Source organism: Trachurus trachurus (assembly GCF_905171665.1).
Source record: "Trachurus trachurus genome assembly, chromosome: 10".
Taxonomy (NCBI): Eukaryota; Metazoa; Chordata; class Actinopteri; order Carangiformes; family Carangidae; genus Trachurus; species Trachurus trachurus.
This window is the reverse complement of record NC_139894.1, coordinates 10,293,921-10,354,868: the sequence shown is the minus strand read 5'-3', so window position 1 is coordinate 10,354,868 and position 60,948 is coordinate 10,293,921. Positions and strand designations below refer to the sequence as shown.

General features: G+C 40.2%; 2 protein-coding genes across 2 annotated transcripts; one reads left to right on the top strand and one right to left on the bottom strand.

The window, feature by feature from the left end:
* Nucleotides 1-429: 429 nt before the first annotated feature.
* Nucleotides 430-11,744, bottom strand: srp72 (signal recognition particle 72). The gene is made up of 19 exons (XM_083980801.1): nt 11,622-11,744; nt 9,831-9,951; nt 9,165-9,285; nt 8,863-9,006; nt 8,647-8,758; nt 8,518-8,549; nt 8,050-8,174; nt 7,848-7,905; nt 7,565-7,696; nt 7,321-7,449; nt 6,412-6,484; nt 6,135-6,199; nt 5,853-5,948; nt 4,889-4,992; nt 4,680-4,757; nt 4,177-4,314; nt 4,051-4,088; nt 3,045-3,204; nt 430-1,900 (listed from the first exon to the last, which is right to left on the bottom strand). Exons 1-19 carry the CDS (start codon nt 11,719-11,721, stop codon nt 1,687-1,689), a joined length of 2,040 nt encoding a protein of 679 aa, XP_083836927.1. The 5' UTR covers nt 11,722-11,744; the 3' UTR covers nt 430-1,686.
* An 823-nt stretch (nt 11,745-12,567) lies between these two features.
* Nucleotides 12,568-18,427, top strand: LOC310992951 (leptin receptor overlapping transcript-like 1). Its single transcript, XM_083981180.1, has 4 exons — nt 12,568-12,682; nt 14,341-14,416; nt 15,652-15,838; nt 18,225-18,427. The coding sequence occupies exons 1-4, from the start codon at nt 12,667-12,669 to the stop codon at nt 18,339-18,341; spliced, it is 396 nt and encodes a 131-aa protein (XP_083837306.1). The 5' UTR covers nt 12,568-12,666; the 3' UTR covers nt 18,342-18,427.
* Nucleotides 18,428-60,948: the final 42,521 nt, after the last annotated feature.

Here is a 60,948-nt window from a genome sequence, read left to right as displayed (position 1 = left end):
TATTTTTAGAACGGCGGAGCAGAGCGGCGAGCTGCTCAGACCTACGCTACAGAGGCTAATGGGATTTCTTGGTTTCCCTCATCAAACTCATCAAATACACAATCCAACAACTCCACAACGCTCTGGTGGACAAGTTGTGACCTGCACATTCACCACGCTATGAGATAATAACAGAACGTTACCAGACAGAGTTGTTTTAGAGGTAAATTCATGCAAAACTGCTGATGCGCGTTCCCGTTGGGGGCAGTTTTTCAGCAAGCAGTCTCTGCATTTGCCTCTGAAACAACTTCGTCTTTCCCTCTGGAGGCTTAGACTGATGAAAGAGCTCTGGATGTGACGTGTCGGCTTCAAACTGACCAACTGCAGCTACACACTTTACTTCAGTAACTTACATTATGACATAAAACACAGGAGTCTCTTGAGTCGCTGTTGAGAGTTTTATTAAGACTTAACAAAATGGGACACCTGTTTGGCCAAAATAGTCTCTTCTCTGTTTCTCTCCTCCTCCTCCTAAAACATGCATTGGACAGAATTAAAAATTCTCTTTCGCTTAAATTTAGACCAACGCAGGGATTCAAAAAAATAAATATTCTTCAACCTTGCATCCAATGTCCAGCGGGTGACAGTCAGCTTTACTGAAAAGTAAAAACGGACAATGTAAAATGATGATGCAGCCAGTATAAGTGAGACGACACCCGAACACTCTTCCAAAAAAAATTAAACTCCATGTTACTTTACAAAAGCAGCTGTTTCCCATAAAGTGACGGATGTGTGTATTTTTTACAGAATCAATGAGTTCAGTCTAAACATGACAACAAATTCACTTTTATTTATGTTCAAATAAAAGTGTAAAGTGATTCTTTATACTCCCATACATATGAGATGACACTTTAAAGGGGACAGTTTGTTTGGTTCTGATATAGAAATATGCAAAAATGCATTTTTCATTATGCACATGGTTAATATTGATAATAAGTAAAGAGGCTGTGTGGTTTAAAAAAAGCAAAAAAAAAAAAAGAGATTAATGTTCAAACAAAGGAGACTTCATGTCAGATTTCCTTTAGATAACATGATGCAGCTGCAGCAGCTGATTCAGGATCAGGAGGAGAAGCTTGTCGACAGTTTCCAGGACAATAAAAGAAGAAGATCAGAAGTTCAAGAAGAAACTGAACCAGGACAGAAGGAGGTGGAAGCTGCACAAACATCCAAACAGGACGGCAAGTTCACATCTGATGCTCCTTGATGCTCCAGGAAAACTGTGAGTGAGCAACAGAAGAGTTTCTAAACTCAAAATGTGCTGAGATGCTGCAGAGCTTGTTGAAAGAGCGATAAAATAAAGTTTCATTTGACTTTAATCTCAGCGAACCTTTAAAAAAAAACAAAAAACAGTTAAGTTACTATTTTATTTAAGTTTTCTTTTGTTCATTTCACTTAAACCAAAAATAAAAATCTACCACTGGAGGAAACATCTGCTTCTGAAGAGCAACACAGGTTTAATTTTGGAGGAGCTGCCGTTTAAAGATCCGATCACAAAGGGGAGAGTTTGGTTTCACGTGTTTGAATAAACGGCCACGACGAAACTAAAATTAACCTTCAAACATAAAAAAAAGAGAGTTTATGATTTCTCGGTGATATCTCCGCCACACAGTCGTCGGTGGCTCCTCCTCTTCCTCCTCTTCCTCTCGACTACCAGCCTCCTTTCCCGCCCTTCTTCTTCTTCTGTGGTGCCTTCTTACGCGTGGCGCCCGAGGCGGCGCCGGCGGGTTTCTGCTGCCGCGGCGGCACCACGTTGCTGCTGCTGCTGCTGCTGCCGGGGGCGGCGGCGGCGGCTGCAGAGGAGCCGGACGCTGAGCCCGGTCTGGGGGAGGTGGGGGGGCTGCTGGCCGTCTTACTGGCGTCACTGGAACAGAGGGAGAAGGAAAACACCGGAGCCGTCAGAGGACGCCGTCACGTGTGAGACGAGATTTAATGAAGAAGTCGGAGATGTAAAGTTTTTTAGGAAGCTCAGTTTAATCTACAGGAAACTCTGCTGGCTCATGTTTTATTGTTGCAGAGTCCAAATTAAATCTGAGGAAATTCCTTTGTCAGAGTCTGTGACTGATCACAACACTAATAATGTGATTTATGTTTCACATTCAAATAAAGAGGAAAAAGCTTCAAGCATGAGGATTATTATATATGTCCTCTTTATATCACTTAGATAAAACAGGACTGTTTCCGATCTCTCTCTCTCTTGAGATAATGTTATATCTTATCATCTAGTGTTTGTGTTATGCAAATAAATTTGACTTGAATTTCTGAAAATTTGTGTTGGAAAAGATCAGAATCTCCTGATTGGTTTTAGATAATATCGAATTAAGTTCTTCGTAACTTTAATACAAGATGAAATGTGCTGTAACAGGGTTTGGATTGTCACATATATGACATTTTAGGACTTTAAACTATACGCTAATGGTTGCTCTGTTAGATAAGATGATGTCTGGAACTTCCTTGTTTTGTCCGACCAACAGGTTAAAATGTAGAAATATTCTATTTGCATTTAAGAAGCAAAACAAATACTGGGTATTTCAGTTTTAGTTTTTGATGTAAACTTTACCTCTGTTTTTTTTTGTAAATCAATGATCAATGACTGGTTTCAGTCGTGCTTGTATATCTGTATCACTAGGCTGCATAATAGCTGAGGTATTCTGTCAAAAATAGAATTACAAGTCTATTATAAGTCTAATAAAAACACATTTTGGAGGCTGATATTTGATATTTTCACAGCACAGTCCTGACGCTGCAGTAACTCAGAGTCCTCACCGACAGATTTTCTCCTTCAGGTGAAACTGAGAATCATTTTTATTCTGGCCACAACATCAGACAAGCTGTTTGCTGTTGCTCACAGCTGCAGATCTGCACCGAGGACGCGTTGGCAGGGAAACTAAAGACGAGGAGGACGAGGATGATCTCGGGTGCTTTTCTTCCTCCGTTAGAGAAGCTGATCACCAGCTGATTACCCCCGGACTCAGACTCACGGGTGAAGTGCAGGTGTTTGTACTCACAGCTCGGCTGAAGCTCCGGCCGTCGCTCCCTGTGTGCCTTTTCCTATCTGCTCCTTCTTCTTGCCCTTCTTCTTGCCTCTGTAGTAGGTGCGCTCCCTCATGGGCAGCCACCGCTCGGGGTCAGGGGTCGCTTTGGGGTCGCAGTTCTTGGGTAGTTTTCCTAAAAATGAAGTGGGATCAATGAAAAGCAGTTTGAATACACACATACATAAAATATCATAAAGAGTAGATATACGGTTTATTACGATGGAATATCAGGGCCACATTGAGAAAGAATACAAATCATAGACTTCAAGAGTAAAGTCATAGTTTTACAAGAATAAAGTCGTAATCTCACGAGAATAAAGTCGTAAATTTACGAGAAAAAAGTCATAATTGTACCAGTAAGTGGATATGGTCGGCTGTACAGGCGAGTTAGCAGCACACCACAGATGCATTTTCTTGCATATTCTTTTCAAAGTCCTGACGACAATGTGGTGCTGATGAGCCAAAAGATGAAGTTTCTCCTTGTTTGTGAAACCTATACTGGAGTATAACAACTTTCCTCCTCTAAAACAACAGGTTTAAAAAATATTATGACTTTATTCTCAAAGTTTATTTTCTCAATGTGGCCCTGATACTCTGTCGTAGTTCATAAAAGGGAAGTTGTGTATTGTATTACGCCTGGTTTAAATGACTAATACACAGTGGGGAAAATTAAAATAAGTATTTGATTGCCTGCTTTTGGACCTCATTTCACCTGATCAAATGTAAATTAATATATAACCTCTATATAAAGATATTATTTCTGGACTTTTTGTTGATATTCTGTCTCTGTTAAAATAAACTTACCATAAAATCTATAGAGCGTCCCATTTCTTTGTGGGGGAGCAAAGATAAAATACTTAATTTTCCCCACTGTAATGTTTATTTCTGTAAATGTTAAAACTTCTTTTCACACAAACACAAACACAAACTGTCCCAGAAATACTACTGGATTTCACTCCCAGGTGAGATAAAGACTTACCTTTCTTTTTCTTCTTCTTCTTCTTGATCTCGCCTTGGCTGTGGAGGGAATGCAGATTTATCAGCATCAAGATAAGTAGAAAACACTATGTTGTGTAAGATCCAAGGTGTTATTGAGGTTTTTTACCCTTGTTCTTTGGGCAGATTTTCTCCCGGGACTTTAGCAGCTTTTTTCCTGACGTATGTGGCTCCGTGCGAGTTTTCCAGCTCGTCCACGTCCACGTTGAAGGACATGGTGTCGGCTGACGGGAGGTGTTTGCTGAGGCTGGAGAGGAAACGCTAAGGATCCTTCTCAACACTAAAAAAAGAACTACACTTAATCTGACATTTACGTTTCAATCAATCCTGTTGTTTTGTTGCGTAAAGGTTAAAAATGATGGAAAATGTAATTACACATCCCCAGAGATTAAGGTAGCATCTTCATATTTCATGTTTTATCCAACAATTAATTGAAAACAACAGAGAGAAGCAGGAAATGTTCACATACAAGAAGAAAAATCAGGGACTATTTGGTATTTTCTGCTTAAAAAAACATCTTAAACACTTGTAACAGAATATAAATTATCTGCTGATCCACTAATCGATTAATAAACTTTTGGTTTCAGTTTTTCCAGCTCATAAAAAGGATACGATTTGGCTTTATCTGTGTCCACCAGAGAGTACGCCGAGATGAGTTGTGCCAGAGTGTGGATGTCGTTGGTGTTTTGCCTGTTTAAGATTTAAAAAAGAAAAGAAAAAAGGAGTAGACGTCATGATCGAGCTGTTTGAGAACGTGATAAATATTTGAGCAGCTCGACTTTAGGACGAAAAGCAGCTGATATAGAAACAGTGTAACTCACTTCCACAGCTGCTCCAGGTCACTGATGGCTTCTTTTTTCCGGCCGTACTTTAGTTTGTAATTAGCAGCTTCTCGTACAAGAGCCAAGTGTGCAGCTGATCCAGGCTGTGGAGGGAGGAAGAGCAGCAACGTGACGCAGAGTCAGACATGTTCCGCTTTGGATAAAGATTTAAATGTATGTTATCCCTCTTTTTCTGCACCACATTTATTATCATAGCGTGTCAATAAAATACCGGTGTGTTTGTGACCATCACGGCTGATTTTTAATTCAGTCAACAAACCGATACAAACACCAGGTTTGCAACCATGTTATGAGAGTATGATGGAGAACCAGTGGGACAATACGGCCTTCAGTTCTTACATCTTTATTTAACTGGGACAATTTGTGCAATACTGTCCACAAAATGCTCTTTTTATGTGTTGTTTATGTTTTCTTTATATACTATGACTGGAGTGATTGTGTACATGCATGAGTGGTGTATTTGTTTGCTTCTTTTTTTCCAGGCATGGCACAGTGAATTTCGTACTTTGTGCAATGACAATAAAGTCTATGTATGTATGTATGTATGTATGTATGTATGTATGTATGTATGTATGTATGTATGTATGTATCTATCTATCCATAAAAGGAAAAAGAAAAATGATTCAGTCTCTCAGGTTTATTTAAGTTTTTGCTACAAGCAACACTGCTCCATAATGAGAAATGAAAAATTACAATTTAACTTTTGGTGCTTTTTTTGGAAACTAAATGTAATATTTTTGAAGACTTTTAAAGGACCTGTAGATACCCTGAGAGAATATAGTGACTTTCTCTCCCTGGAAACAACACAGTCGGGTACAGAGCGTGTATCAGCTCCAGGTGAGGAGACGACATCATTGATCATAACTGATGATGGCCCTGTGTTCAGCCGATGTTCAATCTGCTATACAATAAAATATAAAAACACACAACACTGGACACAAACCTGTTCCGACTGGTAGTGTCCAATAGCTTGTTTGAAAATATCGATGGCGCTGTCGATGTCTTCTTCGTGGGAATACATCGTCACCAGAGCTGAGACCTGCGGAGACGGAGACGCGGGTCAGAGTCGATCACATGAGAAATGACTGAAGCTTCAATCAAGCGTTTATATGGTTGTTTTACACAGAGTACGACATGAACATGAACTGATGAGTATAACTGGTCGGAAATCAGCTGTGGTAAAACTCCAGCATGTTGTGTGTGTGTGTTTTTTCTCCAGACTCACCATCCCTGATTTGTGCTTGAACTCTTCAATGGACCTCAGGACGTCACAGGCTTTTGTTACATGACCTGAAAACCAGAATAAAAGGTCAATAAATCATCAAATATCACCATCATACATTAGAAACTCTCCTTTATTTTAAGCACTTTGTGATTAAAACGTAAGAAATTCACAGCTGGACAATAAAAAACACTTTGATTCGACTGAGATAATCCTACGTTTACTACAGAGAGAACGTGGATGTGTCTGAAGGCATCAAACCGTGAAAACAACAAAGTACCTTGTATTAAATAGAGTTGTGCCATCGTCAGTTTGATGCCGGACGCACTCTCTGGATGTTGATCTGAGAATTGCTGGAAAACAAAGGAATAAACAGTGAAGCAGGTAACAATTACTGAATGAAAATGAAACATTCATAACCTTAAAAATAAAGGAATAAAGGATTTTTTTTTTTATATTCAAAATGTTGTCTCACTTTTCCACTTCACTTCTTTTATACTATTTTATATTCCCTTGATACAGTACTTCTATTCTTACTCCATTTAGGATTGTTCTAATCAAGTTTGGTCGTGCTGTACACTGCGACATTTTTCTATGTCACTGTTTGTCTATTTGTTATTGTTGCAAATTAGGGATGTCACAATAATAGATTTTTTTGGTATCATTATTGTCAGAGAAATAATCACAGTATTACGATTATCACAATTATTATGCATTAATTAATTTCACAACACTATATGTGTAAAATCAAATATAGTTAAAATATACATTACTAATTATAAAATATTTAAAAAAAATTTGTAAAAATATGACCAATTATTAATCCGCCAGGGGAAGTGTTTGAAATATTCATGTCATTAATTTTCATCGATATCAAATGTTTAAGTTAATTTTAATCTTTTTTTTTTCATTTAAATTCCTACCAATTCAATGCTACGTTAGGTAAATGGACCAGTATCTGTGCATCTACCTTTACTTTGGCGCACATCTGCTGATGTGGTTCATACATAATCTTTTTTTGGAAAGTGACGGTATTTAGGAATCTTTGCGATCAATTAATTGTGGCGTTTAATACCGCGATTCATTGTGAAAACAACTAATTGTGACAGGAAGGAAGGACAATAAAGCTCTGAACTGAAGTGAACTGGTGAAAACACCCAACACAGATGGCAGCGGTGGTGGTGGTTACCTGCAGCAGCTCGATGGCCCGGCTGTGCTGCTTCTCTCTGCACAGCTGAGCGACCTGGATGAGCACCGGCTGCGGGTGACCCGGGTTCTGAGACTGAAGACTGGAGGACAGTTTCCTGCACTGGTCGGCCTGTTGACGACACAGAGAACAACTTAGAGAGAACAAATATAACCTGAGGGATTCTGGGAAACTCGTCCATCACTGCTCCGTCCTCCTCCTTCCTCCTGTGAATCCCATAGTTTACCTGGTTCGTGTACATGGCGAGCAGAGCTTTGTTGAAGTCGATGGCCTGCAGCTGCTTCGTGGCCAGTTTGTATTCGACGCCTTCAGCGTTTGTGAGTTTCACCTTTTTCTTGGAGTCAAACACGTTTTGGTCCTGAAGCGACAGATGGACACGGTGGAGCGTTAATGGAAACATGTTTTATGGGTTTGGCACAGACTGAAAATAATTAAGGTTTGTTTTTAAGCCACTTTATTGATTAAATAATTAAACATTAAATAAGTTGGACAGCCTGCCGTCCACCCACCTTGTTTATTGTGATGATGTTGTTGGCAGTCACAGCGAGCAGCCCCACATCCGACGGCCTGAAAGCAAAACCAAACCATTACTCACTAATAACAAATAAACAAACTTGTATTTGGCCTTTTAAATGTCTAAATAAACAGTTTCCTGTGAATTTGCATCGTTTGCTTTGGGACTAAATCTGAGGTGATGGATCCTGGACTCACTTGAGCTTGATGACCTGGTTGTAGAGCTGCAGCGCCTCGTCGGTCCGACCTTGTAGCTGCATGACGTACGCCATCTGAGAATGGATGACGGCCAACTCCGACTCGATGTCCTCTTCAGTCACATCCTGCAAGAAAACATAAACAGCAGCGACGACAGTGATTATTCTGGGACAAGTTACAAGGACAAATGAGGGCGTGAACTCATTATTTTATATCGACTCCAAAAACACTAATAAAACTTCATATTGTCGGTTTCCCTTATGTCATATCATTGCAATGAGTCTAATACATATCAATTTCTAACTCTAAGCCCAAACCACATTATTGACAACAAGATTAACACTAATTGAGTCCAACATATTGGCAAAGGGTTAGATTATCCTACAATATACAAAAATATTAAGTTTAACTAAGAATAGTGTAATGGTTGGTTCTCTAAAAGTTAGAGAAAAACGAACGAACACTTACAGTATCATCTGCCAACGAGACTCTGCAGAGATCTGAAGAAGAAGAAAACATCCAGTTAAAACCAGATCAAAGATGGACAAAAGAAAGGATTTGTTAAAAAAAAATAAAAGTAGAAGGAGCAGGACTGACCCTCTGCTTGTTGTAATTTGTTATAGGCCTCTGTGAGCTGCCCCTGGCCAATCAGAGCACAGGATGCGTTGTAACACAGCTCGTACGTCGACTCGGGCAGACCCAGATCTTCCTGCAGCGGGGAAAAGAAAACGATTAATTTTACATTTTAAATGGCTGAAAAACACTAAATACACAAAATTACAAAGCCAGCGAATGCAGCAGAGGAGTGTTTACCAATGGAGCCTTCTCCCACTGACTCATCGCAGCCACCACGGCAGCCAGGTTGGTCTTCCTCTCCTCCTCGTACTCGTCCTGAGAGTTCCTGATCAGGTCTGTGTAGACGGACTTACACTCATCGTAGCGCTCGAGTCTGTACAACTAGAAAACAACAAATCCCAGTCAGCAGAGAAGGTTTGTGGGAATAAAACTGAACAATTATTGGAAAGGATCTCAAAAACACACAGTCGACTAAACAAATGTGTTCAGTAATGTTATATATACAGTATATAATTTGGTTATTGGTCAAAGGTCCTCACCACTTGACCGTAAAGCTCCTTCAGCTTGTCCGTCTGCTCAGGAGCACCTTCGATGGTCTTCAGGGCACTTTCCACTCTGTTCAGCCGGTACTCGCAGTACGCCTTCTCAAACAAAACCTCACTGTGGGAAAAACAGAAAGTAATCATCATTTCAAAAGAGGAATAACATCTGAGCACAAGACTTCAAGCAAATAATGTATGAATGAATGTGAAACAAGCATTATAAAAGTTGTATATGATAATGTTGAAGTGTTGATAATAACATCTAAGATAATGGTGTTTATCATGTGATCATGTCACATCTTTTCTATCGGTAACACTATAATAATACACACTATTAAGCATTAGTTAAGCATTAATAAATACTGAATTCTTCACTTATAACGCATAAATACCCATTAGTATGTAGTTTCTAAATACAGTTAGTGCTTATCAATGATAAGTAAAACATTTTAACTGTGTTTATAAACTACATACTAATGAGTATGTGTTATAAATGATGAATTCAGTATTTAATGCTTAACTAATGCTTACAGTATTAGTGTGTACTTGTTATAAAGGGTTACCCTTCTATCTACAAGCGCAGTACAACACTAACTTTGAGTTCAGCTTCTTATCTTCTGTTGTTGAAGATAAAGTCAAAGTAAATCAGAGTTTGTCGTTTACCTGCCGAGCACCTTCGAATGAGTGTTCATCACATTCAGAGCCTCTTTGAAGCTGCCGTTCTGAACAAGGCAAACTATTTTACAGTGAAGGGCCGTCACATCATCTCTGTTTTCATGCAAAACTGTGGAAGAAAACAAAACACACACGTTGCAAAGCAATGAATAACAAAATAACACATTTTTCTGAACACAGTAAAATGAACTTATGATTTAGCAGCTCAGGTGATTCTGTACCACTGATTGTTGTAGAAAGGTGCAAAGACATCCCAATTAAAGCCTTTATATGCACATTTGTCATTTGTAAAACCGATAGACAGCCATGATGTTGTATCTTGAAGATATTTAACAGGATTGTAAACTTGAAAAGAGATTAATACATTTCTAATGACACAAAGACGTGTTGAAAAATCAAAATAAGACGGTTGCGTGTCAAAAGTCTTATCACTCCCAGGTCTATGCATTGAATCGTTTATCTAGACCAGAACTGATGTGGTCTAGATGGGAAAACAATCGGAAAAGTGTCTTTTTTTGGATTAACACCTATAAAATGAGGGTATCTGAAACTAAATTCTCCATAACGCAGACCAGATTTACAGGTCAAAATTAAGTGGTTTTAGATCTGGACCTGGTCTGAATGTTTATGTTGCCACAAGCACAAAAAAGGTTTTACAAATCTAAAAGTTTACCTGACTAATGTCTAGCACCTTTTCAATAAGTGGTACAAAATCGCAGAACTGGCCGTTCAGCACTGAGATTTAAGTTCAGTTTAACAGTAAAATCAAAAGCCAAATTCATTTTGTCACATTAACAGAGACGGGTTAACTTCAGTGTCTGGAAAAATTGTCAATAAAGTCATTTACACGCATTTCCCCCAGTGCTGCAAACAGCTGACTAAAAGTCTCAACATGTTGATCTGGTGCAGATTTTTCCAAGTCAATGCATAGCAACTGTTTATCTTGATGCGGTCTAGTTGGAAAAAATCCTAAAAAGTGCCTTTTTTCCGGATTACCACCTATCAAATGAAGGTATCACAGATCTGAAACTAAATTTTACACAATCCTCATTTTTCCTGGGATTGTGTGGACCAGATTTACAGGTCAAACTTTGGGTGGCCATTAACTCTGGACCTCATCTGATGTGGGGGGAAGGAGGAGTAAAATATTGTTTGTGTTGTCACAAGCACAGTAAGGTTTTATAAATCTAAAGAAGGGACTTTAAAGAGTCTTTACCTGGCTTATGTCTAACCCCTTTTTCAATCAGTGGTACAAAATCGCAGAACCAGTCGCTCAGCACTGAGATTTTAATTCAGTTGAACAGTCAAATCAAAAGCCAACTTCATTTCGTCACATTAACAGAAACAGGATAACTTCAGTTTCTGGAAAAATGTCAATAAAGAAAGAGTCTTTTACACGTTTCTACCACAGTGCAAACAGCTGGCTGAGCCGATACACGGCTACAAGGCTACAGGGACACGTCAGTCATCAGGGGGAGGACGGCACGTTTCTGGAGCGAAATATCATTTAATTAAATCAAATAAAACATCAAAAACCTATCCTGAATTATAGCCACGCCCTAAATGTGCACTATTATGAACAGTAGTTTGATAATCAGATGCCTGGTTGATGTTTGTGACGTCTGACAAGCAGCTGTCTAACGGGCGTTAGCTTAGCCACATGCTAACAGCTAGCAGCTAGCCGGAGCCCCGGGGAGAAGAGAGGCCCCGTCCGCCCGCTGGTTAAACCGCGGCTCCGGCTCTGTTTGACGGTAACGCTAACAAGACATGCTCCCTTACTTTTTGTCAGAGCTTTCAGGGCTCTTGTGAAATCTCCATTCTGCCCACAGCGGTTCACTTCGGTCCACAGCGAAGCCACGGACGCCCCTCCGCTCGCCATCTTGGCTGAATGGATGGATCCTGTCCGATCGGCGGAAGAAGAAGAAGGTAACACACCCGGGTTAACGGAAGTTGTATTTTATTTTTTATTTTATTTTTTTAAACAAAATTAAAATATAAAAAATAAATGTCTGTGATCATCTACGACATTGTACTAATGTTAATGAAAAGTTAAGAATTTCCAAATAAATGTTTTTAGAGAGCAATGGCGCAGACGAATGATGCATTCACCGTCCAATTAAAAAAAAGGAAAATCTGAGCACCCGTTACAATCGATGAAGACCTGAAGACTCTCCACATTATGAGCAATTTAAAAATAGAGAGATGCCCTACTTTCTGAGCATACCGCTGTAACAGTTTTTTTCTATTCTTTTTTTAATATCATGAAATAAAAAGTAAAGTAAAAATGCATAATCACTTTAACTCCTGTTTGCTACCAGACTTTAGTCTCAACATATTTAATTACATAACTTATTCCTATTTCTCTTTAGTTATTTGGCAAGCAATATGCTCAACTACATTTGAGATGGAAATACACATAATTCACTGCATCATCTATCCCTTTTACATTTTCTATATTAAAATAAAAACAGATAACAGTTCGTAAATTGTAGTAGTCACTTAGAATTAGTAGTAGTGTGGCAATAGTTACAGAAAATAGCTTTAACGTTATACATTCATCTACTAGTTACCTTGACACAGTAAGATATCAAATGGTGTAGGCCTATTTTGTACAACAAAATTCACACTAACATTATTACCAGTAGTAACAGTGTGTTTCTGTCTGAAGAGTTTGTAATTACGACTTTCCCGGTAGCACTTGAAGGCAGCGGGGCTGTTGGTGGTTCGGAGTCGGACTCGGGCTGTGTGAACCGGGGAGGGGGCCGCTCACTCACTGTTGTCATACATCCACCACGGCTGTGAGGCGAGCTTTTGTCCAGGAGAAATGGCCGGGATTAAAGGTTAGCACTTAACACTTTTATTTTGTTTGCATAATTTTTAAACAAAGCGTCCAAATACAATTTAATTTAAAACATCCCAGATTTTAACGGTCGCGTTTTTACCACGTCCAGCGCGAGCGAGCCAACGGGCCAACAGAACCGTTAGCATTAGCTCATTAACCTGCACTATTTTGACCAGCAGGCAGCTCTATCAACACAAGTACACACATATTTTATTTACTTGGACAACATTAAACTTTGTGTGATTAGACCGTATTTAACGTGATTTACGTTCAGTAGCGTCAACAACGTAGTAGTTAGTTATTAACCGTTATAATGCTAACGCCGCCGCTAGCTGCCTGCTGATTGAGATGCTGCGCGTGCTGCAGGTGGATTAAACTGCCGTTAGAACGGTCGAGCACGCGGGGTTGTGTCAGTTTTATAACGTTCCAGTTCGAATCCTCAACGTTCCAGTTCGAATTCTCAATAACATGGTTCACGCTGTTTATGAAGCTGCTGGTTAACACATGAAACCAGCTGATTCATCACATGGTAGCCACGGTGACCAGAGGGGCCCTGATGCTACTGATGCTGCTGCTGGTGATGATGATGATGATGGGGCTGTGAAGGGTCTGGGGTAGCGTTGTAGTAACCTGGAAAATGGTTAACTAATTGTGCAGTCATGGAAAACACATGGAAAATGGCAAATAAAAGGTCACATGTCCTGGAAAAGCTTGAGTTGCCCTGGAAAATAATTGATCACATCGTAACATCAGCTACCAAATAAGTGCCTAGCGATAAAACTAGAGACTTTGAGTTAATAGTGTTCAAGGCAAGGCAAGGCAATTTTATTTGTGTACCCATTTTTACAAATGGTTTATCTCAAAAGGCTTTACACAGCATCATGACAACATCCTCTGCCCTTAGACCCCTCACATCGACTGAGGAAAAACCCCTAAGAAAACCCTTTTAACAGGGAAAAAGTTTGAGAAACCTCAGGGTGAGCAACAGAGGAGGGATCCCTCACCCAGGACGGGCAGACAGACGCACAATAGATGTTGTATACAGACAAGAAAACAGTTTACAACACAGCATATGGGAAAACATGGACCACGAGCATTAGGGTGCTCATCTTTAAGTCAGATTTCTAGGGAATAAACATAGAAACAATCAGGTACAAAATAAGGGTCACTTCAAAGCATGAATGGGACGGGGGATGTATTAGTGTATGGCGTAATAACATGTCTGTAATAAAGTAGCACTTAAAAATGTCCTGCAAAAGTCCTGGAAAATTATTTTGTGAGAAGAGAGGGAAACCTGAGACCGAGACAAGACCAAACCAATGCAAGACCATAATGTATTCAGTAGTAGTACTCATACAAATAATGTGGCTTAATATTTCTACATTATTCCTACATTATTATAGCTTTTTTCTAAACCATATATAGATTGAACTGATAACATAGCACAGAACCTGCTAAAGTCTCCTTCCACTTTTGACACTGGTGCGACCAAGTTTTTCAGATGGTTACACACAAGCATATGCTCATCAGGTTTCCAAAGGCCTGAACTGATTGTTTTTAAATCAGCTGATCAGCATTTAGCAAAACGTAAAACAATAACTTCAAACTAACGCTGAAATCTAATCAATCAATCAAAACTCTGTGTGTCTGTTGCAGCTCTCATCAGCCTGTCCTTTGGAGGGGCCGTTGGCCTCATGTTCCTCATGCTAGGATGTGCCCTCCCTGTGTACGAGTAAGTACCACCACCACCATCACACACACCAACAAAAACACACACACCATTTGAACCTGTCAGTGTGGGTTTGTGTGTACATGTTTGTGTGAAGGACACTGCTCACACTTGGCACTCAGATGAACCTCGGGTGATCCCATCACAGGTTTAGAGCTTTAAAACCATGTGAACAGTCTCCTGTGAAAGGTCTGATCCAACATAAATATAATCAATTTCAATAACATTTTCTGTCAGATGTGTGTTTTCCACATTGTTGTCACTCATTCAAAAATCAATAATCTAAAAATAATGCAATATTTAAACACAAAAAACTTTTCCTGCTCCACTGAAACGTAAATTCTCTACAGTGAGCAGTAGTGTTGGAATTAGATTAGAAAGGAAATTGTTCTTGGATACAGTGGCTGCTATAAAACAATACAACAAGACAGACAAACATCAACAAATTGCAATTTTTAAAGCAGTTTAGAAATCTGCCTGAGGCCAAGGAGCTGATTCACAAGTTTCATGTTTCCTCATCACAATGTGTGATTTGCAGAGATTTGAGGTGAACTCTCTCAGAGACACTTTCCTCCCAGCAGCAAGGGGCCTGTGGAGCTCAAACTTACTTTACTTCTTTTATTGGAGAGGGACATTAACAAAAAAAATGTAAGGCCAAGATAAATTGTTGTCAGAATAAAACTACCAAAAACGACCAAAACTAAACAAAATAAATGTATATAAGATTTTTTTTAAATGCAGGTTAATTCAGAACTTCCAATGTCATCTGGGGTAAGAAGGGAAAAGCTGAAAGAGCAAACATGTGGACATCAAAGAGCGATGAAAGGATGGAAGTGAAAGATGGGCATAAAATGAAACTCAACATTTGTCATTAAATACGTTGTATCTGTGAAATTTGCTGCACACTACACCACTCGGCTGTAGTTGGATGCAGCTGACTTGCTTATTCAAATCAGCTGTGACATGGTTTTTCAGCCGCTGCATGTGGGGCGATGAGCTCGGCTGAAAGATCTGGCTCTAGTAATCTAATCTCATTTTGCTCTCAGCCATTATCGGGAAACTAAACGACAGCGTCAGGGAGAGGAAGGAAGAAGGCAGCAAGAAAAGCAATAAGTGATTGATAATATCAGCCAGTTTCAGCTCTTTATCGATAAAGTGGCCACAGGAAATGGAAACATGCTTCAGTAAGTTCACATGTGGGTATTTTCTCACTTTCTTTTTTTTTTCCATCCGTGCAGCAAATACTGGCCTTTGTTCCTCCTCTTCTTCTACATCCTGTCCCCCATCCCGTACTGCATCTCGCGGAGGGTGGTCGACGACACAGACTCGGCCAGTAACGCCTGCAAAGAGCTCGCCATCTTCCTCACGACGGGCATCGTCATCTCAGCCTTCGGCCTGCCCATCGTCTTCGCAAGAGCTGAAGTTGTAAGTCAGATGTGGGCGCAAGTTCATCACAACAACAACAAACAATAGTTTTTTAAGTGAAGGAAGTAAATATTGGGTGTTATTATTATCATCATCAATCATCACACATTATGAAAGAATTCACCTTCACAACATAAAAAAAACTGGAACTTCACGTCTTATTTTGACACTTTAACCGTCACTTTTCACAACACTAAGCGTCGCGTGTCGGCTCAACCTCAAACCTCAAATGTGGCTTTCACTTTCACTGTGCTGGTCACACTCACACATTTATTTCCACTGTGTCTGCTCCTCTTCTGACTCATTGAACATTATGTTTTGTTCTTTAAACCAGAATTGTTTTAAACCTCAGTATCATTCATAATTAAAACACATTACACTGATGTCCTCCAGATGTATCACATATAAGTTTCCCTCTTTTACTTATCGATCATCCTACATATAATCATAGAGAACAACATTAGCTGCATTTTTAAAGGGATAGTTCACCCTAGAATGATATTTCGCTCATTATCTACTCACCCTCATGTTGACTAAGGGCTGGAAGAATTATCAGAGTCCACCGTCCCTTCTCTGAGTTACAGGGGGTCTTGGCGTAGCAGTGCATTTCAATGCAACGGTTGCAAAGGGACACCGGAGCTCTTCGTAAAAAAACACACACAAAAAAACATCCAAATACCTCCATGATGGTCGTATGTAATGTCCGTCTTGTGCTGAAGCCCCAAATTGCGTAATTGTCCCGAAAAAAATTAAATAAGTCTATATTTTAAGCTTGTTTGTAGCGGAAGCTTCTCGTTTTCTTCTTCTTCTCCTCTTCCTGGTCCGTCCAAATATCGCGTGATTTGCGCCGGCGTCAGTCATGGATGTATTATATTAACGGCGTCAGTGCGGTTACTGCGAATCACGCGATATTTGGACGGACCAGGAAGAGGAGAAGAAGAAGAAGACGAGAAGCTTCCGCTACAAACAAGCTTAAAATATAGACTTATTTAATTTTTTTCGGGACAATTACGCAATTTGGGGCTTCAGCACAAGACGGACATTACATACGAGCATCATGGAGGTATTTGGATGTTTTTTTGTGTGTGTTTTTTTACGAAGAGCTCCGGTGTCCCTTTGCAACCGTTGCATTGAAATTCACTGCTACACCGAGACCCCCTGTAACTAAGAGAAGGGACGGTGGACTCTGATAATTCTTCCAGCCCTTAGTCAACATGAGGGTGAGTAGATAATGAGCGAAATATCATTCTAGGGTGAACTATCCCTTTAAGTACTTTAAAGTTACAAAATACAACATTTACTTACAGTGTGCAACAAAGGCGGCCAACAAGATAAATATAAATGACTGTAAATGTAAAACATACAATTTAAAAATCAACTTTGAACTGGAAATATTCTATTGATTTATAAATCAACATCTTATGTTAGTTATGTTTAAGTGTTGATTTATTATTTCTATTATTGTTAACAATATCTCTATCAGTAATTGTTGTCATCTTCTTTTCTTTTTGCTTTACGATTAATCTATGTTTTTATTTTGTTGTTGTTGCATATTTATTGCCTGTCACATCTCAGTTATCTTTAGCAAAAAATGAAAAAAATCCAATAAAAAATTATCACAAAAAAAAAACATCTGACGTTAAGTTTGCAAGTTAAATAGAGTTAATGAAGCTTTTCACCATTGCAGATCTTAAGCCTTAAAACTACAGGTTTGGTTCTTGATGTAAAGTCCAGCAGCAGATTATTGGGAGTCTGTGTGAGAGTCTGTTTGTTTGTAACAAAAAAACAGAAGCACCTGTAAAAGCGCATTATAAATAAAATTTATTTTTATTATTAAAAGTAAAAAAACACTGTGGTGGCAAAAATTAGTTCTCTTTGTTCAATGAAGAATTAAAAAGAAAAGCTTCACACGTCGGCTGTCTTTCTTGAGTTTTAATAAACATTCATGAATGAAGTCACACACGTACAACTGAACAGCACACGGTCAGTGGGTGAGTGAACTGAAGATGTTCTCAGGCTCACTATCTTTATAGTTCCCAAACACATACCAATAGACAAAATATGACACCTCCGGTGGTTCTGCCTAGACACAACAATCCCTTGTCACTCTCTGCTGTCTGTCTTCACAGGAATTAACTAAGTACCACATATCACAATCGTGATTAATATGGGTTATTTTCCATTACAACACTCAGGACACAACGAGTGTTTCTCCCCGTCGTGGGATGAATAAAGGCATACTTTACTTTCCCCTGTGGGTGTAGTTAACGCCGAGTAAAGACATGAATCTGTGAAAACTGTTTTTGTTCGACACCACCAGAGTTTGGCCTAAATATTATAAAATGAGCGCGTTAATAATTCATGTTGTTGCTGTTGTTTCCCACAGATCGCCTGGGGGGCGTGTGCGCTCGTGCTAACGGGTAACGTAGTCATCTTCGCCACCATCCTGGGCTTCTTCCTCGTCTTTGGATCCAACGACGACTTCAGTTGGCAGCAGTGGTAAAACAGCAGCGGGATGGAGGGGACGGGACACGGGGAGGGGGGGAGGGGGACCTTAGTCTGAACTGTTTTTATTAGCATTATTATTATTATTATGGTATTACTGTTTGGTTTCTTCTTGTTGTTATTTATATGATGACCGCCCATCGATAGACTCACACCAAACCAGTGCAATACTTTGTTTTTCTTTCTTTTTTTTTGTTTTTTTGTTTTTTTTTACCGCCTGCATCTGATCGTATGAACCGACACTAGCGGGATTGAAGCTGCTGACTTTCAGTTGGATTTTTTTTTTTTGTCCTCATTTGAAGTTTCGCTCTCTGACCTCTGTTGTTTTCTCCTCCATCTGTGTGTCAGCTTTGATCGATTGATCTCGAGCGTTGTTGTAACCCAGGTGACGGTGAACAACTGCTTGTGTCACCTGTGGAAATACATTGGGATAAAAAAAGTAAAAAAAAAGAAAAAGAAAAATCCAATTGAATGTCTAAGAGGATCTAATCTGACCAAGAGGACAAAGTCAAGGTTGTCTGGCCTCCTTGTTTTTTTTGTTGTTGTTTGTTTAGTTTTTCTCCTGTTACTCTGCAAATGATGTGAATAAGCTTTTTTTGTTGTTGTTTCTATATGAGCAGCACACACACACAGCAGGTTGTGTGCGTGTGTGTGTGTGTGTTTGTCGTCTCCAGCAGCAGAAAACTGAAGGAAAGGCTCTGCGCTCAGATTTCAGCTCCATTTTCATTTGGGCTTTTATCACCGTTAGCCGATAGGATAGAGGTGACAGATGAGATGTCGTCGTCATGTTAAAAAAAGAAAAGAAAAGAAAAGAAAAATCACTTAAGCTGTGAAACAAGTCCAGAAGATCAATGGTGTGTGTTTGTGAAAGTACTCCAACCACACACACACACACACACACACACACACACACACACACACACACACACACACACACACACACACACACACACACACACACACACCTTTCAGACCATTTTAAATGTGTAAATGTGATTTAAAATTTTTTGTTTCTGTTTCTCATCGAACAAAAACAAGGAGGTAGTTTTTCAGAAGCGTTTTTTGTTTGTTTGTTTGAATGTTTCCTCTCAACTCAACTCAACTCTGGAGGATTTTCATTCGAACGCCGTGACCGCCACCGCAGCAGAGATCAAATTAAACTGACTCTGTGATTTCCCCCAGTGCCAACTGGATGCAGACGGCGGCGGGCGGCTGCTGCTTATTCACCGTGTCGTTTAGCGTCTGATAGCTCTAACTTTACCTCACCGTACGTATGGGATGATAAGACTCGCCTCGCCAGGTCAGGAAAGCAAAGCATGACAAAAAAAAAAAAAAGCCTGAAGTAGCCGCCAGTTAGCGTAGGATTAAGTCGAGGACAAGCAGCCAAGCTTCAGTAAGAACCTGGGCTACTTATAAACAAGGCCTCTAACAGCCTGTAAGCTTTTAAATGTGACCGCTTTGTTCTGACTCCTTTAATGTAAAACAACCCACACACTTTGCTCGGTGTTGACGAAGCACATTAGGTCCAGATTTAGTACGTACACACACACACACACACAGACACACATACAGTATGTTGTCGCATTTCCTCACACCAGCATTTTCCCAGGATAGAAAAACAAGTTAAAGTCGTCGTTAAAATGTTTTCTGTTTCATTTTGACGTTTTGTTTTTTTTCTCTGTGAAGGAAATGTCTCTGTTGGTTTGTGTAACGACGTGTCACAGCTCTGGGATCAGCTCTTGGTTTTGCTGTTGTGTTTAACTGCATTAGTGGAAGCTAAACAAGGAATTAAGCATCTGCTGCCTCGTTTAAGCACTGGTGTGTGTCTGTGTGTGTGGGGAGTTGAGTTGTCGAACGTTTTTGTCCTTTTACGTGTTGATTCTGTTGTTTTATTTTCTCCTCTGTGGGTGGCGCTGTTTGAAAATGTTGCTCTCCGGAAGATAAAAGTTAGCATTTTATTTTATTTTTTTCCCCCCTTAATTTGTAAATAGTTTTAGTCATTTAGAGCAGCAGCTAATGATTATTATCGTCATTATCTGCCAGTTATTTTTTATTTTCTAAATGATTAATCAGAAAACAGCCCAAATAAACAAAACATAGCAAATTGTCACATTTGAGAAAGTGAAGGAATCAGATTTTCTGACAATGTTGCTTGGAAAAATGTCTTAAATGATTCATTGATTACCAAAATATTTACTAGATTAGTATTATTTTGATAAATGAAGTGATTACCGGTAGTCATTATGTCTCTATAGATCTGCCTTGAAGGTATTTTTTACCACCGATTTCCAATTTGTAAACTTTGCTTGAAAGGAAAAGTTGAACAGTTTGGTAAAGTCTGTTACATACAGTATGAAGCTGGAGCCATGAGGTGATGAACACACAAACAGGAGGAAACAATTAACATTATTTATCTCGTGTGTTTAATCTGGACACAAAGAAAATGTTAAAACAGCATTTTGTGATTTTAAACTACTGGATGAACTGCACACGACTCCTTATAAAACACGTATTTGCATGTTAATTGACATTTTCAGATGTTAAAAGATGATTTTAAACTTTTCCCAGCGACCAGCCCAGATGTTCGGCTCATCACCTCCTCGCTCCAGCATCAAACATCTGTCTCCTCATTTGACTAATTAGAAAAACCAATAAGTCTTTTACCAAAAATGTCCTCCTGTTCCTTAAAAGTGACATTTTACACACAAAAAAAGACGCAGTTTATTAAGAAAGACAGTTGATGTCTTATTTCAAACACACACGTTTAAGTATTTCCTGCAGAAATGAAAGATGAGGAATCGTTCGGAGCGATCGTCTCTGGTTATAAACTGACACTCATCGTCTTCAATGCTCCTCCTGCGCTCTGAACCCATAAACCTCAGTGAAGGCTTTGATTGTATTAAAAAGCACCACAGTTATGGCTGCTTTACTCTTCACATTAAAAAAAACAACTAAACAGAGCAAAAAAAAAAACAGAAGCTAATGTTTTAAAACAACAACTACTGACTTGATCTGTGCATGTTATTATGTGACACCACTTTGAATCTAAAGAAGAAGAAAAAACGCTCCAACAGTAGATTTACCCTCCGGCGGACGGGGAGGACGGGGTCAGGTGACTCCACGTTGTGTTTCCGAGGCGCTTGACTTTTCCTGTTTTGTAGTGTGATCATGTGATGGAGCCGGGTGTGTAGCTGTGGGATGGGTAATCTCTCTGTTTCTGTGTGAGGACAGATGTTACATTTGTGTTTTAAAAGATGAACAACGAGGAGGAGGAGGAGGATATATTGTATTTATTTATTTTAACGGGACGCTTTGTGTCAATGTCCAACAACGCCATTTTCTATCTACAAACTTTTGTGTTATAACGAGGCAGAAGTCAGCATGGTGGGTTTTCTTTTTTTAAATAAACGCCATTTTTGAACATCCTCTCCTTCGACTGTTCACTACATCACACACACATAGACACACCTCAGGAAATAAGCTGCTGCCTCATCCTGTCATTTAGTCTCAGTCAAGGGAGCTTCACTTTTTATCATTTGCACCAATAAGAGGAAGACGACATGAAACTTAGTACAAAGTCTGCTCAGATTGGAGTTTATAAATCTGATCATTTTATTCTAAATTTGATCAAATTTGTCATTTTGAATTCTCAGACTAAATCTAAATTACAGTATTTTTTAATAGCTGTCCTTTAATTGTATCAAACGTTACGATCAGATCTAATCATGGATGACAGTTTTGTTCAACCAACAGTCTGTATTTGCATCTCTTTGCAGAAGTTTCACTTTAACTGGCAGCGGCGTTACTGGCATCTGTTGCTCTGTCAAGTCACCTGGACCTGACAGTGTGACTATTAAAGCAGATGTCAGCTTCACGGCCGTTTCGGCTAATGCTGCGTTCAAGGCAGGCTTTTGAAACCGTAAGTTACAGCTTCAAGTCACAACTACGACTTGGTAGCGTTCCAGGTAACCCGTAGCTCGTGTTTTTACCATCCTGTTGTCTGTGAAAGTTCCCTATAACGGCCACTCGTAACTTCCGACCCGTGAACTCGTACCAGATCGAACTGGTATGACTTCACAGGAAGGAAAAACACAAAGTACGAGTTTCTTTGAACGCACCATGAGTTAGCAGCCCCCGCCCTTGTCAGGCATCAATTGGTCCTCGTGCTACGTCACCACATTCACGCGCATCCCTTGGCTGCACACACAGCCCTTCATGCCGTTCTCTCTCCTCATTGGATAACACTTGTATCCCACAAGGAAAATTTTCTCCTCGGGTTACAGCAGAGCAGAGTGACGGAGAGACTCGTGTTTAGGCTGAAATACTTCATGTAAGTGATTGCTGACGGAAAATAGGACTATTTAGGACTTATATTAACAAAAACATTCCACTGATATCTGCTTTAAACAGAAAAATACAACTAAATAGAACATGAGGAGTGAAGGTTGTCATTTCAGTGATACATCAACTTCCCAAAAAAAGAAAAAACAATACTGAATTTATAGATTTGATCAAAGTAAATAATAAAGGAGGAGATGAGAGATCAGACCTTGGTTTTGTCTCCCTCTGCTGGCAGGAAGTGTCACCGCTGCTCTGTCTGAGTCAGTTCAGTGTGATCCTCAGACTCCAGCTCCTCCTTCACTTTACACCTCTGGGCGCTAAATATAAAATATGAGAAGAAAAAAAAAAGAAAGAAGAAGAGTGAAGAGAGAGGACGGTGTCGATTTTATCACCGACGAGCCTCAACTTCACACACGTTACATATTAATCTGTATCTGTGTGTGGCTTCTTCACAGCAACATTTACAATAATTTAATCACTTGACATTATCCTTAGTGCTTTATAATGGAAGCAGACAGATGTCAGTGCACTTCTTCTTGTTCTTCTTAATATTAATTTGTGTGTAGAATAGAAAACACAGATGCAGGACAGGATCATCTTAGACAATGAACCAGTCTTAGGATGTCAAATATGACTGATATATAACATATACTAAATAAAACTTTGAGATGTTACTGTCCTTATTCATTTTCAACATCAGCACAGAATACATGATTAAATGTAGGCTAACACTAATAATAATAGCTTTAGGTCTTTATATCACTAATTTCTTAGTGTTACAACAAGATAAGTGTTTTATAAGTAAACAATTAAAACCAGGTAAGAGAAAAGAGGAATTTTAAGTCAGTCACCATCACCTTTTAATAATGAAAACTGACTTCTCAGTCCTACCAGACCTTCATCAAAAAAACATCTCCAATCATTATAAAGTAAAATCAAACCAGTAAATCAAATCAGACATAAACAAAGGCCAAGACAAAGAAATGTATTTTTAAAGACATTTTAAAGTGGTTAAAAAAAAATCTGAAAACATATTTTCAAGGTTGCACAATCCTCCTGATGTATTCCTAAATCATAAAAACACATCAAAAATGACAACCACAGGCTATGATAACAATGAGCTCACTGAACCTCCACAGCAGCCGTCTAATCATCTTGATTTATCAGCTCCTGGTCATTTTTATTAGTTTTAATTTTTTAAAATTATTATCAGTATCTGGATCAGAACAAACTTCTACCACGTCATCCTGAGTTAAACTCATCTACAAAAACACCTTCATACCTCAGTTAAAACACCTGAACAACGGAGACATCATCAGATCCAGAGCTAATTACATACCAGTGGTTATTTTTTTTTTATTTTTTCGTCTGATGCAATCAATCCTATAAAATAAAAGCAGCGACCTGAGGCGGCAGCGGCGGCGTTGGCTGTAAAGCTGCTGCTGCGTCGCTGCCAGACACGACTTGCCCGAGAGCTGCCTCAGCTCCGTCCTGCTCCTCCTGCTGCTGCTGCTGCGTCAGATTAAAACCCTCAAACAAAAACCAACTCTTATAATTTCACTATTTATTCAAGCAGCGGGCCAGATGGCAACAACACAACACGTCAGGCCTGAACATAGAAACACACACACACACACACACACAGAGCAGCAGATGACCTCGTCTGTGTGTTATGAAAACAGCAGCTCAGATTAATGCTTAAACTTGTCCTCTTGTCTCCTTCGCATGCAAGAGAGAAAGAGAGAGGGGGAGTTAAAAGTGTTGCAGGAAGTGTGCACGCTGTGTCTTATCTGTCCATTTGGGACACGCCCCCAACGCCAGCGCCGCCCGTGGCCTCGGGCTCTAAGGATCATGGGAAGGTGGGAAAGCAGAGGAGGCTCAGAGAAGCAGAAGAAGAAGAAGGAGAGAGAGAGAGAGAGATGAGCATGAGGAGGTTTTTCCGAGCGCAGCGGGACGAGGACTTCAGTCAGATCCAGTATCTGACGGCCAAGTGCACGCGCCTCGCTCACGACAAAGGTTAGTGATGATGATGATGATGATGATGATGATGATGAAGGAGGTCACGACTTTGACCTCTGACAAGTGGAGTTACTCATTGACATCTCAGGGATTTAGGCCATTAGGAACACCTGGATGATCAAACTAGGTCATGTGTAACAGCATCACACTGAGAGACACAGACCATAATTAGACCATATAATATAATGACAGTTGTAGTTTTTTGGTGCTTTTTTTTGAATGAAACATCTGCCTTTCTGCACAGTGCAGTTCAAAAGCATCAGGCCAACAACAATCAACTAAATGTAAACAATAAGAGACGACCTGTGCATTCTTTTTTGATTTTCTTCTACTTTTTAAAACAATTTCAGGCCTTTTAACTTCAAGTCTGCATGTTACAGATTCAACTTTTTCAGTTTTGCTTCAGCTGTTTCTTCAGCATTAGCATGCAATTTCTTCAGAAAACATATTATCTAGTTCTAGTTGCACTCGATACAGTAATGATTAAAGTACTTGAGAGGCCAATAATTAAATTAGTTTAATGTTTAATATGGAAAATCCCAAGGGCCAGTTTCAGTGTCGTAACGATTGATGATTATCTAAAAGTGACACAGTAAGAAAACCCCAAGAACGTGTAATAAACAGCACAAGTGTGACGTAAAATACTTTGTAATTTACCACACACAGTCCTGCAGTACCTGGAAGTTTACTCTTTCTACTTTTTACTGTATTTGAGAATAGTCTAATATTCAGAATAGTTTCTTGCTATAAAATGATTCACTTAAAGACGATATTATAACAACAGCAACAGCAAGAAGTCGATGCTTTGAACTTCAGTTGTGTCGTTTGTTCTTGTGAATCTCCTCTGAACACGTTCAGGAGTGAACTGTTGTTTACTTTACTAGCTCAAAGTTCACGACTTCAAAGTGAAAATCTGCCCTCGACCGTAAAACTTGAAGAAACAACAGACTCGTCCCATAAAAACCAGTGACAACAACCAGAAGATTGACTTCAGGAAAAGGGAAACACCTCGTCAACTTTACTACAGAGTTATAAATATAATTTCTTTCCCCCCAAAGTATATTAACATTTTATTTACTTTAAAAAACGAAAAAAGATTAAATTAAACATTAGTTGATTCTTCTTTCATTCAGCAGCAGATAAGTCTGATTTGACTCTGAGATCAAATCTGTTTCATAATTATTTCAGATTAAGTGTAAAAACAGAAGCTTGTGTTGGTTTATTCACAGTAACGGTAAACTGATGTTAACTCAATCAAAATTCGCAAACAAAACACATTTAAACAAATAATATAATTTTCCACAGAAATCTTTAGTTATTTCTTTATGTAAAAAATAAAATGAAATGATCTCCCCATAATGTGTTTAGTTCGACATGTTTTAAAAAAACCTATAAATAGAAATGTGTTGGTATCAAGTTCTGTATTAAAAAGACGACCTTTGTCTTAATTAAGATATCAGTTAATGAGACTTTTGGCCAAAATAAAACATAAAAGACTCATGAAGTGCTTCACAAGAGAAAATACATAATTCAGACATATACACAAATAGCAATGAAAAAGCAGTAACACATTTCATGAAATGCAGCAAAACGACTCTGTACATTCCTAGGATGAGTGAGTCTGGTGTAATTGGTTATTTAAACACACAGGAAATCGTTACGGCTGCGCTAGTGCATTAGAGCTAATTTGATGACGACAGCACAGCACATCTGGAGCTGCATATTAAATGTCTTTATCATGTTTCATGGATAACTTTATATTTAGTGACATGATGTGACCTTTGTTGGAGTTGCATTAACTCATATAGGCCTGATCTGGTTCTACTATATGTGATGAAGAGACATCATGAGAGACGAGAGCAGCTGCAGAGAAGAGGTTTTAAATACCAACGTGTCTGCAGCTGGTCCATACGCCGACATTTACAGATTCAATTAAGTATGAAATTATACATCATAAACATTTTATCGTGATGTTCCTGCATCAGCTGCTCAGTCGTCTCCTGTTACAGCCCAAATATTTCATTGTTTTTATATCAAAATCCCTCAGTTTACTTTTCCCATGAAGGCAAAGAGCTCAGTCCTGCTCATCACACTTGGCAACACTCAATCATTAGAACGAAAAGTTCTGCACACCGACAGCTAACTTTGGTGAATCAGGTCTGAACAAGTTGTGATATTTACCCGTCTTTAAAGGGGATATTATGGAAATATCACTTTTTGAAGGCTCTTTAACATAAATTTCAGTGTCGGTCTTGCCTTCAGGCCCCAAAAATGTGAGAAATGACATAACCAATCTGTAATTTTCAGGCTCCCTACAGTAGGTTGAAATCCATGTGGTTTTACAAGCTGTTCCCTCAGTTGTCTGACAATTATGTCATTAGTTTTCAAATTTGCATAATACCACCCCTACCTGTGAGTACTGGAAGAGGGGGCGGGCAAGCAGTGGTTCATTTACATTTAAAGGGACAGGCACTGAAAGCAGCCGTTCTGAACAGGGCTGTTTTGAGAGGATAAAGTACTGTGATGTTTGATCATTGGGGGATTTTGATCGAAGCATGTCACAGACATCTCTCTAACTATTTAAATTTGTGGAAAAAGGGGCATAATATGTCTCCTTCAATGTTTGTTGTGTGTCTGCATGTGTAGAGAATCGACAGCACTAAGTGATTGCACTTTCTTTTAACGTTACGATAGAAAATATATTCATTTAAATCATTCAAACAGTGATATATTTGATAATGCATCATACTAGTTTATATATAACTAGGAAAAGGTGAACCAGCATTAACATCCCAACCGAATCAGAAACTAGATCCGATATAATAGAAGCTCTTATGCACAGTAACAAGACAATAGACTCTTAAGCGCGAATATAATAAATAGAAAAAGGAAAAAAGACAATTATAGCATCACATCAATTATCAGAATACAGGCCAAAATACATCAAACAGTCCAAATGGAACCGAAAACACGTATATCTTGATTAGACCAAGATCTGGATCAAAATATATTAGCAATCCCTTCACAACAAAACCAGAAGCCTCCCATCTCTATCCAACTAGAGAATAAAAACAACACAACCCCCCCCCCCCAGTAAGTGTTGTTGTAGTTGACTGATGTGTGACTGTTGTGTGTCTGCAGCCGTGGTGGACAGGGAGTACCTGATGTCCAGAGAGCGGGAGAGGAAGCTGCAGAACGACCTGGACGCCGTCAGCGCTCGACTGCTCCACCAGGAGCAGGTGAACATGGAGCAGAAGATGAAGCAGGACGAGCTCCTCGGCCGGATCCACCAGCAGCAGGTGGGAGTCGCTGGTTTCCTCCTGAACATGGAGGCGTCATCTGTTAGTGTTGGTTTTGTGTCTCTTTTTGATTATTGCATGACTTATTAGTTGTATTTGAGTCTATTTGCGGTGTTTCTGCATCTTTTTTGGGTCCACTGGATCTTTTTATTCATCATTTTCTGTCTCTTTACAGTCCTTAATGTCCCTTTATGATTGTTTCCATCACTTTTTCATTCTGTGTCTGCCATTTTGTGGTCATTTTGTGTCTCTTTCTGATTGTTGCATGTCTTTATAGTTGCTTCCTTTGTGTTTCTGCATCATTTTGTGGTCGACTGCATCTTTTTATTCATCATTTAGTGTCTATTTGTTGTTGTGTTGAGTCTCTTCACAGTCGTTTTGTGTCTGTTGTTGTTTCATGTCCCTTTTTGTGTCTTTTTGTGACAATTTCTCATCTCTTTGAGGTAATTTTGTGTCTCTTTGATTGTTGCATGTCTTAACAATTGCTTTCTTTGGTGCTTTTGCATCATATTTGGTCGATTACATCCTTTTATTCATCATGTTGTGTCTATTTGTTTTTGTTTTGAGTCTCTCTATAGTTGTTAATGTCCCTTTGTGATTGTTTCCATTACTTTTTAGTCTTTCTGTATCTTTTTATTGTTGATTTGTGTCTCTTTCTGGTCTCACAGTATCTCAGGCATTTTTTGCTTCTTTGTGTTTCTAGATGCATTCTGTGGTGCTTTCGCATCATATTTGGTCGATTGCATCCTTTTATTCATCATTTAATGTCTCTTTATTATTTTTTGTGTCCCTTTATGAGTCTTTCCATCACTTTATAGTCACTTTGTGTCTATTTGTTGTTGTTTTGTGTCCCTTTCTGGTCATTTTTGAGTCTTTTCGTGGCCGTTTTGTGCCTTTTCTGTGGCTCCTTTGAGTCTCTGCGGTTTGTTTTTCTCTTTATCATCGTCTTTATTCTCTTCCTGAGACTCTTAAACGTCTCTTTACGGTCGTTTTGTGTCTCTCTGTGGTTGTTTTACTGTCATTTCCAACAGAGACTCTGGCCCAGGCGCCCACTGATCTCCTGGGCCATCGGGCGCCGGGCCTACTCTAGGCTGACCGCCACGGCCTCAAACACACACACACCGGGCTCCACAGCTCCACCTGTAATGGTCCAGACTTTACAGAACATTTATGTGATGGATACCTGTGTTTAAAAGCCAAGAAGCCGTCACCTGTAGAAACTCACAAAGCCAGAAATGTTCCCAAAAAAAAGAGAGTCGAACTTAACTCGGTGCAGCCTGAAGTAAAAGTGCACCTTTTTTAAAAAAACAGGTTATTGTGGTTAAATTGGGTTCAGTATCAAACGATTCTCACCGACACTCAGCTTTATTTCAACCTCAAACGCCATTGCAGCAATTAGACTCTTGCAATTCAGAGCGATTTTTTAAAATTTGTGTCATTTAACCTTTTGGTGTTTAACCTCATTACAGCCCCATAATTTCAACAGGCAGAGCCGCGACCGAACCAACAGGCCACCTATGCTACAACAATTACTGTAATTACACTGCGAACAGGGCTACCAGTAAGTGCCAGTGTGAACATACGGTAAATGCAGAGAGATTTGGCAGCGGTCAGCAAACTCTTTCTTTTGGCTGCTCCACACAGGTTGCATACAGAAGGTGTGAGCAGTTACACTAAAAAAAAAGAAAAGCTTCTTGCACTGTTTAGTCCTGATGGTTTATTTTTTTAAAGGCCAGTGTTTCACATGACAAATCTAATACTAGAAAAACCCGAGGATGTGGCAGGAAACTGTTTCCAGACTCGGGGGGGGGGGGGGACGCCTCGATTATGGTGACTCGAGGAGGATTTTAAACTCTTCCACAAAAAACTTTGGTGGTATTTCGTTTGACATTTGGAGAGTGTGACTCACCCAGTCTCCACACATACAGTAGGTTTGATATACAAGCGTCAGGCCTGGACTTGCCACACACACATTCACACTCACACACAGACAGACACACACTCTGACTTTCAGGTGTGTTTGATATCAGTGTGCAAATGATAACGACCTCTGCAGGGGAATCTGAAAAGATCATGAAGCACCGAGTCCAATAAGGTCAACATGCCGGGTTGATACGGGGCTGTTTATGAAGATTTTGTGTGTGTTTGGGTTCATGAGAGTAACTGTGCAGCAGAAAACAGATAATTAAAGGGGAAACATGCATTAAAACAGACAATAAAACAGTGTAAGCATGAAGGGATCGTAAAAAGTGATAAAGCAGAAATGTTTGTGTGTAAATCTGCTCTAAAAAGTGGGATTTACCTCAGTGTTTGTTGTGCACGTGTCTCTCCTGCAGGACCTGGTGCACCTGCTGCAGCAGCGCGTGGGCCTCCTGGTGGAGGAGAGCTCCCGGGACGCGGCGCTGCTGCAGCAGGTCGGCTCAGAGCTGCTGTGTCTGCAGAGCTCCGAGGTGAAGCTGGAGGGCCTGGTGGAGGAGCTGCACGCCGAGGCCCAGCGCAGAGCCGCGGTGGCGGAGGGCCTCCAGGCGGAGCTGCATGCTGAGGCCCGACACAGGGCCGAACTGACGGAGAGCCTCCAGGAGGAGCTGCGCAGGTAAGCCCACAGCAGGCGTCACTTCAAAGCTCTGGAGGTTTGAGACAGTAGAGGATAAAAACTCAAAGTGAATGAAGTAAAAGAAACAAAGATAAAATCAAAATCAACCTCATGTTGCATGAATGAATGAATTTTATTTTATTTATGTGTCATACACCAATTAAGTTGCCCAGCCGATAAGACACAGATTTCATACTCATAGCCAGCAGATATTTATATAAGAGTACAAACAAAACAAATCTAACTAGATTGTACATTTCAAGTAGAATTCAGACTAATAATTCCAAGCAATTTTTATGAAAGTAGCTATAGCAAAGACCTCTTGCACTTTAGAAAACAGTGTGTTTCTGAATTTGTTGCATATTTGTGTTTACTTGAGCTGCAGTGTATTGAGCTCTGAGGGCCACCGTAAAATTCAGTTTGTTTCTGAATATTTACCTTGAATGGAACAAATAAAAAAGTCTTTAATAATAATATTTCAGTAGTAGAGTAATATTTCTTACTGTAGAGCAGGATCAAAGTGATATAAAGGATGTTTCTCAGACAGTTTGGACTGAGGTGGTTTTAGCCATAAAAGGACAGGAGTGAGTGTTTGAAGCAGCTTGTGTGGTCGCAGGCTTCAGGTTCGCAGGTTAACGCACATTAACAGTAATGAAGTGCAGTTCCGCAGACGAGAGGCTGAGGAGGAAACAGCTGAGGAGACGAGTGAGGAAACCTCCGTCACTCTCCGTGTTGTTTCTCTGTCAGTTTGGACACATTCCTCCATGTTTGAGTCCAGCTGTTCAAACTGAGGCAAATATTTAAAAAAAAAACAATAAAAGGAGCAGTAATGTTAAAGATAAAGACGCAGGCGAAGAAGAGAAACATTCACATGAATAAAGAAGAAAGAGTCCACAGAGTTTTGGCTCAGTGTCACAGTCTGTTATCACATCAGAGACACAGGAGGAGGAGGAGATGAAAGTAAATTCCATTAGAGACGTATCATAAAACGCTTTAATACAACTGTGAAAATGAATCTCACTCACTCACTCACTCGTCTGTGAGGGATGAAAATAGAAAATTCAGATTCACAGACGCGTCTGAGGAAGAAACACCTGTAAAAATACCAAAACATGAGAAACAGGAGTTTAGTTCAGACCAAAATCAGACGTCGATTACAGACTTAAAACACCTCAAATGAACTTTGATTTTAGAGATATTATATAATAACTTGCAGAATAATCAAAAACTTTCTTCATTTTTATCCTCAGGCCTCTTTAAATCTTTAATTCCATCACACTTTACTTCCAGATCTTCCTGTTTTAGCTGATCTATGCACTCTTATTTTAACATTTTAATCAATGTTAAGGTTTTTTTTAAATGTATTCTTAATGTTTTTATGGCTTTTATTGTTTTGCATTGTAACAGTGTTAAGATGCAAAATTTTTGATTACGTTCTTCTGTGTTGACACTTTTTTCTTGTGTCTTAAGGCTTTTCACTTTTCTTTTACTTGGATTGCAAATGAGGTCTCTACATTAGTGTGTTTCTGAAATGATGTAAAGGTTGAATGAATGAATGAATTAAATATTGAAGCATCATAAATTATCTGGATAAAAAATAAAATACACAATGTGTTTGTCATTAAAAAGATGAAATAAGCCTGCAACATATGAGAGGAAACATTAGTTTGGTAACATCAAAACGTAGAATATTAAACCAGTCGTCAATATCAACACATTTAGCGCATATCTCATTGGTTTGTATGTTTGTATTATTGTCAGTGATCATGTGGATGGAACTTAAACATAAAACTTCTGACCCTGACGGCTTCATCTATGTGTTATTTTTTCAATAAGATGAGTAAGATGTTTGTGTCTCTGTGTCCGACAGTAAGAACGTGGAGGTGGAGGAGCTTCAGGAGCTCAGCAGAGCTCTGAGCGAGGAGCTGCAGGAGGCGACCAGAGCTCATCAGAAGGAGGTGAGAGGAGCAGACACGAGTTTCTGTCTGATTCAGAGTGAGAGAGGTTTGTGTTTGAGCTTCTAATAGGAACCAAATAATAACAAAAAACACAGACTAATCATCCTTTTTAGCAATGGACAGATACAGGACCTTCAAAATAAAAGCATGCAAGGGTTTAAATTTTGATGAAATATAAAAAATTATGATATTCTGAAGCAGATGTGGGCTGATGTGGCAGGTTGTCATTGTAGTCCCACTTTTGACCAGCAGGTGTCAGGATCGGACACTTCTGTCCAGCAGCTTTTTTTGCTCTGATGTTCTCTGAGTGAACATAAATAGATAAGTAATGGACTTTTAATGGTTTTACAACGAACGTGGAATATTTCTCTTTGTCAGACTTGCGGCCAACAAACTCCTTGAGAAATAAGGCAGCGCAGCATCAGCCGGCTGCCAGCTCCCGCGATCTGAAGTGATGGATTAACGCCGCTCCTGCTGTCTCAGGCTAATTTTGGTCAACGTGGCCGAGCGCCAGATAAAAAAACAACCCCCCCCCCAAAAAAAACAGTGAATTACAGCAGCACCGCTGGATTTTGAATAATTAATTTCATGAAACATAAAACCTAAAGGTTCAAATTTATGTAGCGTGGCCACATTTTTTAAAAACTACCACCACCACCTCGGAGGGAGAGACACACTAATTCAGACTTTACTGGCACTGGGTTTTGTTGCAGTGTGTGTGCGGTCCGGGCATTAGTGAAGCATTCCTGTGCACTGTCAGGAGTTTCTCTTTTATTTACACTTGGCCTCAGGGACTCACTCCCTCACCGGCGGCCTCGGCTTCAACCAGTCCATCAGACAGCAGCAGCAGCAGCAGCAGCAGCAGCAGCAAACAACCCCCCGCCCCGGTATAACCCCACAATTACCTTCCCTTTGAGATCTGCACGAGTCCAGGGGAACAAAACAGCAGACGTGCCCTTTCTGTCTGACACAGACCTAATGAGAACATTTATTCGCAGCCAGTGAATTATAACGTGAAAGTCGTGGGAGTCGAAGACAAAAATCTGACCCCACTGCGTTTGAGAGAGAGAGAAAGAGTAGTCGTTTCTTTATTTAGCAAGTATAATATACAGAACCAACAAGAAATCTACATTGTTACAGAACAGCACATCAAAAATGCACATCAGTCAAAAACATTGTGTAATAATAGATCATATATATAGATATAGTATAAAGAAAAGATATATGAATAAGTCAAAGATGGGTACAAAAATGATAAAGAATAAAAGAAAATATAAAAAAGCAAACAAAATAACAACAACAGAGAGTCAGTCAGAGGCTTCAGGGAGAAACGTTTCATAATGACATAAACAGAGAGTTTAGTTCAGTAGAAAAAGAGCGACCTTAGGTAAAAATGTAGTTTGTGAATAAAAAAAATTGCATAAATGATGATAAAGTTCATCAGGTGTTCAAGAGCGAGTAGACAGATTGAAAAAGTTAGACTCAAGATCACTCCAAAATCTGTTTGATATGTCACAATAAAAAAAAAGGGAGTCGTCAATATCTGTAATCTAAGCAATAAAACAGTTCACAGCTATGTATGTAGGATTTTAAAATGCACTAACACTAAAAGCCAGGCCCTTCTCTTCCTCTTCTTCTTGTTTGTGCAATGTTGTTGTGTTTCAGGTGAGAGCGCTGCAGCAGGAGAACGAGCGGAGTCTGAGGAAGCTCCAGGAAACAGCAGAGCAGTTTGAGTGGCTGTGTCAGCAGCAGCGCTACTGGATACGATGTGTCAGGAGGTGAGAGAGAGAGAAGGAGTACAGAATCACATGAGGACATTGAACGCAACACTATGAACACAATGAACTGATTTTTCTGGCACCAGTTAAACTTTAAACTATAAAAAATAACAATTAGAGTCCAAAGCTGATCAAACCAGAACCACACGGTCCAGACAGTTGAGTTTTAATGATGTTTTTCTAACTAAAGTTATTTAGATGGGAAAATAATTTGAAAATTCGAAACTTCTGAGGTTTGTGTAACTGTAGGTAAACGTACGAACAGCAGCAGCAGCAGGAACAGTAGGCTACTGACAGTGTGGTGTTTTTTTTAATTTTTTTTATTCCAGTATAAAAGCAGCAGCAGCAGCAAATTGGTTTGTAAGTGGTCTCGTTGTTTCAGCTTCATCTGAAAGTGTTTAGCTTTTTCCAAATGACCACATTAGAAAGTGGAGCACGGAGGCTGCCATTAGAGAGAGAGAGAGAGAGAGGCGAGACACAATGAATCACACAAAGAGAGATTGTGGTGAGGTTTCTCCAACGTTACTCATTTGTGGGATAAAGTTCAACCTGCAGGTCTGATCTAAAACAAGAGTAGATGTTCGATGACACAAAAACACTTTATTTTGAAGGTATTAAGGCCTTAAGTCCTAAAGAAGTGAGATTGGAACAGAGTTTCACCTGAAATAAACTTTGTATCCAGATGAAAGAGCTGCACAGTCACATTTTGTTCTGGGCCGTGACCTTTATGAACCTCAGAGGATGATTTTCAGGTCTTCTGAAAAGTGAGAAAATCAAGATTTTACACCAGGACTACCGATGTTAATGCAATAATAATGCGTTAATGCAAATTCCTTTTGAAAGCACTATTTATCAGATTAATAAATAATATGTTATATTGATCTTTGATCCCACACATAGTTTGAATCAATTGCTGGAAATGAATCAGCTGCAGTCACAAGTTAAACTGTTTAAGAGACATTTTAAACAAATAAAAAACACATGATTCACTTGTGATTAACGACACTCATGGAATTAATCAATCTATTTTAAATATAATGTAATTATGTTGTTTAGCTCGTTAATAAATACTAGAACTCCCCTTTGCACAGTCACTTTTCATCATCTTTAAGTTCTGCTTATAAGATAAAAAATAAACTTATCAGATTTTAGAGACTGATCTGAAGTTCAGTCACTGTTTCCTTTGTTTAATCAGTCGTATCTGAGCAGCAACATGAACAGACCTGTTGTTTGTGTAGATTCAAAGAGCGTCTGCTGGAGGAGCGGGAGGCTCTGCTGCAGCAGGTCGACAGGCTGCAGAGGAAAGCTGAGAAACTGAAGAAGAGGTCACAGGACGAGCGTCACACAGGGGGACAGAGTCTCCTCTGCCCCCTACAGGACACTGAGCGCAGTGACAGGTGAGACACGACGACGAACCTCAGCATCATGAAAGACAGTCCATAGTTTGTCCACAGTTTGTTTGCAGTCTTGTTTCTTCTGCAGCAGTGTAACATCGTGGGAGGCTGATGTAGATGCAGATGCTGATGCAGATGTGGTCGACTTGGAGCGCGAGGTGGAGAAGTCAAACACGTTGTGCGGAGAACTCTTTAACCAGGTATCAGTTGAACGTTTTCCTCTCAACGTCTCTGCATCTCAGAGTGAAACCGGTTCAGTCTTTTTAAACTTCTAACTTTTAAACTACAGAATGATACAGAAAGAGTTCATTTTCATCTTGTCATCTTTACCAGAGGAGTTGTCTTCTTGAAAGTTGTTCCAGAAATTAAATGTATGTCAGACTGTAAAAAAGTAAAGAGTAAAAAGGTTGGAAGTCTCTAGGAAGCTACAATATAATATGACTTCCTCCGATCTCTCACATGTGAAGTAGAACTATGATTATTTTAATGATTTATTTTAATCCAGTACCCTGTTTTTGTTGTTTTTTTGAATATCTCTGGGCAACAAATTGAATCGTACGCAACTGGACTTATTTGTGTAGGAAGGAAGGACTAGACTGACACTAGTCTGGGTGTTTTGTTGATTGTTTTGTCTATAAAACATCAGATTATTCCTGTTATCACACGCATCACTCAAGGAAATGCATTCAAACTGATTGGTTAATTGGAAAAAAAAAAAGCCTAAATCAAGTATATTCCCATATCTGAGGAGTTGGTGTTGGTTATTTTTGATGTAAAAATCAATTAGGTTATTGTCTGATTATCGAAAGTTGCTATATCTGATTGAATATTTGTTGCGTCTCTAATCAAAGCTCCTGTTTGCTCGCCCGACTCCTGCTTCCTGGTTGAATGAACTTTCACCAGGACCCAAACAGAAACCCTGTATTTTTCAGAGTGACCATGTTTGTATTAAAACATTTCTGGACCGGAGACAAGCGCTGATCTCAGGACTGAAATAGAAGACATCCAAAAAAAAAAAAAAAAACCCCAAAAAAACAGCTAATATTCATCTGGGCGCGACTGCCAGTCCCTCCGGGGGGAGTTGACAAAGAGCCAGAGCTCTGAAAACTTTCGTGGGCACTGGAGTATCATCGTTGTTTTTGTCTTTTTTAAAAGGTTTGCTCCAATGCCATGCTTTATGCAATCAAAGGGAAACCGCAGAATGTTTTGTAAAGAACTCCCTGAAAAACAACTTCCAATGCGAACTCTGACAGCAAGTCAATGGGTTTCTGTTCCCAGTCAAGACGCCCACACTGATCTCTGTTTTTGCTTCTTTACACTCATCCCTCAAGCCTGTCGTTCTCTGGATAAGACCGTATATATATATTTGAACGTCACACACATTGCTGCTGATCATAAACATGGGTTTGGCCTTTGGTTTCATTCTGCTTGTAGATAAAAAAACATAATTTCTCCGCTACAGGGACATTTTATGAGCTTATCAGAAACAGGTACATCTCCACTTAAGCCGTCTTTCAGTTCTTATTAGATTTCATATGGGACGACTTTCTCCGCAGTGATTGACTCTGTGTTTTAAAAAAATCTCTGGATCAGGAACCTACAGCAGCTCTCAAGGGTGAAATTTTAGAAATCCAAAACACAGAGCTTAGTGCTCATGTGGGCAGAGCTGCCAGTCCACTGTGGGGCCTGGTGCCGGTGCCAGTGCTGTCAAAGCTGATCCCGAACGGGCACCGAAGTCTCATCAGTGTTTTTATTTCTGTCTGTCTGCTGTGTATTATCTCAAGGACATGCAACTTGTATGAAGTGATCAGCCGAGTATGCAGAAAAGGAGGAGGAGTGTGATCGATCGGCTGTGGTACTAGAAGAGAGCGCAGTGCCTGAAAACGGCCACAAGAGGGCAAACAAGAGGGGGAACTCTTAGTAGAGGTTTTTTCAGTCATGACATTCATGGTTCTCATTGACTTAAGTGTTTCCATGACAGGTCAGAGTCTTAATTTGACCAAATCTTTGCTTTATGATCGAATACAAGCAAAACCAATGACGTGCTCATCGTCTGCAGCTGCACTTGGTGCTTAGTGCTCGTTAGCAAATGTTTAATAAGCACTAAACACGAGTCCTTGTTTTAAAATATCAGCTTGTCAATAAATGGCATCCTGTCCACCTGGTAGTTTCAATTTAAAGTGACAATTAAAAAAAAAAAAAAGCTGAGTGGAAACACCAGTAATTAAAAGAAAAAAATAAGTAAAGTACTTTTAATGTTGGCTGAGGTGGAAAAATTGGTTATTATTGATGAAAACAAAGCGTGACACAGGAAAGGAAACTTTAACTTCATTAATACAAAAAAACACTAAGGTCATATTTTCTACAGTTTTTCACCATCTGTGGTTCGACTGCTGCTCGTTTAATTGCATCCTCTTGTTTTGACTGGTTCTTCTGCAAAGGTTTCAATGGCAGCCGACGGGACAATCAGCCACAAACAGCTGCTTATCTCAATGAAACCAGTTTATGAATATTTGCATAACAGCAGCAGATGGAAATGTGCATAAATTAGCATTTTATTTTCCCAAATTTCTCGAAATTCTGTTACAATTTGAGCTACATTTGAATGTAAATCAATTTATTGTAACTGTTGTGTTTCACAGGGAAAATCTGTTCAATTCAGTATAGAAAAAAAAGATGATGAATGGATATGGGAACTATTTTCTGGGTACGCAGGGAGTTGTGCTTGACATCTGTACATGCAGACTATTATTTCTCCAACATTTCCAGTCTAATATATGTTCTTTTGGAGCTATAACCCAGTGTGCAGAGTGCAGACACATACTTCCCCCTTCTCATCTTATATTAATAGACATTTAAATGAATACTTAAAGCCTTTAGGTAAACATAGGTGCACCTCAAAATGTACCATGTGGAACCTCATACATAAATTAGTATTCGGAGGTTGGGGTGCATATATTTTTAACAGGCTTTTTGTCTTCAAGAAAAGCTCCTCTACCTTTAGAGCAACAGTCTTTTAAATTCCTTGGACCAGAGACAAGTGAAAATCTCAGGGGTGAAATTCAAATTCAAAACACATAGATATTCATCTGAGGACGACTGCCAGCCCCCTGTGGACTTGTAGTGCTGCCAGAACATTCATAAAACTGATACTTCATGGGCACTGGAGCTTAATCAGTGCTTTATTTTATTTTATTTTTTTCTGTCTGTCTGCTTTGAAAAAGTTGAAGAATGCTGAAGAACCTTTGATTGCGAAAAAAAAGCCATTTTTCAACAAAACGGAGAACCCCCGCAACGCCCCACAAAAACCTCCTTTTAGGAAGCCCTCACAAATCCTGACAGGATCTCAAACGCCTCGCCTTCCTGGAGGATTTTTCATAGTGAATAAACCCAAAAGGTGTTTTTTTTTTCTTCTATTTTTTATGAAAAGCTCCCCACATCTTCAGAGTGACATGTTCAGTGTTTCTTAAAAACGTGTGGATAAGAGGAGACCTGACAGACAGAACATAAGGCTAATACTCGTGTGCGGACGACTGCCAGTCCCCAGTGGAGCTGTTGTGCTGCCAGAGCCTTCAGAGATCGCTGATACTTTCTGTGCACCGGAGTCACATCAGGCCCTTTTCTCTCTCTCTCTCTCTCTCTCTCTGTCTGTCTGTCTGTCTGTCGGCTGCACATGGCTTCCTCCCAAACCGTCCAGGTCCTCTTCCAAAGCAGCAGAGCGATGACTAATAATGACTGGAGGGAGGTGATTGCCAATAGCCTCTGTGCTTCATTCCCCTCACCTCTCACGGGCTCTGCAGTGCATTTCTTGGGATAATTATTGTGATTGAGTGCAGATGATGCAGGGAGTTTTTTTTTTCTTCTTTCAGTCCCTGCTGAGCTGAGAGAGGGGAGGAAATTTAGCTGGAGGAGCAGGGACTGCCGGAGACATAGAGGAAACGGCCATGATAAAACGCATTACCAGCTCTGACATGATTTATATAAACGGCAGATTCACAGCGTGCAGACATGAGATTTGTTCTGGGATGATACAGAGATAGAGAGAAAATCACAGCGGTGTCTAAATGGACGGCGTTCAAGATGTTTCTCAGTGATTTTCAGGTTCAGTGAAAACTGAACTAAATGTGGTTGGAAAGTTGAAAAGTTTCTTAGACGTCAAGGTTACAGATATAACTCGTCTCAGATGCATTTTTACCGACCATTTCAATGTGTATATAGTCCAGGTGGAAATCAGTGACGCCATGAGACTGAATGTCAGGAACTGGAAGATGTTTCAGTAGCATCAAAGAGCCACAAGGGGGCGCAGGGGACACAAATCTTGTACACAAATTTATGTTTACGATTGATTTTAATGGTTTCACTTTGGACGTCTCTACTTCCTCTCACCAAACGAAAATGAAGCCACAACATCACGGACTTAAGAGTCGCCATCTCGCACTGGTGAGGACATTTGGAGGCAGCGTCTGTGCAGTAGCGATCAGGTGGTGGAGCCACAGTATAAAAGCACCTGCTCATACCTCTGTCAATCAATCATGGGCTCACACGGATATTATATAGCATCAAATATCAGAACAATTACATAAAACAGGTATAAAAATGACATAAAATCACAGATACCATATTTGAAAAAATGCATTTGCTGTTTAATTCGATTTGTTAGCATGGCCTGGTTTGCCGACATGTAGGCGAGAAATTTTGTCTTCACGCATTGGGAGCTATCGGGACGTAGGCACAAAGTTGTGCCTAAGTTGTGTATAACTTAGTTCTAAGTTATACAAGATTGATAAACTACAGTTAGTAAGAGTACCAGAAAAATATAAACAAGGACAGCTTCTACTTGGGGTAAGGTTTTGATTGGGTGTTTTTTGTTTTTAGGGTGTTATTTTCTTCCGCTATCATTTACTAGAATCGGACGGAGGCAGGATAAAAAATGAGCTGGTGTTGTATTAGTGTGTATTGTGTGGCTGGAACAGCACTAATTAGGAAAGAAAGTCCAAAAAAGTCTAATTTCACTCTGTATAACTTTAATTAGCCGTCTACTGACACTGGCCCAGAGGACAAAGCACATTGCGTTTCCTTCCTGCGGCTCTGACGTCAAAAGGACTTGAATATGTGGCCTCGACGTCCCTGAAAAACTTTCATCCAAATTTAGCAGAATTTTATCCTCGATATCTCAACAAGCTTTGACCTTTCAGATACTTACTGGGACATTTCTCACCCTACACTCTCTTCTTGCACCACACATCGTGTTTATTGTCTTTGGTCATCTTCACTTACAGTTTATTTTTCTGTCCTCAGGCAGGGAGTCCTATCAACGGACACCAAAAACCTCCTTGAGGACAGAAGCCTGGAGCCTGGACTCATCTTTGTTTTCTCTTCCCACCTTCTACAAACCAGAAGATAATGACTAGATGTTTGTGTGTGTTGTTAGCTATGTGGAGTACTTCCCAGTCATTGTGTAAAAAATCCCAAAACAAAACAAGCTATCCTGGAAAAATACACCTATGAAACCATAAATTCACCGTTTGTCTCCCACAATTGTTTCACCTGTCTTGAGAAGAATTTGCGCTGTGATATATGACTGCATTGAACACTGTGCTGCTTTGTGCTGTTTCCCCTCTCGTTACTGTGACACATGCACGTCACATGTGCTCGACATTGTCTGCTCACATTTTGCTGTAATTGTCCATTATTCAGACTTCGTAATCAACACCACTACCAAGAGTAAAAGCACCTGAGAATGTTTTCTGTTGCGTTGCCAGTGAATCTTCGCAGCTGTTTCACAGAGGAAACAACAGACGTGTTGTTTTGACCAAATCGAAGCTCTACGGGTTCCCACACGATGGGAGTTTGCTGTGTCTTCTCTCCGGTGATGAGAGTGTTTCACTAATCACTCAGCTTTTCCTTGTCAGCAAGAATCTAGGAACTACGTGAGGTAACATTAGCTCACACTAATGACGACGGCTCAGAATATATGAACCATATGATACAGGCAACGGCAGGTTACAGACAGTGCAAATGTTTCAGCCTGTTTGAAGTATGTATTCTGTCACACTTTATATGAACCATGTGTTCAATCATTGTGACGGTAGAATAAGGCATCAACTATATTGTTCATATAAGCTTTAAAAAGAATAATACTAATGATTATAATATTGTTCATTTTTGGAGCACTTTTCAATAAGTAAACTTTTTGAGGACTGAAACAATCAGAAGCTTAATCCTTTACTGAGAGAAATAAAACAACAATACTAAAGGAAACCTACATTTTCACGAGGCCTACTTAAAGGGATTGAAGTGAGGGAGAGTGAGTAAATAAGGGATTTTTTTAATTGTCAGGCCAATTTTACTTTAGTGGTTAGCACTGTCGCCTCACAGCAAGAGGGTTCTGGGTTCGAACCCGCCGGCCGGCTGGAGCCCTTCTGTGTGGAGTTTGTTCTCCCCATGCATGCGTGGGTTCTCTCCGGGTACTCCGGCTTCCTCCCACAGTCCAAAGACATGCAGGTTAGGTTAACTGGTGACTCTAAATTGCCCATAGGTGTGAATGAGAGTGTGAATGGTTGTCTGTCTATATATGTTAGCCCTGCGATAGACTGGCGACCTGTCCAGGATGTACCCCGCCTCTCGCCCAAAGTCAGCTGAGATAGGCTCCAGCTCACCCGTGACCCTAGTGCAGGATAAGCGGTATAGAAAATGAATGAATGAATAATGCAAGATAAATGGAAAAAAAAAAAGTATAAGTGCCTTCATACTACAGTCACAAATACTTATTTTTGTGTTGACCTTCTCTACTTTTAGAATTAGGGACACTTTGTCTCTAATTTACATAAATGTTCAGACTCTTCATTCAGTAAGCGTCATGGCCTCTTGGGTAACTCACATTTCCATAAATTAAAAGGCTAAAAGATCAAATCCTAGTTGCAGATAATTCAAATGGAATCCAAACAGCGTTTAGTCCCAGTGTTGTAGAGTTAGTACCAGATGTTCAATGGTTTAACTGGATGATATCAGATAATCTGAGAAGGTGAGCAGTAAAAATGTTTAGTCAAAACAACAACAACACTTCAGGGTAGCCTGAACTCTACAGTGACTCGGTATCGGAAAAGTGACGAGGCAGGCTAACCAGGCTGCAGCTAGCTGGTTAGCATGCTAACTTCAGTAGGAGAAAATAAACATTAGAAATAGAGGCAAAACAACTTAGCTCCAGGTGAATAAAGGGATAAACTTGATGCTGATCTCACAACTTCTTATAGACTATTTAGTAAACAGCTGTTAATGCTAATGTTAGCTATGTAGCATTAGCAAAACTCACAAATAGATCCAACAAGAGTTTTTGTCCTGAACCTAATATGTTGTATGCAGGATGCAGTCAGGAGCACGTTAGATTATGAGATAGCCTACAGTACTGTACATGAAATGAATTCAGCTTCTTTGGGGAGCCGACACTCATTATTGAGTAAAACTTTTAAGGCAAATACTTTCCTCTGACTCCTGTAATAAACAGTTTCCAGCCTGAGGATTAGTTCAGCATCTTAGTCATCGACCAAAACACTGCATTTGATTAATACCTCTCCCTGTGTGTTAATTAGGGTGAGGACCTAAATTAATCCAGGATATTAAGGTCAGAGTGTGACAACGACTTTGCACTAAACAGAAACACATTAATTCTTTCTTGCATTTGCACTCCACGTCACCTTTAATGAAAAACTGAGGATGAAGATTTAGAGGTTTGATGGATCATAAAGGTGCAAATATCCTCTAACAAGCTCCAAGTGGTCAGTGCCGTCAAAAAGCTGCTTTAAAGACATTATAAACAAACAAGGAAAAACACATCCAGACCAGAATAATGAGAGCAACACTTGTTACTGTTGTGTGTGAAACATGTGAAAAGTTCAGGCCTCAAGTTAAATGAGATACTGGAAAGACTCTGGTTTAAATAGTTAGTGGCTTCACGCAAGACTTTTCCATCATCTATTAAAATATTAGTTTGTTCATTTTTGTTTTGCACTGGCATCCCCCATAAAACCTCATCACTCGCACCAGTCCTGGCTAAACGTAGACTTTATGACTAATGACATTGAACTCGTCGATGAGGTCACAAACTCAGGATGTGTTGCATTTGCATGACGAGCTAAAAGGTCAGTAATGGATGAAGTAAAGCAAAACTATCCCCTCAGATCTTGGGTGGGGTTTGAGTCTCAAATTCAGGGTGCATCTTAAAGACCTATAGGTCCCATCTGGGTTCTGGTCTGGAGCTCCACGTGGCCATGAAAGAGCATAAACGCCACATAGGGAAGGAATGTGTGTGAATATGACGGTTGCGTAATCAAGGTTGCCGGGGGTCGAAGGTGACCGAGCCGAGGTGCCGGTGCAGGAAACCCCGGCGTTATACGTCTCGTCAAGAAGGTGTGGCCCCTAGATCAGCGTCCCTTGACCACGAGGGACACCGGTGGCAGCGGCGACAGTCTGGCCTCTTGACTGCCAAGCGCCAAGAGGAGTCTGACCTAAATGGGCTGTGAATGGCCGAGGTGTAGCCAGAGATTAACAACGTGTGGCGGCTGGAAACAGGTCGCATTTGCACACAATAAATACTGTTGCACCCTTCCATGCAGAACGAGACTCAGACATTATAGGTGTTATTAATAGAACAATTATAGACAGAGCAAGAATAGTATGTTTATGTCCGAGCGTCGTCACAGCCAGGGAAAACACATTACAGATATTTAACACCAGGATATACCCATTAAAAAAAAGTGAGACTTGTTAAAAATGGAGACCGGGAGCCTCGTATTTCCACGTGTGACTTTTGTCTGTGTACTTGCTTGTACAAACACGGATTATCTGGTAAAAACATATACAGTACGTAGCTTAAATGGATTATAAATAGCACCTCACGGCTTTGGAAAAGAGTCAATTATTGTGGACAGAGAGCGTTTATTAAACATTTATTGTAAGAGCCGAGGGTCCGTGCAGAGAAATATCCCGGCGTCTTAAGTTCGCAAAAACAAACTGCAGTTCACAGTTGTTTTGCGGTTTTGGAGCTTAAACTAAAGGACAAAACGTCGGAGAATCATAGAGTCACGTCCTCTTCGCTCCTCGTGGAGATGAGCCTTCAATCCGAGTTAAAAGTTGTTTACTCCGCTGTGTCCTCTGTGTATACCACTGTTTGGTTTCATCAGATTGATTACTATGGATGTTTTGGGACTTTTTTTTCTGCCTCTCGGAGGAAGCGGCGAACTGCTCAGCCGCATGCTAATGTAAAACAGAGCGGGATGATGGTGGTTTTCCCCTCTGACACTGTTTGGATGGGTATGTAAATGTTTAACAGTGGCGTGAGTAAGCACACACAAGGGGTGAGGTGTCGGGAGCTTTGAGAGGGTCTTGTTTGTGCCGCTGAGGATCTTAGCTGTTAACGCCCGGGCTGTGTAGGTCGAGCGAGATCACGACACACAACAGCATGTAAACACGAAGCTACTCTTACCTTAAAGAAACATTGACATCACTTAAAGAGGAATCCGTCGCATAAACAAAACGAGTCAACAAGTGAAAATGCAAACCTGGCAGTGAAGCTAAAGAGGGAGGTCTGGGTCTGAACTTCAACTACACAGCACAAATCAGCGAGTTATTTCACTGTGGTTGGAGTTTTTATCTCGATCTCTGGTTCCCCATACCTTTACATGACAATCGAGGACGTCTTAATAAAGTCTTAAACCTTTACGTTCTATTAAAGCAAAACATGATTGAGGGACATTTTCAGCCAAGAAATGTATTTAAAGTTATTTACTGTCATATGTCACCTTGCTGTTTTCTTTGAGGTTGATAAGTGCAAAGAAGAAGAGAAGAGTTCATTTGCAAAAGCAGATAACTCCGTTTTTAAAAAATTCTAGAATCTTCATTTTTAATTTTTAATTTACATAAGGTTATATCAGTCAAACCAAAGTTGAGTGACTTTGAGATGTAACAAAACAGATATATCTCAAAAAAATAAAGTTTTATTGAAAAGAACACTATGCAAAGAATAATTACAAAGCCTCAGCTCATTTTTTTCAAAATGGCACTTATCTGCTTTTGCAAATGAACTCTTAGAGTTCTTCAAGCTTTAGATGATTACATTTATATATCAGGAAGTGTGTAAAACAAACATTTGTACCCGTTTTAACTACACTCAGTTTTGAACTGGGAGTGTGTGAGTTCAAACGTTATAAATCCCTCTGAGCTCGTTGACAGCTTTGCGCCGACTGAGTGGAAGATCCGCTGAATCACAAGCATCATTTCCATTTTTAACTTCTCCTCGTCGCCGTGCTGCCGGGAGACCATTGAGTCTCGAATCGCAGGAGGATGTTTGGAGAGTTCGAAGGGGTGCTCAGCATGGTCCCCGAACTAAGCTGCAAAAACATACTTGTGTCTTTACAGCAGTTGCCGTTGGTATCAAACAAATTTCAAATTCAATGGAAGAAAACGGGCGCGATGCCAGAGGTTAAAAACTTTGTGAATACTTGTCACCGTTGCACAGAAAGCGATCGTCTTGTTTTCATCCACTTGCTTCCTCCATCTCCTCCTTGGCTCCATGTGGCGTGTTTTTAGTGTAGCAGACAGGCAAAGCAATTGTGCATTTTATGACTAAAGCAGGAAAGTTTCAGTCATAAAGCCTCTCTACATCCCACAAATATATCATTTCATTGTACCTAGATTATTGACAGTGGAGCTGGCACTTTGAATGTGACCTCTGGTGACCCTGAGAGGTCATTTTCCCACTTTTTTGCCCCATTTCTCCATCATAATCATTACTGTATATTAATGCCAAAATTGCATTTTATTCTATTGCAGATGGGTTTATTAGCTACTATATCATTTTGCTCAGAGCACCAATTTTGCAGGGACTCCACTGCAGACTCCACTTTCATCAGGAGCGAATGTGCTGGTTTGGTCAGAGAATAAACTTCCTGGTTTAGAAGAAACACTGAGAAAGTTTCATGTTCTAGCTGTAAAATGCACAATAACCTTCGACGTACGAGCTCCTCTGCTGCTCTACAGGAAGTGGAGGAGGAAGTGGGCGGTTGATGGCACCAAGGTCAACAAGGAGCTGAGTGTGGTTGATGTGGCTGCAGAAAGCAGAGGTTCAGGTTTTAAAAGTCAAAGATCTGGCATGGGAAGCTTTTTCGTCTCTGCTGTTTGGCGTGAGGTTTGTTGGTAGAAAGACGAAACAAGAATAAGTTGATGCTTTGACAGGCCTGGAGCTTCTCCCAGGCCCCTCCTCCACTTCCACTGTCAGTATGAATATGCCGAACAATTCATTGCTTCCTGGCTCTCGTAGCTTCCCGCTGTATGGATTCAATAGGCTCAGGGCAGACAAGAAACATGATTGATGTCGGTGGTAACACCATCTGAGTGGCTGTGTCTTTGTTTTGCTATCCAAACGAGAGCCAGCGTGAGTTTCAGTGAGGTCTGCTTTGGCCGGTCTTCACCTCTTCAAGGAGCGTTTATGGGTTTGGGCTCGGGTTTAGTTTAAGGTAGACGTTGTGGTTTCAGCATGTAGAGCTGCAGGGGGAAAATGGTTTGAGGTTAGGGAATGAATGTAGACAATAAGGGCCCTCCCAGCTGTAGTAACGCAAACCTGTGTCTGGCTGCATGTGTACGGCCCGTGCGTGTGCGTCTTTCTTGCGTGACAGAGACAAGATGTTGACACGCCACTGACCCCTGGTTGGCATGTGGCGGCAGCTTATTTTACAGCCTCACGGGGTGACTGAAGGGTGACCGTATGTGTGTGTGTGTATGTGTATGTGTTTGTGAGTGTGTGTGTGTGTGTGTGTGTATGTGTTTGTGAGTGTGTGTGAGTGTGTGTGTGTGGCGGCAGCGCTGAGCCCCAGACGGTTGCCGAAGCCGTGCGGACCATTGAGTGCACAGGTGAAGCACAGCGACAAGGTTGTTCCAGCATTGGCCAGCTGAGAGGAAAAGCCTCCCTTTACTGTCGTACGAAGCCTAATATCAATGGTCTGGAAGACAGATGTGTTTTATGTTGAGAAATATACTTTCCACTCTATGGAGTGTTTACACTGGCAAGGCTTTTTGACTGATATTATGGCGGCTGTATTTCATTGTTATTACACTGTCAATATCGCCAGTGTTCTTGCTGAAATTTTTTGATAAATTGCTCCAAAGCAGATTTTCCAGGATGACCTGCTGACCAGATGGATCGAGGTGAAGGCTGTAACCTTAATTTGATTTTCAGCTATTAAAATCGACTTCTCATGAGCTCACTCGAGAAAAAAACGATGGTGACGTAGACAAAGGCACGAGGACAGAGAGTTTTTCTGGAAACCTTCAGGGCAAATAATCGGTGGCAAAGAGAGCAAAAGTTCAACGAGTCATTCAGGTATAATTTTTTTTGTGTGATTCTCCACAGTACTTATAAAAAGAGTTTTACATTTCCTGAAACTTAAAAACACTGATACATCTAATGTCTTTAGTGGGAGAAGCCAGTAGGTGATTCAGCACATCTGGTATTAGCTCAGTCTTTCAGTGATCTATATACCTGTAGTCCTAAGAAACTGATTCACAGGTTTTATCTCGACTCTAAGGGCGTTTTCACACCTATCTCGTTTGGTCCGGACTTTTATGCTTTTCATTTTGATCTGAACTTAAATTCCAGGGGCCTCATTTATCAAAGAGGGTGTAAAACTGCTACTAAATATTTGCGTACGGCGAAAAGACGAAAATGGCGTACACCCTAAATATTTACACCTTTTTCAGATCAATCAAACTATGCGTACGCACAACTCTCCGCAAAAAATCACACAGGACTCAAGAATGGTGCACACGTGAACACACCTCTTACTCCGCCCCCGGAACGCCTATATACAACTCTATATGGTCAGCACGTGCATATTTAATTAGCCATGTGCTCTCTGTGGCGCAGCAACTTTTGTGACAACAAAGTGACAACGGAGACAACCGGCGGAGGACGGGGGAAAGAAGCGGAACTTCTCCGCTTCTCCGAAAGCAGATACACGGGCAATAAATCAGTCAGAAAAATGATCTTGCATTTTAATAAGCTACAATAAAAACAAAAACCTCCCAAATCTCAACAAAAGGGAGCAGAAAGAAGAAGAATCTTATATAATCTGCCCGTTTATCCCAGAAAATCTTTTTTTTTTTTTTTTTTTTTTACCTAGATGTTAAAACAATGTAGGAAGCAGGACGATAGTTACCATTACTTTGCACGCCTTCCCACTACACAGTTACAGCTCTACTGGACTCGGTTTAGGTCATTTTCCATTACAGCTGAGTCCTTCACAGTTCCTCCTCAGGGCCGCGTTGTCTCACTCTTTATTCTCTCCTCTCGTCAGCTCCAAACACACGTGCACCTCGTTAACTCAGGTGACAGAATAATAACAGTCTCAGTAGCTGCAGATCACGGGCGCTGCTGCCGGTGTGTTTTTAAACTTGGATGGTTTGATCCTTGTCGGACGTCACATATAGCCTAATCAAAAAAGCAAAATCCACAATGCGCTCTGTTTATCAATTAACATAAAGCCTAGTGTTATTATAGAGCGGGTTGGATTGCCAGCACCGGTCCACCACTACCACAATTACTTTAAAAAATCCTCTGTGCTCTTCTAAATGTACTCCGCTCCTCTCTCCCTCTCACACTGCAGTTCTCTGACTCAGCAACGGTGTCGCCAATTCCTCCTGTTCCTCAAAAAAGGCGTACGCCAGGGTCAAAATGGGTGTAAATGTCCGCACTTTTCCCCGTCAGGTTTTGGCTTGATAGATCCCAAATTTGGCGGAGAAAAGTGCGTACGCACAAAACGGGGGGAAAATGGCGTAAAAAAAGGTGTATCCACAATGATAAATGAGGCCCCAGGTGTGAAAGGTGCCGCAGACCATGGTCCGCACCAAAGGAATCTGGTCCTACCAAAAGAGGTTGTCTCGGTCAGGACCAAACTAATTAACTAGGTTTGTACCTTTTGCAGTGTGAAAACAACTTTTTGTATAGTTCAGACCTTCGTATCAATGACAGAACTTTTTTCTTCTTCTTCTGCTCTCAATTTATGGTACAGGAAGCTACGTCACGCTAACCAGCTGACTCGGCAAAACAAAACTAGCCTAGCAGCATAAACAAAACAAAATCAGAAACTTCTTTATGACAAAATGAGCCATGGCAGCAGTACATGGGGAGATGAGGAGATTAGGTGCTTGATTGAAATCTGGTTGGACGACTTCATAAAGAGCCAACTCGAGAAAACACATAAAAATAATGAGATGGGAAAAAGGTGGCTCGCTTGATTCATTTTCTGTAAACAGTAAGTAACAGCTGATGTCAGATGCCGGCCGGTCCAACAACGCAGCGTAACCAAAACAAAATGAGCTGCGGAAGTACACAGGGAGATGACGCGTCCAGTAGGTTTGTCTTGTAATGTCTGTTATACAATGTAACAGGACACGGACATTGGTTCGGACTTTCAGGTGTGAAAACACCCTAAAACCACAATATTCTGTTTTGTTCTATGAATTAAAGAAACAAGACTTACTGTAAAATGCTAATCAAGCTCAGTTTCCACTGGTCAAACACCAGCTAAGACCTTTGAACATCTGGTGCTTGTAGCGATGGTAAAGGGCAGAACTGGCATTCAAACTCTGATCACTTATATAAAACACTATCTCCGCCCTCTCACAGATACAATTAATGACCTAGAAATAAATACAAACAATATAAATAAGATGATAATAAGAGAAACTTACTGTAGGAAATGCAGCTGATCAGCTCTGATCATACTTCTTGCCTCTAACCTGTCTCACTTGTATCATCTGCATCGTGCTCTAAAGTAAAAATCACTGTGGCTACAGTCGCCTCGGGCCTTAAATTGTGAGCAGCAGCCTTGAAATAAGTTTTAAAAACACACAAACACAGAGTGAATTAAATTGACAGCTACAGGAGCATCATCACCCCAGGAGATAAAAGTTTCAGAGCTGTGCGACTGTATGTGACGACAGTTGTGTTTCAAAATGCTGCTTATACCCTCTAATTTTGGTTTAAAACTGCATTTGTGGGCTCTGAAAGTGAATAAATCTGTCACATATTACAAAGAAAGTAAAATAAATGTGAATTTCCCCCCACTGTTCTCATATTTGACAGCTCAAACTAAATAAAAGTTAATCAATCGTTGATGTGTGTCTCTGTGTGTGAACCCTTTTCGTGCTTTGCTCACTCTGTCTTGCCCATGCAATCCTAAAACATATCATGTTTTTAGTTTTTTCAGCAATTTGAATGAAAAATAAAAGATTAAAATATGAATTGTTCCCAGGCTTAGGGGGGAAAAAACAATAAAACTAAGTTTTATTTTTTGGCCATATCAACAGATTGAAAAGAGCCAGGCTCTGTGTTTTCCTGTCTCCACTCTTTATACTGAGCTAAGTCACTGTCTGCCGGTCGTAACTTAATATTTACTGTCAAGATGCGAGACTGGTATTAATCCTTTCATTTAACTCTGCAAGAGCTCAAATATTATACTGATAATTTTTCTTAAAATGTCAATTTTTCCCATAAAGTGTTGATTTAGATCTGACAAAACGACGGCTGATCTACGTGCATGTTGTGTTTTTGCAGGAATAAGTTAATCATTCAGCTAACGCTCCACTGTTAATGTTGATTTTCTACCTCGATATAAAAAGCAGAGAGAAATGAGGTCGTACTGCTGGCACCAATTTGGTATACAAGGTGCACACCAGGTTGTAAACATTTCCTCCTCAGGTTTTGGCAGAAACATCTGTGATCTATTTTCTCTCAGACCTGAAATACCTTTTGTGTGCCAGGGCAGGATTGTTTTGGAAGATTTTTTTTCTTCAACACTTCTACATCCAAGCTTTTTTTCTTCTGGCAGCGAGGAGACAAGAAGACAGAGGCCTGCGAAGGATCCCGGGAAGAAAGTCAAAGGTTTTTTGTCAGACATCAGTAGAGAGGGGAGGGATGTCTTTCTTTCTCTGGCCATTAAAGCAACACTTGAGCTACTGCTGCCTGGTTCCTGGTGGGCGTATATCATACGTCGTGTGTAGATGTGTACGAGTGTGTAGAAGCGTTGTCAGTACGCTTTAAATCAGGACAATCTCCCTCAGCATGCGAAGCCACGATGAAAAGCTGTGGTAAAGCCAGGGCATTAAAAAGCTCAGTCAGCTCACTCCCTGACTCACATTTTCAAATAAGACGTAAACCAGAAGAGAAAATTTGGGCAAAAAACAGATGATTCAGCTGTCTCACAAAAAAAAAATCAATTCTCACATTTACTCTCGTAACACCAGGCAGGCCGACTGTCTTCACCTTGATTTTATTAGACGCAACAGCCACTAGTCAATCCCAGAACATGTTTTAGCCAGATATGAAACTGCAGAGTAGACATCATTCAGAGTTTCCTATCTTTTTTTAAAAATAATTTGTCATTTATTTGAATGTTCTTGTTTGCCAATTTTTATCTTCAAACATCTTAAAGTGTGTTTACAGTGTTTCTGTTCCCAAAAAGTGTTTCATTCAGAGCTGCAATGATTATGAGATAGAGAAAACTGCTCAAATATTGTAGTTCCAGCTTCTTTTACGGCTTTAAAACTGTATCTTTTGGACTTTTTGACCTTCACAGACATCACCTTAGGCTGCAGGAAGTCGATAATGGGAATAATAATTTGTTCCAGTTTAACCTGAAGGCTGTGATCTGGTGGTATAAAGTGAAATTCAAAGCGTCTCCTGCTGTCTTCATTGCAGAAACAACCTGGGGACTGAATCATCTGTGTCAAGCAGCAGAGAATTACCATCATCAGAGACGATGACAAGGTGGAAAAAAAAAGAGATGGTCTGACGAATGAAAACCACTGCTGGACGACATTATTCCCACCGTGTCCAAGAAGCTGATGGTGTGACTGACCCCTCCGCAATTGTCGGATTAATATTCGGGTCTGAACGTTGGATTTCTCCTCTGGGCGATTATTCGATCTGAGACCGGGTACATTACATGATTACTTGATTTGTGAATAGCCTCTGGTTCCTTGACCTCTCCTGTCACATTTTATTTGCAGTTTTCTTCAAAATATTTTCCCCAAAAATTGAGCCTAGCCAACATTAAAAAAAGTCATTTCTTTCTTTCCTTTTCTTTTTTTTTCACCAGCTGAGCTCAAGAGTCAATGCAATGCTGCAGCCACTTCTTACAAAACCTGAAAACTGTCAGTGAACTTTAACCTCCTTGGCACGGTCTATATGTACACCTTCAACAGCAATCAAGGAAGCTGATGTAGGTACATGTCTGTCTTCGATTTCTAGGGAACTCCGCTCAGTCATAAGTGTGTGTTCTTCATCATATTTGACATGCAAAGTAAAAAAAAAAAAAAAGAAGCATGAAGTGTCCGATCCGGCCACTGGAGGTCCCTCTTGCACCAGGATTGCCGTGTCAGTCGAAGCCCATTTGGCTCACGGCGAGATATCTCTCAAATGTGTCTTCAATTAGCGGAGCTGCAGTCACCACCATCCTCTGACTTGGAATGTCAGCTGAGTTGGAGATAACCTCTTTAGTTTTTTCTCTTTTCTTCATCTCACCATTAAAAGCTCAAGCCCTGTAAGCTCATAGTTACTGGTGTCCTGCCCACATCTGAAGATCAGTTTCAGAGCTGCAGATAACAGCAATAAAAAATAAATAAATAAATAAACTTCTGAGGGAGGGATAGCCTATATTCCCCCTTTTCACTCTAGTGTTGATGTGACTCATGTTGGTTGTGATGTTTTCCTCGTGTCCGAGTGACCTCGTAATGAAAGAGGTAAGCTGAGAAGATGAACCCGCTGCACAGGTGAAGATTCTTCAGCAGCAGGGTGCACGGTCGGATGAAACACATGCATGTGTTACGCATCCACAGGCAGCGGCTTTGAGCGACGTTACGGATGTTATGTCCGCCGATATTCAATATCCATAAATTTGACAAATTGCACTGTGCAAAAAAAAAAAAGAAAAAACATTACAAGAATTTTTTTTATTCATGTCTCTGTGGGGCAGCCCTTGCAGCTTTAAAACCATCATGGGACACTAAAACTCTCCACTGAAATGCAGACTAATAAAATTATTGCAGGGTTCAACACCTTCTTTTCTTCAGAGCAGGATAACTCACCACTGAGTGGAGTCACAACTGTTGTAAATGAACCTATTCAAAGAGGCTCGTACTGTTGTTTGAGTAGCTTTATCTAAAGTCAAACTGAAATTTGAGTTTGTTTTGTGTGAGAAAGTTTAAAGTATGATTCGGGTATTGTGCATATATACATATATTTGTTTCCAAAGGGAATAAAACTGTGTTTGGACATGTTTGTGGAAACATTGCACAAACTTCAAGACTGTCAGTTTCCAGTGAGCGGCTGTGTCGGGTGAACCAGCTGGATCGTGTCTGACTGTTGAGCCTTTTTTTTATTTTTTGAGTTGGTCACCTGGTGCTAAAATCATCTCTTACTGTAGGCTACAACATTCAGCTTTTAGGAAGGACTCACCACAACTTTGTTTTCTTCTCATAAAGTGGAAGCTAACAGGCTAGGCTAACTTAAAGCAGAAGTAAGCGGAATGTTTGTGTTAATATAAGTCTTAAATAGTTATATCTTCCACTAGAGTGTTTGGTCCGAAACACGGGTCTGTCAGTCACTCTGCTCTGCTGTAAGCCGAGGAGAAAACTTGTATCCTACAACCTTTATCCAATGAGGAGAGAGGACGGCATAAAGGGGCGGTCCTCTCTGTGTGTGCAGCCAAGGGATGCGCGTGAATGTGGTGACGTAGGGACGAGGGCGGGAACTGCTAACTCCATCGGCTGACAGAAAGTTAGCCAAAACGACCGGATCGCGTACTTCTGCTTTAAGGGTTAGATCAATCTAAAAGAAATGTAGCAGATACTGTTCTGCTACATTAGCTTGTGTGTGGACAGACTGTGTGCTGTCTATATTGTTTGTCTATGTTTCTTTGTTTATGTCAATTATTGGACTTGGAGTCTGTGAAATAAAGCTCCTGGCTAATCTTTTGGAGCAATATCACACTATTTAGAAACATATTGTTAATTTTCATGTACATGCTGATGCGCATCTTACCTGAAAGAAAAAGCTTACCCATTCGACCACTTTCAGAAAATGCCATCAAGAGTCGGTGCTTGTGCTAGAAAACTAAGCCTGATCACTGACTGTGCTATACTGCAGCAACTCATTAGCTTACTTTCAGAAAATGTAAGTTAGCAGCTCAGCTTGCTAGCACTGATTCTTACATGTTATTTTCTGTTTATGTTATTTTGACACCTGTTGCTCATTGACAATAGTGTGTTATAAGATTACACTATAGCCTATAGAAAATCATTTACTTCATTCATTTACCTACATGTTGTGTGCATCTTTCTTTCTCTGTTTCCAAGACAAAAATAAGACATCAGTTTACTTTTCGAAAATGGAAGCTAGTAGTTAATTACTAGCATAAGCACCGACTGTCACGACACATTACACCTTGGATCCACTGGCGATTGTTGCGTTCGATCACCATCCTGCGTATCCGGGATCGGTTCCTGTGGGCCATGTAATATGTCAAAACGTTGCTGACGCCTCTGCAGGCATTTTGGGCTGGCGGCGCGGCTGTTTGAGCAGTCACGGCGCGCCTATTAACTTTATGCAAAACTACCAAAATGTCAGTTTTTAGAGAGACGCCGTGTCTGTCAAGAAATCTTGGTGACACCAGTGGATAGGCGTTACTTTTAGGTCAGGTTTCTGTTTCTGTTACCTGCTGACCACAACAACAGTGTGTTTTATTGTTAGATACAAAGGGGAAGTTTAGCAAGTGCTGGCAAACTGCCTCTGGTGATGGCAAATAACCCAACTGTCAAAATTCACAATAGCGCAGAGCTCTTTTTGAATTATGGACTAATATAGCCTACAGACTGGTCGAATCACACATTATGCTAAATGTGTAATCATTCAAATGCCAACTCTGATGTTAAGTTCAAGATAGATACTTTGCTAATTAAAGAAAAACTGAAAAAATAAATGCCAATGGTCCAAAGTAGTAAAACATGTTAAGTATTCCTGCTCTTCTGCTGACCGCATACTTACACAACTGCCTGAGTGAATATTATGTTTCAAGTGCCTGCCCACACAAATATTGCACAAATCAGATTATTAGTATCAACACTGCCATTACCAAATATCCACAGTCCTCAGAGATCACTAATGTACTGTAGGGCTATCACTGCAGACAAATAAATGTAGGTCTAATCCTTTTTATGCATGTTCAAGTTCACAAATCAATAAACAACCTCCAGATATGTGTAGTTTTCTTGAAGAAAAGGAAATTTAATTTCAAATCAAATTTAAAAAGATATACCGTGAAAACAAACGCAAGTGTTTCAGCAGTTATAGTGATGATAACCGAGAGACAAGTATGATATGATTGTGTAGACATCAGCTGACATATGAATACATGCATATAGAGCATATACATTAACACACTCAATCCATCACACACACACACACACACACGCACACACACCCATTCCCTTAACAGCAGTGTAATATTATTCTAAGATTTCCCACCTGTCTGCAGCTGTCAGCAGGGTCTTCTTGCTACAGATACCTCCCACCTACTGTGTGTGCAATGTTAAAACACACACACACACACACACACACACACACACACACACACACACACACACACACACACACACACACACACACACACACACACACACACACACACACACACACACAAACAGTAGTCTCCTCCCCAGCAGGAGAGGGGCCTTGACGAGCACAATGACCGAGTCGTGCACCGCAGGAATGCCGCCGGCTCCTCTGCCAAAATTAGGTATGACAACAAACCTTAAAACATTCACCAAACAATTATTGGAGCGGAGCTATGAGAGTATTGTAACGTGGCTCGTTCTGTGAAAACAAACTCTTTAAAAAAAAAAAAAAAAAAACCCTTGGAGTGCAACAGGGGGAGACCCAAAACTGTTTTCCTCTCCAAAGTAATTTCAGGGCTTTTCCAAAATCTCACCCCCATGGAGTCGGTCAGTCAGAGCTTTGGAGTCAAAGCATGTTTTGAATAAAGTGCAAATGTGGTGCATGTCACGGTCACTTGCTGTAATGTGGAAAGCATGGTTATAATTAGGTAAATATTAATAGATTCGGAGCTGTGTGATGTGTGCTTGTTTTTGTTTTCTACGGCGATGTGAGGACCTCCTGCGGCGCGATGAGGAAGGAAGATGAAGGAGGTGGAGAAATGACTCTGAAAAGCTTTTGAAGGAGAGATAACACAAATTGCTGATTAATCAAATGGTCGATCAATAGAAAAATGAACTGATAACAATTTTCTGATTCACTGAAGTAATTCATCATGCAAACAAAAATACAAAAATGTTCCCTGGATCCAGTTCTTCATATTTGTGGAGTTGTTGTTTTTCTCTGTTTTAAATTATTATAAATTGAATAATTTGGGGTTTTGAGCAGCTGGACAAAACATGCAACCCCTCTGCTCTGGGAAAATGTGATGGGTATTTTTTTTATTATTATGTTCAGTCTTTGTTGTTTTATTGTTAAACGATTAATCCAATTATCCAAACCATATTCCAGGGATTCACTGACAATAAAAAATAAAACCATTAGCTGCAGCCTCACTGAGAATTAAAGCAGTTTTTGTTTTGTTTGTGAGCAGCTGCATCCTCTCATCTGACACCAGCCATGTTTAAACATACAGGAAGTAAGTTTGTGAATGGTGCATAATTGTTTAAAAGTGTCAAAGTTAAAGCAACTGCAAATAACTTTTAACTAGATATGCAAAAGTCTCTCGTTTCTGCTGATGTCTCTGTGTTTGACCTACGACAGCAAATGAGGCCATTGGTGGGAAGATAAGCTTTTTCTAAATAGTATAACTGGGAGGCAGTGGTCGGGTTGGTCCACTGGACGAAACGATTTACGGCACTAAGACCGGAGATGGCACACGCGAGCCAGATAAGCAGTTTTACAACAATATGGGCTACAGTTAATGGCAAATGCATGAAGTCTTCGTTCCAGCTGCAAAACACTACTGCTTTTGTCCACAGGTGTCGCCAAAATCAAGACAAAATGAAAGTTCTTTGTACAGTAGATGCTTTAAATTTCAATGTATTATCTCTAGTTTCTATATATTAATACTGTGAAACTATCAAACCCTCAGTCCACAAAGAAATGCACACAGCCTGTATTCAGAAACTGAGCCTTAAAACCAGCCGTCGGGACTTCCTGTCACTTTGTGATGTCACAACAACAGCAGTCACACAAAGCCCCGCCCACCACCACCTGACCGACCATCCAATACTTGCAGAATTTGGTTTCTCTGAGATTTTTTTACCTGAATTCTGCAGTCAGCTAACCAGAAGACAGGCTCAGAGCCTCCTCTCGTCTGATTGGCTGACACCAACCTGTTGTTACTACAGCTCCAGAGAGAAGCTGAGAGGGGAGATGGAAAACTACATTACTACATTACTACTACTACATTATTATAAATCCACACTTCAAATAAAACATGGGAAAAGTGAGAAATTATTATTATCATTATTATTTATATATTATGCAGCTGCGGTTGCCACTTTTAGCCCAAGCCGAATTACCTTTGAGACAATTAAGTTATTTTATTATGAAATATGGAGCTTTACTACTCTTGGCTCAAAACACTGTCACAACAGTGGTCAGAGTAAAAAGTGATTAGATATCATTTATTCCATTCTTCAGTGGTCCAACTGTTGTTTTCATGGCTTTTCCACCTCACCCAAAATAGAGTTGTTACTGTAAATACTTGTGGGCCACTCTGCTAAATGTTTACACACCTTTGTTTGTTTGTGAGACGTGATCCCCTTGATATGTTGTTACACCGAGACCTTATCGTGCTGCTTGTTTTGGTGGCTTGAACTGAAGCTTATTCTTGCCTCTGCACTCTGTTCAAGTGTCTCTGGACAAGAGTGTCAAGTAAAAGCCTCCAATGTAAATGGAAAAAATGTGTGTGAAAGTTCCCCACACATACATGCGTGACTGTGTATGCACTGGATCCTATTTGTGCGTGTATGTATATGCATGTAGTATACGTCCTCTCTGTGTGTGTGTGTGTGTGTGTTTTGAGTAAATCCTTCTCCACTTGCTCCGCGACGTCTCTGCCAAGCAGACAGGGTGACATGAGAATTGAACCATCTGCGTCTCTCTCCCCCCGCTGGCCCGATCGCCAGGCAGCCAGTAACTCGCTCCAGCTGTCTGGGAATGGAAAAGACGATCCTGAGATGTTCCAAACGAATGGCAACCGCGATACAAAGGAATGAGGGATGGAGAAAGAAAAAAAAACCAAAAAAAAAAACGAGAGCGACGTGAGACGAGGCAGATGTAAGATGGTACTTTCTTTAAGCTACTCGTCTTAACGTCTTCTCCTCCCTGACTCACCGCTGGAGCTGCTCGACCACTTTTATTTTGTTTTAACTCCTTAGGTCTCGTCTGCAGAAGCCCTTAGCGACCATACGTTTTATTTCCTCTGTTTTCCCAAGATAGCAAGACATTTTTCTCAAGATCTTGTCTGAGATAACAACATAATTGAGATGTTGGGATAACAAAACAGCAGTCTGTACTGGTTATTCAGGAAACATCATTCAGTTGAACAATGTTAAAAACAGCAGGAGCAGGAAAATAGTAATCAATGATCATTTATCTCTTCGATCAAGGCCTGACAGATGATACGCTTCACCGCAGTCTCAGTGAGCCTGATGTTGTTGTTACTGTAGCTACACAGTTGACCAGCTTCAAGGCAGATGATGACTGATGGATGCCAATCGGCATACCACTAACTTTTGTGATACTAAATCTCAGGTACATCTCTAATTATGTCAAAAGTTTCTTTCTTGAGAAAATGATCCTGTCAACGTACAACTACATGGCCGCTCAGGGCTTCCGTGTGCATCGGTGCAGAGGCAAAACGATGACGCCTGCATGTCTGCTTCAGGGGAAAAAAAGAAAAGAAAAAAAAAATCGAAGAATGAATTGTACTAAAAGCCATAAAACTGAAGATACACATGTCACTGTCACAGCAGCTGTATTTCTCGCCGCTGCAGTTCTTGGCTCTGCAGCTCTGAGCTGGACAACTGAGATTTGGAAAATTAAAAACATTCTTCTCCTCCACAACTGCACAAGTACCATTTAATCATAATAGCTGCAATGTTACAACAGCAAAATAATAATAATAAAAAAAACCTCTCATGAGGTTAAATTACTGCCATAAAGTAAAGTGTCCCTCCTCTCCACTAATTGAAACCCAACAGGCTGGCTCTGTGCTGCACCAGGGAAACTTTGGCACTTTTCCACCCACAGGAAGTGAAAATCAGGCAGAAGCATGACGGCAATTTCGCTCATTTCAGCTCGTTTACTACGATTCATAAATTCTTCACATTACAGCTATTGTGCAGAAGATGTTTGTGGTTTAGATTCAAGATGATTTCCTATTAACTTTTAAGTGATGCTTTATTTTACAGGTGTGTAAAAATCCAGTTTATTTCCAAACAGCGTCCTCGGAGGTTTCCTGGAAAAGAGCAAATGTAAATTTGGTGCTAATGACAGGTAAAGTAGAGGGTGGCCACTTGGCAAAGTTCCTGCTATTATATGAGCCAAATGCTAAGCTAGCACACCCTTGAGACGTTTACTCAGAGGACAGCAGGTGAAAACTATGAGTTTACAATATAAACAGAGTGAGTAACAAACATTCATCTGGGGTTTTAATGGAGAAATTACTTTCACCTGGAAATCGATAATACATTTCACACAACTAATCAAACTAACAAAAACAACAGTCCTCTCTGTCTTTCCAGGAAATTATAAACTTGTAAAACAAAGTAGACCAGTTTTCACTTGATCATCACAGTGAACTTTGTAAAAATGTGTAAAATCTGCTTTATTCTTGTCAAAAATATTATAAACTAAGCTTGTATTTGTTCCAAAGTGGAGACTTTCTCAATAAAACATCAATAAAAATGGAATCATCATTGAAATTTAAAGTAAAACTATGGTTTATTGCAAATGTCAGTTTAGTTCACTCAGTGTTTGTTAACACATTAGCTGCAGATGTGCAGACACTTACAGTTAAGGTTTGTTTTTACCTCCAAATAATGTTTGAGCTAATGTTTTTTTACTTCCAGGATGAGTTTTAGGCGAGACTTCTTGGTGTTGTCTGATG

Coding starts and splice junctions, on each gene's coding strand:
- srp72 (XM_083980801.1), bottom strand. CDS start 11,721: ATGGCGAGCGGAGGGGCGTCCGTGGCTTCGCTGTGGACCGAAGTGAAC. Junction 9,952..11,621: donor CCTGAAAGCTCTGACAAAAA/GTAAGGGAGCAT, acceptor TTTCTTCCACAG/TTTTGCATGAAAACAGAGAT. Junction 8,550..8,646: donor CAAATTACAACAAGCAGAGG/GTCAGTCCTGCT, acceptor CTTCTTCTTCAG/ATCTCTGCAGAGTCTCGTTG.
- LOC310992951 (XM_083981180.1), top strand. Junction 14,417..15,651: donor TGTGCCCTCCCTGTGTACGA/GTAAGTACCACC, acceptor CCATCCGTGCAG/CAAATACTGGCCTTTGTTCC. Junction 15,839..18,224: donor TCTTCGCAAGAGCTGAAGTT/GTAAGTCAGATG, acceptor TGTTTCCCACAG/ATCGCCTGGGGGGCGTGTGC.